The 72089-nt window shown below is 42.9% G+C and overlaps 1 long non-coding RNA gene across 1 annotated transcript; it reads left to right on the top strand.

Annotated features, from left to right (window-relative positions):
- Positions 1-14021: 14021 nt before the first annotated feature.
- LOC147916241 (uncharacterized) lies at positions 14022-25774 on the top strand. The gene is made up of 4 exons (XR_015553165.1): positions 14022-15041; positions 16567-16793; positions 21393-21515; positions 24471-25774. It is a non-coding gene; the product is annotated as an uncharacterized LOC147916241 (long non-coding RNA).
- The last annotated feature ends 46315 nt before the right edge of the window (positions 25775-72089 follow it).

Genomic DNA, 72089 nt, shown 5'->3' with positions numbered 1-72089 from the left:
GATGGAAGGAGTGGCAGAGGCGGCTTTTGAGTTTAGTCCTTCAATCCGTCCACTAGATGTCTCTCTCTTCTCCCCTCGTCCATAAATGAATATATTTTACTTAGATTTGCTGCTATCAAAAACAAATTGGATTTGGGTTATGGAATAAAACATTTCATTTTCCCATTTAAATAAAGGATGTCATTTTCAGCAATACACCCATGACTTCAGTAAAAACAAAGATGTTTCTTAGGCTGTGGCAGTAATTCATAGTGGGATTTGTTTCTTCAGCAGTAATGATTTGGAACATTCTGTATGCTAAACACTGTTCAAGGTGCTGGGTATAGAGTAGTGAGCAAAGCAGATGTGGTTTTTGCCTCCTGGAACTTGAAAAGGATGTCCAAGCCACAGCAAAATATATTAAAATTTCAATATCAGAATCGTTTATATTGTTGTATTAAGGAAAGCCAGAAAAGGTAATGGATTGGGTGACATTCTAAACTTTTTTCCATCCTTGAAGTTCAGTTTTTACGGAACTTGCTAGTGTTACCCATGTTTCTTTAAGGTTAGACTTTGTATGATTTCTCTTTAGTGACATAGGTTGTTAAAAAGATGCAAAGTTAATTGCAAAGTCAACAAGGAAATGTAAGACTGATTTCCTTCCCTTAATTTACAAAGATGATGATTGCCTTGAATTCATCATGCAGATTTGAGGCTCCCATAAACTCATGTCCCACATTTTCCTATTGTTAATATATATAGTGTAAATGAAGATTTCTTACCCAGAAAAAAGTTCAGAAACTATTTCCGTTTTGCAACATGTGATCTGGAACTCCATGAGTGGTGTGTTTTACGGGTATCACACTGAGCCTTAGGTGATTGGTTTAGCAAGTTGCTCTTACTATTTTAGAACTAACCATAGGCATCCTGATCCCGAAAATACTTGAGCTTTAGCATGTGAGTGGATTGTGACTTTGGCTTTATATTCCAGAATATATTTCCTCAGGATATACCCTCCTCTGTTCTATGCTCTAATAATATTTAATAATTTAAATTGGTTAGTTATTTCCTAAAGAAAATCTCAGTAACTTTTTTTTTTAACTGATCAAAGTCATACAATTATACCAAGAACTGAGAATTTATAGTGTTCTGAGCCCTGGGCATTGTGTGCTCTGGGTCACCTGCGTTCTTGGCTAGATCATTTCCCATTCCCAAGCAGCTTTCCTGCTTGGGCCCATTAGAGTCGCAGAAATGAGCAACAATAGCAAGAGGAAGTGATTAAAAAGTTCCTTATGTCAGTGGATGTGGACCATTTTAGCCTAAGTAGCAAAGAAATGAACTGAAGTTATACTTTATCAAACAAGCAAGCATATTTCTTTTCTCTGTGTGCTGTTATATTTTCCTAGAGCATCCTCATAAAACCTGCAAAATGGACCAGATAGCACAAGCCTAACTCTTAATATCTCCCCCCTGCCCCATTCTCCAAGGCTATTGTGAGTTTGGGAGATGGCACTTAAGATTGAGATCAAAGCTGCCTGAGATTAAGTACAAATATTTTGAAAAATAGAGTAAATGTCCACATATTGTTTTGACAGTGCATAAGTATTTTAGGTAGCCTTGAGATACTTGGGAGTGAGGGAGCTTTCAAATTACACCAGGCAGGAGACCCCTAGCTCCAAGACATGACTGTAGTAATACATGTATCATGTTGCTGCTGGTCTCAGGAGGGGGTTCCACATTGAATGAAAACAAAGTAATCTTTTATACAGAGAGTTATTGCTGACATTTGTCATCACTGCTGCGTCTGAACGTGTGTCTTATGTGTCTGCCCTGAGATGAGGGCAGTTCCCCTAGTTGTGGCTGATCAATAGGGCATGGTAGAATACCCGGTAAGGAATGTTCTTTAAGAATGGTTTTCATTTAGTAATTAAATTTAGTTTTTATTTAGTAATCTAAATGTTGACTGATGAACTCTTGCTTGCAATTTGGTGCAAAGCAAAACTACTCTGTCATCTGGGAAGTCTTGTGTTCACCAAATCGTAGTAAGTTTACCCTAGAATTAAATGCATAGAGAAATTCTAGAGTTGTGTCTTTAGGTCTTGTGAACAACAGTTTTTTGTACTGTCTGTTCTCTGGTTTACACCCACCAGGCCAGTTTACAAACAACTCCTTCCAATTGTTAAAATCTCATGATGAGATGCAGTGGAAAGTGTTCCTACGACACAAAAACCCTTTACTTAAGGGGTACTGTGAGGTTAAGAACAGTTTTCCACTCCAAATGGTTTTGTTATGTTCTCTATAATGGGTGTGATTGTTTAATGATGACATATTTGAGCTGAGATAATTGAACGTACATTATTTGAGCAATAAAGACTTGATAGGCTGTGCCTTTTTAAGCAATTACTGTATGTGTAGGGTGGGATAAGACAGCAAGACTGATTACTGTCACCATTCATGAAAAGAGCAAAATCTGAAAGATGCAGGTTTGAAAGTATCATATTGTTCACGTAAGCAGGATTTACATAGAAGGCTAACCCGTGTGCATAGCTGCCTATTTCCTTTGAAAGTTCCCTTCGTAGGGGCAACTTTGCTGTAATGGATTCCTATTGAAATCCTGTTAAAATAATGTTTCTTCCAGCTGAGGAAGAATGGCTAGCCTCCAGTTTTGCAGGTGGGGGATCTTTTTGTTGTAGAAGAGCTCCCTAACCTGCCACTTGGCCTAATCTTATTTTGCTTAGACCTGATGCACCCTCTTTAATGAACTTGAAATATTGCTATTTTTTTGTAATCAAATTCAGTCCAAAAAATATATTCAAGCGTCCACCACATAGGACACACTGTGCTAGACCCTCGGTGGGGCTACAGAGCACTGTATTTATAGCCTGGCTTGGAGACAGCCCTGAACCTGACTCACCAGAACACAGGGCAGTGTGTGTATTGGTTGTAATGGAGGTGAGAAAGTAAAAATTAGTTCAGACTGAGAAAATATAAATCTGTCTTGCCCTCCATCAGACATAGATAAAGCCAGCTGCAGGCTTAACAGGAAACAATATTTCTCCCAAGGACATGCTGCAGCTATAACGTGTCATAACAACTCCCTTCTAGTGACTACTGCTTTCTTACTCACTGAGAAACTTTGTCTCTAAAATCACAGACTCTCAGGAATTTTGCTGTTTAAAATTATATCAATAAGAATGAAATATCCTACTTTTACAGAATTTATTTTGACTCAGAGAAGTGGCCTCAATTTCCAGACGAGGTGCAGAGCCTGAGATAAGGGGGTTGGGGATGCAACATTCCATGTCTATCTGAACTTTGTAGTTTCCAAAGATACAGGACGCTAGGTCCACTTCCCACTCCAGACCTGATGCTCGGCCCTTTATACACAGCCCTGCTTTGCTCTGAGGCTATCAAAATACTGATTTATTTCAATTTCACTTTTCCCCCAAATCGTGTAATTTTCACATTTCCTCCGTGTGCCGTCTCCCTCATAGTAATGGGTCAATAAACTTAACTTTGTCAGATTATCGGGTTTACTCCTGAAAGTCTTAGGCTGGTTGGGCGAGGACAGAAGTACATTCCAAGTGTAAAGCACAAAAGGATAAACTGATTGTAACTGAGTATTCAAGAACACTTCAAGAAGGCAGCTGCAATAATAATTTATTAGATGTCACTTTTTAACATTTTATTTGATATTACAGGTATGAGACCAAGTAAACTGAATTGATTTTTTTCATTTTGACAATTCTCAATTTAGCATTAAATATGTGTGTGTGTAATGTGTTTACATAATATATACCTTACATATATCCCTGTATCCTGTTTTTTCACTTTTGATGGTTTTTTTGTGTGGATGCTTTTCTTCCACAAATATCTCTTCCTGAAGGGTGGAGTCTGTGCTTAAAATTCTGCCTGATTTTTTTCGATGTCTTGACTAGCATTGTGCATATGGTAGATGTTCAATAAATACTTTCTACGTTGACTCAAAGAATCTTTATTTCTTAGCTATTTCCTTGAGACTTTCCCCAAGTTTGAAACCTAACAAATTGTGGTATCCTCTTCATCACAATTTCATCTCTGCCTAATAAAGTACAAATTACCCTTAGCAATGAGGTGCTGTGCAATTGAAGCTTTTTATCGCTCCATTTGTCTGCAGTCACCTAAATGTCAGTGGAGAGATGTGTTTGTCATAATGTGCAGTAAGTGCAAATAAGCCCCTCGTTAGCAGTATCATTAGAGATAAAAGAGATACACGGGAACTCAGAGAGGTGATAAGCTGTCAGATTCCACTCTAAGGAAATACAGTGTCACTTGCAGTTGAAAATGTGCAGAAGTAAATGCACAGTTCCTCATCCCAACCTGATTTGTTTTTCAAACCTCTGCGTATTTACTTTTGTTTATCCACATCTTTGGCGGGGCACGGTGAGATAAACCATTAATTAAAAATAGCTTAGGAGAACCACTAAAGTCATTAGTAGATCTGGATATAGCAACATCAAAAAGGCAGTCTCAGTTTACTAAATTGCCTTCAAAGTGGGCCTTGCCCACTACGTAGAGGATTGGTGGAGACACGGAAATTGCTGGCTGTCAGTGGCTGGAAGGGGATCTGTGTCACTGTGTCACTACCTAGACCTACAGTAACACTTTTCCTCACTTGAAACTGAGGTCTGCAAGTATTCATAAAACCAGCAGAAGTAGGAAGAAATAGAGAGAGCGTTTTGAGTAACCAGAAAGGGTTTGATGCAAGTCCACATTCTGAATTAGCCCTGCTCTTTTCTCACAGGTGCCCCTCAGTTCACACTTGCTTGCATGCAGTTCTGAACACTCTGGTATCTGGTATTTGGTCCCTAATGACTGTCAGTATATTGGATGTTGAGCTGATGACAAGGGATTTATCCGTGTGCTTGTCCCCACGTTCTTCTGGGCTCACTAACTGGTTTGAGGAGCAAGATCATGTCAGTGATGTGCACACCTGGAACAGTTTTATTTTTCCCCACCTCACACACATGAAGGAACCAGGAGGGAGTGAATCCCAGTCGACTCTGTTAAATTCATTGTGATGCAGGATTCTTTGGTCTAATCGGGTTATTAAAATTGCAGTCTCCTGTCATTTCAAAGCTCCTGGCCTTTACCACAGCTCAACTTGGGCAGAGCTGCTTCAGCAACCTGGGGCTAAGAGGTCTCGGCCTGACCTCTCCCCTTGCCCTCTTTCCTTGTGCTTGCTCCACGAGGGGTGAGAGATTGGGGCGTGTGCCGTCCTTTCCTCCATGAGCTGTGGCTGCCAATCTGGTTTCTAATCCTGTGGATTCATTAGGCCCGATGGGTGGATGGTAGCCTCACTGACAATGCGGCCAGCCCGGGCTCCACTGACGGTGGTGAGTCTCCCGGGAGAGTCCGCCGTGTCTTCTGCCTGGAGGCGTGCCCACAGTTCTCTGAGGTGCACGTGGCACACAAGACTCACTCCTGCAGTGGCAGCCCAGATGAGCTGCAGACCCCCATCTCGTGTACCTTCCATGTCCCCAACAAGGCTGGCCAGACATCCAACTGGTGGATAAGATGCAGACATCTCCAAACATGAGGAAGAAATCTCTTGGAGTCCCCTAACCTGAGCGAGAGTTTGGGGACAAATTGAACATTTCCGTTTCTCCATAGGAAGGAGAGAGAGAAGCCACGTTCTCAAGAGGAAAATTGTGTGAGGTAGTAATCCTCTCTCCCTCTGCAGCTGTCTTTATGCAGTCATGCACCGAGTAACGACATTTCGGTCAATGACAGGCTGCAGATGCCACGGTGGTCCAATAAGGGTATAAGGGAGCTAAAAGATTCCGATTGCCTACTGACATTCTAGCTGTCCTAACGCCCTAGTGTAAGGCATTACTCGCGTGTTTGTGGTGTTACTGCACTTGAAGATCTTCCAGTGGGACAAGATGTGGAGGTGGAAGACAGTGATATTGATGATCCTGACCCTGTGTAGGCCTAGGCTAATGTGTGTGTTTGTGTCTTAGTTTTTAACAAAAAAGTTTAAAAAGTAAAAAAAAAAAAATAATAATAATTGTAAAAAGAGAAAAAAGTTTATAGAATGAGGATATAAAGAAAGAAAATATTTTTGTACAGCTATACAATGTGTTTGTGTTTTAAGCTGAGTGTTATTACAAAAGAATGAAAAATTTAAAAGTTTATAAAGTAAAAAGTTTACAATAAGCTAAGGTTAATTTATTATTGAAGAAAGAAAATATTTTTTAATTAATTTAGTGTAACCTAAGTGTGCAGTGTGTATAAAGCCTACAGTAGTGTACAGTAATGTCTTAGGCCTTCACATTCACTCACCGCTCACTCACTGACTCACCCAGAGCAACTTCCAGTCCTGCAAGCTCCATTCATGGTAAGTGTCCTATACAGGTGCACTATTTTTATCTTTTATACCCCATTTTTACTGTACCTTTTCCATGTTTAGATACACAAATACCACTGAGTTACAATTCCCTACAGTATTTAGTACCATAGCGTGCTGTACAGGTTTGCAGCCTAGGAACAGTAGTCTACACCATATAGCCTAGGTGTGTAGTTAGGCTATACTATCTAGGTTTGTGTAAGTACACTCTTATGATGTTCGCACAATGACGAAATCCCCTAATGATACATTTCTTAGAACGTATCTCTGTCGTTAAACGATGCGTGACTGTACTATCTTTATCTGGCTGAAGAGCACTGCTTTTTAGATCATCATCTTATATGGCTCCCGATGGAGTTCCCTGATGCCAGACTGACCATTTCCAGGGTGGTGTTCTTCCTGGTTGGATTGCTTTCACCAAGTGCTGCCTGCCCCCGTCCACCCCAGGAGTGGGTCTAATTTTCAGGACCAGATGTGTTGCCAGAGATGCCCTGACCTATGTTTTGAGCTCCTCTTCTGATAATTGACAGGAGGAATCTACACATATCAGCAAGGCCTGAATGCCCTGTCTTAAATAAAAAAGAAGATTCCCAATCATAATCCTAAGTCCTGGTTTTGATATTTTTCCACAGAAAGACTCAATTCTGTTCAATGAATAGGATTTTTAAAAAATGGTTAATAAAAGAAAGTGCTTAAAGAAGATATATCTTTTGCTACCTGGAAAACAAGGCTGCTGAGTAAAGACATAATTACTATCTACTGAGTATGTACTATACTAGAGCCAGGCAATGTTTTAGATACTTCACATTGAATACTAACAACCAACTCATGAATTGGGCATTACTAGCTCCATTTATAAAGGAGAAAATTGAAGGCATGGATGAAAGACTTGACAAAGGTAAGATTCTTTTGGATATAAGTAACAGAAAAATCCAATTCAAATGGAGTAATTAAATAAAGAAGAATGACATATTATATGAAGCAGTCTATAGGTAGGTAGCTCCAGGACTGATCAATTTGGCAGTCTACTGGCATCACCACAGACCCAGTTTTTCCCATCTCTCTGCTGTGCCATTCTCAGCATGGAGGCTCTGTCCTCAGGCTGTCTCCTCCCGTGCTTGACAGATGACGGTTGCTGTTTCAGGCCTCATATCCACATATAATCAAATCCAGCAGCAGAAGAGACATCTCTTCCTGGGTGGTCTTTTTTAAGAGAAAGGAAAATGTCCTACAAGCCTGCCAGAATAGTTCTCCTTATGTGTCAATGGTCAGAATTGCAACACATGTCTACCCTAATTTGAATGGATTCCAATGATTGGCTTAGTGAGAGACCAAGTGGAAGACTGGGGCCCCTGAAACAAAACTGGCTGTTTGGAAGGGGATGTGTGTGTGCATGTTGGATTATTGGGTCCACAACCAACAATGTCTGCTATACTCAGAGCAGGGCAGGGATTCAAACCCAGTCTGTCTCATCCCAAAGCCTGGGCTTGGCTCACATATTTCCCAAGCTCGTGGGGGTTTATGTGTGTGGCTATTTTATGAGAGTTTACTGTGTACGGCTATTAGAAAAATGTGACTAGAACAAATCCCAATTTTTGAGAGATTTACACTTGTAATTATGTTTGGATTAGATAAGTATTAGAAGTTGTTCACTTTCTCTGAACATTGGCCAAGTGGTGTGTGGAGAAACTATGGTCTCGAAGAGTGAGACGTCCTAGCAACAGGACAGCAAGCATTTAAAATTTAGTTCCTCTGCCTGGTGTTCAGAGTCTTTTCTTATATAGTATCCCTGTTACTCTCTCCTTACTGAGGAATGGTGGCTAATGAGTTTGGGAAGGTAGACAGATTGAGGAGGCCCTTGAATTTCAGGCTAAGAGATGTAGACTATTGTTTTCTTTAAGGAATATGGAGTCACTAAAGATTTTAGCTGGAGAAAGCTATGATGTCCACTGTGATTTAGAATGATTTGTCAGAGTGGATGAGAATAATTTATTGAGAGAAAAATTAGAAGTCTTTACATTTGTAGGAGATATGACTCTCAGTCCGCTGTGTCTGGTGTGCAAGAAATGCTCATTTCTTTATTTTCTTTAGCTTGAGTTTCCAGTTTTATTCTACTGGGCTGATAAGAAATTCAACATCAATCATTATTTGGCACTCCTGCCTTCCCAAGGCTACTTTTGAATCTGGGAAGATTACTAGATGCTTCGGAGGCTTGAGAAGGACCCTAACGTCCACTCTGTTATGGTTGCACTGACATCTCTAAAGCCTGGTGGCCTCCTGTGGCTTAGGATATGGGAAGCTTTACGAAGTCTAGGACTCATGGAACTCAAGGTTCAGGTTCCCTGAAGACATCACACAGTCATCTCCTCTGAGTGGTGTTCCCTCTTCAAGGTGCTGCCATCAGTAGTGCCCAGGTAATTGCTCCCTTCACCCTCTTCCAGTCTCTGACCTCTTTTAAACTTTGAATTCAGTGAAATTTATAGACCTTATGTGTAGAGTTTGATGTGTTTGGAAAAATGGAATACCCATATAACCACACCCCAATCAAGACATAGAACATTTCTCTCACTCCAGAAAGTTCTCTGTGCCGCCTTCCAGTCAATATTCCCTTTCCCCAGGGCAGCCATTCTTCTGAGTTATATCCCCATAGATTAGTGTGCCTGTTCTAGAATTTCGTATAAATAGAGTCCTCAGCTGCTTTCATTCAACATTGTGTCTGTGAGACTCACTCATATTGTTGGGTATAGCAGTTTTTCTTTTTTATTGCTTAGTATTAATTTTTGTTGTTGAATACTACTTCACTTCTTTTATCTTTTAAGTCTCTCCCCGTCTCTCCTCCTCTTTCCTTAAAAGCATCCCTTCTCTCCCCTTGTTTCCCTTAAAGGCAGTAAATGTGCTTTCTCCAATGAAAGCCAGAAAAGCTTTACTGGAGACGAGGATGCTCAAAGTGTTCAGCTGTCTTCATGGAACAGAGGAGGAAAAAGGAAACACGAAAACAGACAAATTAACTTCTCAATAAATTAGTCTGCCACATAGCCATCCAGAGAAGAGACAATGAGGGCCTGAATTAGAGTGGAGCGTGAGGCCAGGGTGGAGGAGTGGTTATGAGAAAGCTACTGCAGAGGTGGCATGGATGGAGTTTGGTGCACAACTAGACCTGGGCAGAGGCAGAGGAAGGACAATGCTGAGTAGTTTAGCCTGGGTGGTGACTGAGATGACTGAATTGGGGTGAGGATGGATGTTGGTGCCAACAGCAGAGAAAGGAGAAGGGCAGGTTTAGCATGGAAAATGATGAGTTCTGTGTGGTACCTGTTGATTTTGAGGGCTGGTTGGAAGGTAACTATGGAAATGTCCACTAAACAGGTGGAAATGGAGATTGCTAGCTCAACAGCATCATCAGCACTGAGGTGAAGATCAACAGTTATACACAAAGAGGTGGATGCTGAAATCTTGAAGAAGGAAAGACAGTTAAAGGAGAGAAATAAGCCAAGGACAGGGCTTTGGAGAACACCATGCAGAGGGCTCAAGGAAGAAGAGGAATCAAAGGAGGAAGCAGGGGTGGTAACAGTATTAGGATGAGAATCCCAGAGAGTGGAGTACTTGGGAAACAGGAGAGCAAAAGATGTTAAGGAAATAGCTGACAGAAATGCCAAAAGCTGCAGAGAGTTGAAAAAGATAAAGACTGAATAAAAGGACATTAAATTTCCCAACTGGAAGATCACTGGGAGCCTTTGAGGGATCAACTTCAGAAGAGAAATGGGAATTGAAGCAGCTTGCAAGGAACTGTGGAGTAAGAGAGGGTGCAAAGATAGATCCATTAATTATAAATAGCTCTTTTCAAGAAATATGTACTTAAAGCAATTAAAAAAAGGGGACTCAGTGGTAGCAGGAGGGAGAAGGAAAGGCTGGGGGACAGGTTGCGTGGGATTGTTTCCGGCAGCGTTGAGCACGCCTGTGGGCTGAGCGAAGGAGGCAGGGTGAGAGAGAGCGGTTTCTGACTCAAATTCCCAGAAGAGGTAAGAGACGGTGGGATGGAAAGTGAGAGAGGGCTGAGTTAGCTCTGGAGAAGAGTGATGAGTGGGTCCTCTTCTCCAAAAGCACTAGAGGAGGAGAGGACAGGTGAGACATTCCTGGGTGGGGATGGAGCAGTTCCAGCTCTAGTGGCTTGTCCTCAGCATGACATGGCTCCTTAAGAGATTTTTTTGTTCTATTTATTCTGAATATATGAAGTTTATAAAATGTCTCCTTTAGGGTTTAGGAGGTTGGATTCCAAAGCAGCATTATGGAGGAGACCTTTCCCAGCTGCTCAAGGCTGGATGGATCAAATCACACTCCTAAGAGTCAATCTGTGACCACTCTATCGGATTTGTGGCAGATGGCAGCAAGCCCTAGATTAGGAGCCAAGCTATGATCTGTTAACAAGAGACACTGGGCATGTGTCCTTTGATCAGATTAATCAGGGACAGAACTGCAGTTGAGATTAGCACTGGCTGGGAAGTTGGCAAGGCGAAACTGGGAAACGGCAGACTCTGAATTCAGAGGCACTTCTTGTTTGCATCCATTTTCAGGATTTTATCTGCAGCACAAAAGGCACTCCCAGAAGATTGAATGAGCTTCACAATTAATATGATGCTGTGGGCATACAGTTTGCTTAGGCTAGAATGATTCTGTTTTCCTCCAGTGCACACCAGCTGGTGGTACAGGGAAGCAGTGACATTGGGATGTTTTTTACCTGACCTCCAGGATCCTTGTTGTGTTCTGGAGAGTTGAACTTGCTAGAAATCTGGCTACCTCTTAACAGGATGTTATATTTCTTGAAAACTCTAGCAAGTGTTCTCTGTATTGCCAGTGTAACAGGCTCAAATACGCACGAATTTAAACATGTGTAAATGGATTTGTTGACCTTTGAGGCAGGGGACACCGGTCCAAGGCTGCTCCTCTCGTTCACGTTGTGGTGGCTTCTTTAGCCAATTACAGATTTTGTCATTGATACCGCTAGAAAAAACTGGCGCTTCCCATCTCCCTTTCCCACACCTGTGGATCTTAAGACTTTTAGTCAGTTCCTCATTTTACCGTGGCCTAACCTCAAACTACTTGTGGTGGGTGCTACCGGTGTTAACATACAAAAGAACAAGCAATATATCTAGGTGGCTATGTTTCTGGAAGATTACTGTACTAAAGGACACAAATTTTTCTAAATGTTTAGAAATCAGTTCCTAAAATTCTATCAATGCACTCTCAGTGGGGATAGTTCAGAAACTGGAGGCTGTAATGGCGTGTCTCCTTCCAGCTTCTATCTTCCGTCTCCCCTCGCATCATCATCCTGGTGGTTTTTTATGTGTAAATTCCCTCTGCCTGGAGTTGGACGGGGCACAGCGCTAAGCCGCTGGAAGATGTGCTCCAGGCCTCTTCGAACTCATACTCTCTGACAGATGGTGGCAAATTAAACTGGCAATTGAAAAAGCCAGAGTGTTTCCAGGCCCTCTGCTAGAGGAGTGAATCCAGAAAGGGAGAGGCAGGGAAGACAAATAGCTGGAGAGTGGCCAAAAACATTTGGTGCTCGAGTGCACACCAGTCGAGTCACTTTGGTCAATAAACACTTCCTGCACAGCTAGATAGAAGAGGCTACTCTATAGGCGCACACAAAGACCCTAAAGATCGACGTTTTACCCTACGTCTAGTAAGACTGACAACACACAGAGGGGTGTATGGACAGTTCTAGGCTGGGCCGAATGAGGAACAAAGGCTCCTGTAAGCGTGAGCCGAAAATTACAGCCGCCATGTGATAATATGGTAATATGTGTTGATGGGTGGGTCTTGAATGACATGAAGAGGATGAGAGATACAAAATTCTGGGGCCAGAAGGGACACTAGGCAATCCTCTCAATTTAAAGATGAGGAAACTGAAGCCCTTCAGTGAGATGAAGTGGTTTGTTCAAGGTCAAGGTCGCTCAGTTATTTGGTACTCAGTGATTACTAGTACTACTACTACTAGTACTAACAGTACAACTAATAATACTATGAATGATAGTAATAATAATAGTACTAATAATACTGCTGCTAATAGTACTAACAGTGCTACTGACAGCTAAGACTATAGAGCACTTACTACATGCAGGCTACTATTCTAAGGGCTTTAGGTATATTAACTAATCTAATCCTCACAGCAGGTTATGTTATTTTCACCTCCATTTCACACATGGGAAAACTGAGGCAGAAGAGTACAAGTCCCTTGCCCAGAGTCACAGAACCAGTAACTGGTGAGATTGACACTAGGCAGTCGGGATCCAGAGCTTGTGCTCTTAATTTCTGAGCTACAGGGCCCCTCGGATCTCTGACTCCCGGTCCAGTGCTCCTTGTCCTTGGTCTAGGCGTGTCAGGGATGGAGGAGGCACTGAACAAGGGAGTGACATGATAAAAGTGATATTTAAAGGTGATGGGTGTGGCTTCTGTGGTCTGGATGGACTAAAGAAGAAATGGAGAAGGGAGACCAGGTAGAAGGTTATCTAAATACAGTTGTGATGGATATCTGGACCACAGCAGGAATAGAGAAGATTGCATTGGACAGGAATGATTAGTTAGCAATCATTCACTCCATAGTGTGAGTCAGTCTTTCCTCTTGATTTCCTTCCGGAAAACAAAAACTCTGACTGTAGAAGGAGACAATGGAGAGAGGGTAGAAAAGAAAAAAAGGGGAGGAATAATACAGTAAAGGGAAGGGGCAAAGGAGGAAAAGTAGAAATGGAACAAATATTGATGACTTCCCAATATTCTTTACATAGGTCCTGGTCTTTTGCGGATGGCTTAATTTACTTTAGGTAAATGCCAATGTCAATTTCTCATTGAACGAGGGAAAGAAAGAAGACAACAAGAAGATGCTGTCTCCGAGTGGGGCTTTAACAAGGTGGTAAGGATGACATCAGGATCCCAGCTGGTTCTCACAGATCAAGAGCTCCCTCAGAGAAGGACTTGCCACCCCACTGCTTGAGGGCCTGTCAGCAGACAGCGTTCCCCTATAGAAAGCCTCCTTTACCAAAGTCTTGGCCTTTGCCAGGAAACCCACATCCAATGACTGACTGATGTAGGGGTATAAGGGCCAGGACTTCTTGGCCCAACGTGGGCAACCCTGGCAGGCCTTTTACACTTCAAAGCTCCCCAAAGGGGTGGCAGCGGCTCTTCTTGGGCTGGATCACAGCTCAGTTCTCCCTCTACCCATTCCTGCTGCTTTCCCCTCCCACATCTCGCCCAGTAAACTGCTCAGAGTCGGCTTCCTGGTGAACCCAGGAACAACCGTGGAAACTCTCTGGCTGTCTCATCTGTCATCCCACTATGACTCCCATTGTCCTGATGGGGAGTGAGTGTCTCCTCTCTCCATCACCAGGCACTTCCTCCCGTAAGCTGTTTACATCATAGAAGATGTTGGGAGAAAACCTGCTCTTCAGTCGGGGCAGAGATGTAGCTGCCTCCCTTCCTAGAACCTTCAAACAGGCCCAGAGCAGGCTGGTTTATCTCACTGCTAACCACAGATACTATATAGAGTAAGGAGTCCCTTGGAATGTTTTTGGTTGGAAGGGATTTTTCATTTCTGCAAAGTCCTCAGGTCACTGGAGGTGCAGAGTCTGCCAGCTCAGGCTTCAGGGTCTACTGACAGATCTTCATCATGTGCGTGAGGCGTGTGTGTGTCTAATTGTAGGTAACCACCAGAGCCTGCTCCAGTTGTAAGGGGAATTCGCTGTTAGAAACAGTGCAACTAATGAAGCCCAGGGTCAGCACACAGCCTGGGACATGGAATGGTCTTGAGCACGGTCAGAGGCTCTCTGCAGCTCACTCTGCTCCAGGCTGGTGTCTGCTCTCGGTGGCAGGCCAGTCTTGGTTCCCTTCCTATGTATGTGGCAGCACCCGCCCCTCAGTGCCGCAGTCCACCCCACCGCAGATCTAGCCGCACTAGTTCGTGGTTTCTGAATACTGGTTCCTAACCCCAAATCCCAGGAGAGTTAGAGTCTGACTGTCCAGCTTGAGTGAGATGGCCATCCCTGTTCAACCGTGGCCAGAGACTTGTCGCACAAACATGGCAGAACCCCCCATCCCCATTTGGGGTACAGAGTCTCAGAAGAAGGGGCCATGGGGAACCAGAGAGAGGACCCCCACAACTGATGAACGACAGTGCGTGAATGTGTCCTTGGGGGGTGACTCAACAAGAAGAAGGCTTTTGAATGAAGTATGACTAGATTTCACGTAAATGTCCGTGATAAAGGGAAGCAAGAATTATACATTGGGAGGAAGAGAATAGACAGTGAAATAGCTGTTTGAATTGATTGTAAACTGGACAAAGGAGGCCAGAAAACAGAGAAGACTCTTCTAGATGCTTCTAGTTATTTCTAAGAATAACTGTCTGTCTGTGGAGTCAAATATTTAAGGGAATCAGCCTGTGTTGAGTGCTGAGCTCTCATTCCATCGTGGAGTAGTATTTCCTTTGGCATGCTGCTAGACAAGCTGCCCTCAGGGGCTCATTTTCAAACACAGGGCGTGAGCAGTTTCCCAAATAGCCACCAGATGGTACCTTCCTACCAGAAATTGGGTTTCAGGTTGTGGAATTCCAAATTGTTTTTCCATCCCGCAGACAAGCTATAGAATCAGATGCCTGCCCTGGCCACAGCCAAAAGAAAGAAAGCTGGTAAGAACGAGTCTCGGGCGGTGGGAGGTGGGGGAGCCTACAATGTTTTTATTTTCAAGAATATGGAGCAGAACTCGAAGTCTCCTTTTTGTGGTGGGGGCAGCCACTTGCAGGTGTGTGGAACAGTCATAGAGAAGGCCACGTGTGAGGGAAGGACAGCGAGGTTAGCTCCCCAGAAGACCTGGTTAGAAGCCCTCAATGATGCCTCTGTGTTGTCCCGCTAGTCGCCAAATACCTTTTGAGTCTGCACAGCGCTGCTGGAGTGCTCTGAAATTATAACCAGTTGCCCTGTAAAAGAAAGCCTTTGTTGGAGACACTTCTTCATTTGTTCAACAGTTTGGATTCAAGGGCCCAAACCATAATCTCCCCAGGTTGTTTAGCATCCCTGGACAAGGAAGGTAACTACTGTTTATGTAGGGCGACCATCCTGTCCTGGTTTGCCTGGTACTTTCCTGCTTTTAGCATGAAAGTAAAGCAAACCCAGTTGGCCGGTCATCCTGGTTGACTGGAATGTACACACTGGGTACAATGCCAGACCTTCACACACACTCAGTGAGCTGGGTGATTAAAGGCAGTGGGATAGTATTTTCAAATTATTAATCATTTTATTGCTGGAATTTTCTTACCAGACTCCCTTGTCCCATCTAGTCAGCAAGATGTATGTCAGGAACGGCCAAGTCTGAGAGTAAAGCAGTCTTTTCTTGGCTTTTGAGTTTCAGAAATTTAGGCCCTAGCCAATAGATTTGGGAGAACATGTGGTGAATGACACAACTTTCCCAGTTTGGAGAGAGAGAAGAGAGTGGTTGGGGGTGATGAGAGATTGGGTGCTGGTAGATCTCTGAGCAGGGAGATTGCTTTGCTCTTGTCCACCTTCAGCCAAGCTCCCTGGGGAGGTCTGGGTTTGTGGGATCTCAGGGTGAGGGCTTCAAGCCCCTTTGCTGGGGAGAACACTGGAAGGGTGTGATCTCTGAGAGGAGAGGGCTGTATCCTCGCCCCAGAGCAGAGGACCGGAGAGATCCAGGTGACTTTGAGAGGCACAGAACCAGCAGGGGAAATCTGTGGGCTTGGAGGTAGCTCTCAGATAGTGTACTGGGTTGCATAGTGTCCCTTCCAAATTCATGTCCACCTGGAATCTCACAATGTGACCTGATTTGGAAATAGGGTCTTTGCAGATATAATCAAGTTAAGATGAGGTCCTACTGGATTAGGGTTGGCCCTAATCCAATGGTTTAGTATCCTTGTAAGAAAAGGGAAATTTGGACACAGAGCCACACACACAGAGGGAAGGTGGCCATGTGAGGATGGAGGCAGAGATTGGAGTGATGCTGCCACAAGCCAAGGAGCTCCAAGAATTGCCGGCAACACCAGAAGCTAGGAGGAGGCAAGGAAGGATTTTTCCCCAGAGCCTCTGGAAGGGGCGTGGCTCTGCTGACACCTTGATTTCAGACTTCCAGCCTCCAGAACTGTGAAAGGATAAGTTTCTGTTATTTTTAGCCATCCAGTTTGTGGTTCTTTGTTTCTGCAGCCCTCACAACTAATCCAGACAGGAATGACGATGCTGGAGAAGCAGTGAGTGTGGTCACACCTGAGGAGCAGGTGGGGAGAGCGAGGTCTTCATAGATGCCAGCACAGAGAGGACCACTGAGCACTGGATAGGCCCACCTTGGCACGGAATGTCTGCAGCGGGAGTCCTGAACTATATGAGGTGACATTTCCGACATCAGGAAGAATGAGGCTTGAAACAGAAATTAAGTAAGAAAAAAGTAAAAATTACTTTTAAACTTTTTTTACTGCTTGGGTTTGTGGACTAAAATTTATACCAATTACACACCCATTCTCTTATTTCCTTCTCTGAAGAGTGAGGACCATTATCCAAGTTTGATGGTCAAGGAGCTGAAGTGTAGAGAGTCAACTGAGCCCACCGAGTGGTCCATGGTGGCAGTGGGGTCAGGCCTGCCTCTGCCTGCTGGCCAAGCCCTCCTGCCTTTCATGATCATTTCCATTTTTCCGTGCTGTGTGCCTGATATTTTGGCCAAACTGAACCGGGTCCTGTACCCTGAACACAACCCCCTGCTTTCTGCTCGAGCCTTAGACCAGGCTGTATCTCTGCGGAACAGGCCCTTCCTTTCTCGTTTCCTTTCAAAATGCTACCCGTTATTCCCGGCCCAACTCAGGAAGCCTTTCCAAGTCTCCCAAACCAGTTGGCATCTCTTCTTCTAGACTGGCAATTGTTTTGGAGTATTTTTGCGGGCAGCCCCTGCGTCTTGTACTTCTTTGTGTCCCCCATAAGATTAGCATGGCGCCCCCCTCCCGTGGTGGGTCTCAGTGCAGGCCTGTTGATTTGTTGGTGTGATCATTGCTAAAAATACTACTGTATCTCACAATGCACTGTGGACAGTACCTCTTGGTTTGTGGCCGAAGCAGGCCCTTTATGATTTGGGGTGTTGTCTCTTGCCCTGGCTGAACTGGTCCGGTGGACAGAAGGCTCTCTGTCATCAGGACCAGAATATCATAGGCACTTATGGGTGTGACCTGTGACCTTCCAGAAAGGTGAAGGGAGAATAAGCACTTGGAGCCTCTCTGTCTGAGGACCTGGTCCGCCTGCGATAGGGGTGGCTCTTCCTGCCTCCCTAAAAAGGCAGAGTGGGATCTGCAAGCCCCTTGGGTGGACTGATCTCAGCACCTTGAGGACTGCCTTTCACTCTCCTGTCTTCCTCTGTCTGCTGATAGCTGAAATCCCTTGAACTGACCACACATACCTGCATTCTGGAATCAGAAATAAGATGTGGAAGGCAAGTTTTCCTGGGAGGAAAAGGAGAGATTTAAATGTTCACTGAGGTCTAAGCTGCAGATAGCAGATTCTTTCCTGAGAATAGGTCCAATTAGGGAGGAATTTCGGCAGGGAGAGAGCAGGAGGACCCTGGCCAGGACAGGGGCGAGCAGAAAGGAAGGACCCGTGGGTGGTGGAAAGAAGGCCTGGGGACCCAAAGGTGAAGTTCACCTGCTCCCCTCTTTGGTGGTGGACACTGTCTGATACTGACATTCCACACCAATGGATCTCTGACTTTCAATTTCACCAACCTAAAAAATGATTTTCTAAAAATATTATGGAACACTGGAATTTATTTGATTAAATAAGAACATTAACAATAAACAAACCAACCAAAACCCCTACCACATGTAATCACCATCTTTTCATAAAAGAAAGGATGTTTTAATGACAAAACAAGTCATTGGGAAAGACAATCTCAGAATAAAGTGTCTTCTTTTAAATTGGATGATAGAGCTTTATGGGGAAAAAAAAGACTACTTTGCCCCATCTGCCTTCCTCCGCCGCGGGCCCAGGAGAATGTTGGAGAGACTGGCATCCTGGTTCCAAGTGGTTTTTGAGAATCACAAATCCACCCTGATTCTGAAACCCTGAGCAGTTTATCGTTCAAGACACCATGCTGCCCCCTGGTGGCCAAAGGGAGTAGCTGTAGCGGCTATGGGGGCTCACAATAGAGTACTTAGGACCTTGTCCCATTGATTACATTTTTTATTTATTTCACCCACCATTCCCTAAGCGTGGGGTCCATGTGAGGTGTGGGCACATGAAGATGAAGAGAGCCAGGCCCTTGCAACTTTCCTATAACACTGACATTTCAAACAAAAGTTAGCAAAAATGTTCGGATTTGTGTATTGAAATGTCAACTCTCTGCTCATGTGATTTCACGTCACCTCTGGGTCTAGGGGTCCAGGATAGTCACAGACATCTGCGTCATGGAATGCGATCAATATCTCAGCATCAGAGCAGTCCTGTGAACTTGCGCCCAGCTAGCCACTTAGTGCTTTATCTCCAGCCTTGCCTGGAAGCCTGGGTCCCCAGTGCTGACCAAGCTGGGAAGCGACAGGCAGGGCAAAGTGGTCATGCTGTTTCCCCACAGGGCGTTCCTGCTCTCAGGTCTTCAGTAGTCTAAATCCTGCTTATCTGGCCATCCCTAGGGCAGGCTAGCCTGTTTTCCCTTGAAGTCCTTCCATGCCTGCTGCAAACCCACAGTGACCTCTATGCCCTCAGGAGACTTTCTACCGTCATTTTTTCTTACTTTATTTTCCAAGCAGATCAGAAGTTCCCTGATGGCTGAGGCTGTGTTTGAACAGTTTTCTATCCATCTCTCCTTCTCAAATTACATTCTAGAGCTCTCAATTTTCTCTTTTATTATGCTGAGAAGCTGCCTCCTTCTTTTCAAATATTAGGGCTACACGTAGGCCCCATCAAAATGTTTCCTCATCGAAGATGGGAAATAGATAAATCAGTACAGGCTAAGTTACTTGGCTGTAACAAACAATCCCCAAGTGTCTATGGTTTAAAATAACAAAGGTTTATTTCTTTCTAATACTACATGGCCCACGTGGGTCACTTGGGGATTGGACTGCCAGAATTAACGCAGAAAAATACAGGACGTCCAGCTAAATTTGAATTTCAAATAATTAGTGGTTTTTTTTTTCAGTATGTCTTCAAAAATACATACTAAAGAATTATTATTTTCTTAAATTTGAATTTAACTAGACATCTGTATTTTATTTGGCAACCCTACCTGGGGGCTCTGTGCCACATGCCCATTCTGGACTCAGACTAATGGTGTGTCCACTATCTGAATATCACAGAAAGAAGGGAAGGTGGCAATTTGCACACTGGCTCTTGAAGTTTTCTTTTGGAAGTAATATACATCATTTTTGATCACATTTCTTTGGTCAGAGTGAGTCATCTGGCCATTTCTGCCCTCAAGGAGGTGGGGAAATGCGATCCTGCCAGGTGCTCAGGATGAGAGAGCACTAGGCTATTTGTGAACAGCCCAAATCGCTGCCCTGGTTAGATATTCTGGGAACAGCTGCTAAGAAAATACTACTTTCTCCATTTCATTATAATAAATTATATCGAGTATAATCTTTATCTTTGGGATTTCAATCTAATGGCTTACTATTGATTTCTAGTAAGCAGAAAAAGCTTTCCATATTCATTTAGATACATGAAGACAACTAAATGCTCCCCTTCATCTCTTCTTCTCCTCACTTTACCCCCATACTTTCCTCCTGTGATGTAGTTTCCACCTCTTTTACCGTCTAGTCTGTTTATTTAGTTATCTCTGACTGTTAAGTGAATGTAGAGGGCAAAAAATAGAAAAAATAGTTTCTTGTAAGGAGAAACCAAAGATGACTTTTTGGATAACCTTTTGCTTTTTCTCTGGCATTGCCTACGATGACCAGTGGTTCCTCAGCGCTCGGCTACAGTAGAATCACCTGGAGAAATTAGCCAGTGAAGTAGAGGCTTCTCTGCCGGGAATTCTGATTCAATTGGCCTTGAGTGGGCCTGAGTGTCTGTATTTTTTTACAGTTTTGTTCTGGTTATCTACAGCTACATAACAAACCAACCCAAAACTAAGGGGCTTACAGTAAATGTAATCATTTTGTTGTTATCTTTCCCACTCCTGGAGGCTGACTAGAACGTATGAGAAATCAACTAACATTTTAAGAGAATTGTATGAACAAAGAAGCCACCAACCTGGAGTAAAAGAGATTGTACCCATTTGACACTTAAAACAACCTTTGGACCCGCAACCTGTTATAGGCAAGAAGTAGGCTGAGCGTCCTGTCAGCCCCGCAAGGAGACCATACAGAAAAACGTGTTTTTTTTGCACTTCACAGATATTGCATTTTTTACAAATTGAAGGTTTGTGGCAACCCTGCATTGAGCACGTCTATTGGCATCACCTTTCCAACAGCATTTGCTCACTTTGTGTTTCTGTGTCATATTTATTTTAGCAACAAAGTATTTTTTAATTTAGGCATATACATTGTTTTTTAGACATAATGCTATTGTGCACTTAAAGGACTACAATATAGTGTAAAGATAACTTTTATATGCACTAGAAAACCAAAAAATTTGTGTGACTTGCTTTATTGCCATAATTGCTTTATTGCCATAATTGCTTTATTGCGGTGGTCTGGAACCAAACTTGCAATATCTCCCGGGTATGCCTGTATTCCTTTTTAGATATAGGTAAGGAAGAGGAGAGTGAAAAAGGAAGGATCTTCCAGTGGGCAGAGCCGAGGACCCTGGAGAACAGTGGGCTGGGGAGTTTCTCCCGATGAAAAGAATCAGCGGGGGCTAATCAAGGAATGTGTCCCACCCTCAGGGAGAGGGGCTGCTCACAATGTCCGCTTGGAGGGACTTGAGAATTACTAGGGCCATTGACTGCTATGTACTTCCCATGTTTCCATTTCTAAATGGGAGTGTTTATTTTGTTACTGTCCCTAATTCCATATTGGGTTTGTGTGTGGGAGCAGATGACTTGTTTTCTAATTTCTTAGGTATCTCACCCAAAGGAGGCACATCCAAACCTGCTGCAGAGATGCTTGCTGTGTGCACGGATCCTGGACTATAGCTCAGAGCAGCACTTGGAGGGAATTTGGGGTCATCTCCCTGGGGGAGAGGTGAGTGTCCTCTTATGTGGGAAAGGGAGGGAACTGCATGTTTGGTGTCAGAGAACAGACTGTTGTGGATTATATTAATGTTCACCAACTATTGTGGCGCCCTTCTCTGCAGAGGTCTCCCTGGGGCGGGAGGATTCTATATCCCGGCCCTGTTGAATTCAGCGCGACCATTTAACTTACTTTGACCAATGACATGTGAGTGTAAGTGACAGGTGCCACCTCTGAGCAGAAGGATTAAGAATCAGTGTTCACTTTTCCTTCCGCTATGACAACCAGCAATGTTCCAGATAGAAGCTGCCTTCTTAGTCTTGGTCCTGGAGTAAAGATGGTGCAAAACAAAGCCACAGCCAACCCACAGTGAATACAGCATGTGAAAAATTAAACTTTTGTTGCTGTAAGACCCTGGATGCTAATTATTAATGGAGAAGGCTGGGAGCCCCAAGAAACCTGAGAAGGCTTGGGTCCCTCTTGCACAATAGCTGCCAACTACAAAGAGACACAGCCTTTCAGTTGCCCGATTTTCCTGTCCTGTCTGTGGAAGATTGATTCCCCCTCCACATTTCAGCAGGCTTCCATCAGGACAGCAGTAGTTGACGGAGAGCCTCCTGGGGAGTGCCAGCCTGCAGATCGCTTCCTGTCCACAGCTCTCATCTCCTTGGAGCAGAGACTGTAAGGGGGCTTTGGTTTCCTAGGTTCCAGGCTAATGAAAGCTGATGGACAAGGCCAGATATTTAGAGATGGTGGCAAGTCAGGGGATACTTTGGGCCTTACCTGTTGAGGTTTTCTTTTGCCCTGGTGACATCTCAGTCCTGGCTTCCTCTTTACATTGGCAGTGACACTGGGAGGGATGAGAGGATGGAAGAGGTGGTACCCACAGCTGGTTCCACAAAGCAGAAGTGAGGCTCAGGTATTGAAGTAGAGTAAAGATGGCTGCAAATCCTTTCCTACTCATCTCCTTGAATCTGGATCAGCCTTGGTGGTCCAATAGAACCACTAGACCAACAGAATGTGGCCGAAGTGACCCTGCATGACTTCCAGGGGTCAGTCAGAAAAAGCCTTGCAGCTCCTGTCTTGGTCTCTTGGAACGTTCCCTCAAAGCCCCAACTTACTGTGTCAGAAGTCTGACTACTGTGAGGCTGCCATGTTGGCACCATGTGTAGGTGCTCCAGATGACAGTCCAGCTGAGCCAAGGCTTCTAGCTATTCCCACCAAGGCCCCCAGCTTACACCCTCCAGTCCAGCCCTCTCACCATCTAAATACCACAGACTGACCTCAGGTGATGCCATGTGGACTGAAACGTCCCTCAGTTAAACTCAGCCTGAATTCTTGATCCACAAATTCATGAGATATAACAATATGATTGTTGTCTTAGGCAACTAAGATAGTGGGACAGATACATATACACTTAACAGTCTCCCCTAGGTGCCTGTTTTTCCTTTCCCCTTTACCCAAGTCCATCATGCTGCAGACCTGGTTGCTCCAACTAGCTTTCACAAATGGGGAGGTATGATTAGCCTGGGACCTCCATCTTCAACGGGGATGGTCCAGATAAACTCTTCATTCAAACAGAGTTTGGGTTACACTGCAGGTCCAATTTTGTTCTCAGCTTAAATCCAACAAGTAATCAACCCAGTATTTAGTGAGCACCTCACGGGGGAGGGAACTGTGCTGGATGGTAATGTAAAAGGTCTCTCTCTCTCTATAAGGTAAAACAGCTCACTGTGGTTTAACAATTGCACTCACATGCTTGATTAATTTGTTCCCTACAGTTACCTCGTGAGGCAGGTGTTACCTTACTACACAGACAAGTAAATTGAGGCTGGGCCACATAGGTAGTAAGTGCCAGAGATGGGATTTGAACCCAGGCTTATCCACCAAACAGGCTACCAGGATGTTAAAGCCTTAAGAGATAGATGCAAATCTTCATTTTACAAATGAGAAAATTGAGGACCAGGAAGATGAAGCACTGTCGCTGCTGTGCTCCGTTACTAACCACGAATTCTCTGGCCAGTAGACTCCAGCTTGGTCCTACAGGCTCTGCAGAGTGCAGACCAAAGCTGTGTTGAGAGAGTGTCTTCAGAACTGTTGCTTTAGGGAGGGAGATGGAGGAGATGATGTCTGCACTGCCCTTTCTTGTCTGTTCCCTGGGAACGAGAGCCCTTGGTCATCCTCCTGTTTAGCTCCTGGATAGGGGGTGGGCTGTAATTTAGCAGATGAACAGTTGGTGGGCCCAATGTACTGGATTGTAGCATGAGCTTTTCTCCGGGGAGAGCATCCTTCCATGAAACCATCCCTCCCTGTGGTCTGGGATAGGTTGCAGAGATAGTTTCATCTTTGTTCCAGAGCGTGGAAAAACAGGGAAACAATAAATTGGTGGGGCTGTTTGTGAATCATGAGTTACTTAAAAGGCCATTCTTGGCTTGTCCTGGATCTTTCAGTCTGCCCAGAGGGCAAGATCCAAGTCAGCATCCCTCAGCAGCAGGGGGAACTGCGAAACGGCTGGTGTGGAACATGAAATATTTACAAATAGAACAGGGACCCTGTGTGACTTGGGTAAAGAAAAGTCCAAATGGAGTCAGAAACTCTAAGTTGAAGTCTCTCTGGAGATTAAGTATTTATGAAGCACTTTGTACTCACAAAGTGAATTTAAATCATTTATCATCTAAACTCACAATATCATAGTAACACATAAGCATTTGCGCTATGGCTGATGATCCAAACTTGAACTGTAAAAAAGGGGACATTTTCATGCACTTGGGACCTTTCTAAAATGCTACTGTGAACCAAGATCTGGAATTTTTGAAATAAATACCTGAGTCGTGATCCAGACCCTGTAAGCCTGTAATTCTCTCCCATGGCGCTTCTGAAAGTTCTCCTTCTTCTGTTGGCAGGCAGAAGTGAGAGGTGGATTCTTCCTGATGAATCTCTAAGAATTCTTTCCTCTTTATTCCACAGCATAATGATTTGCCTTTGTGGAGCCCTTTGTGTTCTGAGATGGCCAGGTGACCACTGACGTGATTGAATACGTGTATGGCTGACAAGACCACATCGCTTAGTTTTCACCCAGAATTCAAGGTGAAAACTGCTTTGGATCGTAGCAGTTGAAGCTGTTTGCAGAACCAAGGGCTGATTGTGACTCTTTCTGAAATCACCAAGAAGAGTCCAAGAAGCCATAGCTACATCTTATTTCTCTTCTGACTATTCAAATGACCCCATTTACAAAAAGACTTCTCTATTTAACCTACCCTGTCTTTCCAATGGCCTAAAACCCTACTTCACTTTTTAGTTAGAATTATTGACCATAGGATCTAAAAGGAATTTTATAGATCATTTAGTCCAACCTCTTATTTTACTGATGAGAAAACCAAGATTCTAAAAGGTTAAAAGGAAGACTAGAATCCAAGTGTTCCAAGTCTTCCTTCCACTCTCTATTTCAAAATCGTGTGCTGTTTGATGTTATTAAATGTGTTCCCATAGCTACACTGAATGCTTTTTACCTTGGATTTTCCTACATCCCCCAACATGCCTTGCACAGGGCCCCTCCATAGCACAGCCAATCCGCAGTCAACTGTTGATGGCTGCCCCCAGTGCTGTGTTGAGGAGGAGTCAGTTAGATACGTCTTCCCAGGCTGGCCCTCTCTCACTGGTCAAGATTCTCCCCAAACTGTGACCTCTACTGAGAGGACTTGGACCACCCTAGCTAAAGTACCTTCCCTCTCTCATCTTCTCAGCACATTCTATCTCCTTTCTTTGCTTAATTGTCTTCCTAGCACCTCACTTTACCTGAAATGACCTATCTGTCTTGTGTATTGCCTTCTTCTCCCACTAGAATGTAAGCTCCAAGAGAGAAGGGACTTTATCTTGTCCACTGCAATGTCTGCTGTGCTTATTATTTCCTACATGTGCTGACACATAGAAAACACTCAGCAAATGATTAGTGATGTCTGCCATGGGCAATGGAGGGACAAGTCATGATGTCAGTGCCGAGCTTTTGTCATCACAGGATTGGTTGTTATTGGCCAACCAATCCTGGGTGCAAAACTGGGTTCTTCCTGACATTCAGCTTGATTCTGGGCCATCTCCTGATGACCATTTATTAGGTACTCTGAAAATAGGAATTTCCCTTAATTACCAATTAAGAATTTAAAAGGAGAAAGGCACATTTTCTGCTATCTCCTTTCCTCAAAAGTGTAACAGTGTCTTATTCATCACAGAACTTCTATGATATAACACAATTCTTTGCACAATAAATATTTATTCACTGACAATTTGTGTTTTTTCAATGTCATTTTAAAAGGATTTTCAACTTTCCTGTTAATCAGGAATAGTTGCACCGTAGTACAACTACACAGTACACAGTACACAGTACACATTGGTGTAACTAATTGAGACTCAAGTGTACAAAGCCATGAGCAAGTTCAGGTAAATATCCAAATTAAACTGTTCTAAAGTAGAATGAGCAGCATTTATTACCTTAGCCCTGGATATTGGCTGTTCTCATCCATCGTCTCCTGGAAGTCAATATTTGAAATAGGCTAGTGTGAGACAGGAGAGGCTTGATAAAAATAAAAGATCAAAGAGGGATTTAGTGTTTAGATATATTTATGAATTCATCTCTATTTCTTTTTATCTCTTTTTAAAGAATTGTGGTATATTTGGAAACATTTGTAGCAGGTAGAGGTTTTTAGAAATTGGCTCATATTTAACCCAATCGATACTGTTGTGTCATATCAAAAGCAAGATATGATTCAGTGCCCTGGTAAATCTGATTTAATATTCCCCGGGACTCTGGGGTTGTATACCATCTATACCCTCCTAAAGTTGGTAGTGTCAATATGACCTGACATTTAATTATTTGCATAGAGTATTTAAAATTAAAATAGCAACAGGCTCTGAGCTCTTTTCAAGCCTTAACACACTCTCCTTTTAAAAATATATTTTTCATAAATTAGTCTGCTGCCTGGCAGGCCATCACATTCTTTAGTTCCTGTAATAAAAGGGGAATGGTGCTTGTGGGTGTGAAATGCGGAACGTGGAGGAGAACACCGTGGTTAAACAAGAGCGGACACTGATCAAGTCCATTAATCAAAATGCCTTTTAAATCTGCAATCCAGGGGTTTTATTAAAGAGGAAATATAAAGTGGCAGAAGAGGCCCAATAGCTGCCTGGGCAGGTCACATCTGAGAGCCCCTGGTTAACAGAATGTTGCTTTCAATGGGGTTTGTTTTCCCTGGGTAGCCTTTTGGAGTTTATTTGCTAAGGAAAGGTGGGTTTGAGCTGCAGTGTCTTCTTCTCACGGCTATTGGAAAATCACCAGGTCAATCTTAGAGGAGCTTGCAAATCTCTTCAGGCCAGCATCTTATATTGTTCCATCTTTGGATTACTCCAACTCTCCTGATTTCCACGTAACACAAATAACTTCCCTAGTCCTTTTATTCCCCCAATCCCAATGTTCCATATCCAAGGCGACAAGGATTCCTAAGTACATTTGAAGTATATTTCAACCCTAGATGTTATGTCTATTGTCATGGGTGCCATTTAGTCATTCTTCAGTTTGTTCATTATTTTATTAATCAACTCATTCAAAAATATTTGTTGAATATTTACATCTAAGCCCAAAATTACATGTGAGAAGAAAGGTAAAAAGACTCCATGCCTATTGTCTAAGTGCTTATAATATGGTGGAGAGAGAGATCAACAAACATCTACTACAAAATATGGTGAGGTCTGGCCACCCTGGAGGCTCTGCAAGGTACAAGGGAAACACGCAGAAAGGAGCTCTGAAGTGTCTGGGGGTGGTGTCAGGGAGGGTCCCAGAGAAGTTCTCAAGTAGGAGAGGAGTTGGGGGGTTGGGAATGGGAGACGTATTGGGAGTGAATTCACATGCCAGGGAGTGGAGGTGACAGAGAGAACATCGCTTGCTCAGGAAGAGCAAGTGTGGCAAGAGTGAGGGACAATGAAGCATGGAGGTGTGGGCAGGCAGAGGTCAGGTCGTAAAGGATCCCTATGCCAGGGGATGATGGGAATCCATCCCGGGATTTTCAGTGGATGAAATGCATTAGATTTGTGGGTTGGAAAGACCATTCCTAGGGCAGCATGGATGATAGGTGGGAGTCAGGAGAGGTTTGGGTGAGGGAGAAAACTAGAAGCTGAGCCCTTATCTGGGAGAGAAATGGCTAGAGCATGAGCTGATGAGAGGTATGGAAAAAGGAAACTTGGGACATGTTCTAGAAATCTACAAGACTAACACGAGTTAGGCCAAGTCTGGTGAGAAGGAGAACTTCGACTTGGTCGAAGACTGCTTTTACTTTGGTTTGCTCACAAAACCTCGAGTGAGCAGATGATATACCGTTTGTGACTTTAGAATGAAGGCCTCCCATTGCCTCTCTTGTATCTAGGCGTGCCCCATATTTTGGAGGTTTTGGCTGTCCAGTTAAGTGAGATGTCCATCAAGTCAGAGAGGCCAAGGACTGTGGGGTTCACGGCCCTGGCCACGTCAGCACCTGGAACCACCGATAGTTGCACACAAGGCAAGTCACACTCCTCATGCTAAAGTCTGAATTCTGGATCTTGGGATTCTGGATTGAGCAATTTCCCCTTTTCTCTCCCTGTGATCAGGGCCTGAATACTTCTTAACGTATTTTGTGGTCTCTCTATGGGCAGAACCCACCAAGGCTTAGGATACAAAAAGAGTGATGAGCCACTAAGGGTGCAAGGGAAGAGTCTAGGCCATCTCCCCATCTTGTGGTTCGGGTGAACAGGTGGATGGTTGTTCCATGCATCCACCGCAGTGGTGAACATCATAGAAGAAGCAGATCGGAGAAGGGTAGAAACTTTAGGGCATGTGAGTTTGAGCTGTTTGTGGGACTCAGAGGAGATTGAGGGTGGAGTTGGAGTTTGGGTCTTTCTGAGACACATTTGATATTAAAAAAAGATGGGATAGAAACCATTTATGTATGTGAGTAATGGGGCATGTGTGGGGCTTGGGACAGAGCCCTGGAAAGTATTCATATTTAATCAGAAAAAGAGTGTTATGGACTAAGTATGTTCCCCCCCCAATTCATATGTTGAAGGCCTAACCCCCAATGTGATGGTATTTGAAGATGGGGCCTTTAGGAAGTAATTAGCATTAGATTAGATCATGAGGATGGGGCCCTCACGGTGGAATTAGTGGCCTTATAAGAAGAGAAAGAGAGAGATCTCTCTCCCTCCGCATACAGGCACACAGAAAAGGCCATGTGAGAACATAGAGGGAAAGTGCGGTCCGCAAGGCTGGAAGAGAGCTCTCACCAGGAACTGAATCAGCCAGCACTTTTCTTGGGCTTCTAGCCTCCAGAACTGTGAGAAGTAAATTCCTGCTCTTTATACCACCCAGCCTCTGTGGTATTTTGTTATGGTAGCCTGAGATAACTAAGACAAGGAGCCTATGAAAAAGAATGAAAAGACTGATGAGAGGGCTAAAGGGAGAAGCATGGGACAGTGGCTTCACGAAAGTTGAAGGATTAGATAGATGTAAGAAGAAATGTCATCCAACTGTGTCGAGAAAGACCTGAATCAGAGGTGTCTATTGGACTCGATTATTTTGGGCTTAAAGGCTTGTGTTGTGGCCCGTGTGTGTGATATGTGGCACCTTCAGGTGGGATAAACTGATTAAGAAACACTGTGAAGGATGTTTCTTACTTGATTGTGCCCATTCTGATCACCAACAAACTTTTGATTAAAACTTTATGGCTTCTTGTCATATTGCAATGGTAGCAGCTATTCATTGCAGGAAAAAAAGAAAATTTAGAGTAGGATAAAGAAAAACAAAACATATGAGGAAAAAAACCTTCCATGATATTACTATCTAGAGAAGCTGCTTTTAAAATCTCAGGTTAGTGTATGTCCTTCCTTGTCCTTTCTCTCTCTCTCTATGCATTATCTATGTAGATGCATTATATATACATATGTATGGTGTAAATACAATGGGATTATATTACTTTGTAACCTACTTTTTCAACCTAATGAACTCATTCTATGCCAGCAAATACTTAACCACAGAATATTTTTTTAAATGGCTATAACGCATAACAACCTCCTATTGTTGGGCATTTAGGTCGCTGTTATAAATTATATTGTAATGACTATCCTTATAGCCTCAAATTAATTCACATTCTTAGTTCCTTTGGTTCACTTTCTTAAAGTAGAATTGTAGGGTCAAAAAGTGTTCACACTTTAAAGAAAGCACAGTAGAGTCCACCTGTTTGTATATACATGAAATATCGAGATATTCTTGAAGTCAGAATTTGTTGAAAGTGAGTAATCCATTACCGTTTTTTGAAACCTATGTACAGTTCACCATACACATTTGTATAACATGTAAACTAAAAGGTTTACAGCAAATTCTGATGGCAACTTTTAGTTCTTTCCCACCAAGGAAGTGGCTAGAACGTGGACAGGGACAAGAGAATAGTCTCTTATAGATTATTTCAGATATTCTTCTGCTTATCACGTGCTGCGCTTATCTGTGCTGAATTTTTTGTATTTAGTTGTGTACTTGTCCAAGGTTCTGTCTTAAGGTATTGAATATTTTAAACTAGTTTCTATGGAAGATTTTACTGCTTGCTAGTTGCCTGCTTTTCTCCTGATGAGAAATGGCTCTGTGAGGTGCATCCTCTGCCTTTCCAGGTAGAAGTTCTGTGCTCCGTGAGGTGATGAGTAGGTCTGGGAACCATGGTGGTGGAGGGGCATTTTAAATCTGCTCTGTTGGGAAGAGTTCCCTCAAGGCGGCAGTCTGAGCTGAAATGGCTCCTTCACTGAGCTGTGGTGCAGTGATTTCCCATGGAGAGCTCGGCACATGAGTGTGTAACCGCTTCACGTATTCAGGCACTGAACACTTACCAAGGATCCACTACGTGCTGGGCATTGCTTGATGGAGATGGTGAACAAAACAGACAACACCTCTGGCCCTGTGGGGTTTCCATTCTTGTAGGCGCTTTAGACAGAAAGTGAATAAAAATTAATCAAAATAATATCACATAATTTTAAATGCCATGGTGGCAATAGAACAGATAGATACAGGAAGTGTAGCGGGGTAACGGTGGGGGGAATGCATCATTGGGTTGTGTGAGGAGGTGATGTTGGAGCTGAGAATTGAATAATGAGAAGGAACCAGCCTTGGGAGGATCTGAGGGAAGAGAGCTTAATAGAGAAGAACGTAAGTGCAAAACTCCCACAGGGGACCAAGTCAAGTATGTTTGAACCACAGAAAGAAGGCAAGGGTGTCTGGGGCAGAGTGAGCTCACAGAGGGCGGTCAGAGCTGAGCTGGAGGGGCAGGCCGGGAGAGATGATGAGGAGACTTGCGGGCCATGGTGAGGAAACCGGATGCTTTGAAAGTGTGATGAAGAGCTTGAGTGTGCTTTAAGCAGGAGAGTGACATGTCTGTTTTACATTTAATTTTGCAATGTAGCAGAGATTGCAAGGTAGCAGAGAGATCTCTTGTCATGGAAATAAACAAGAAATTTCTAGAAAGAGGAAATACTAAACTGTGTTGAATTCCTCTGAGAGGCTGAGTAAAATGAGGACAGAAAAACATCCTTTGGGTTTAGCAAGGTGGAGGCCATTGAGGACTTGGACAAGAGACCCTTCATTGCAGAGATCAGGATGGATAACTGATCACAGTGGATTGAAGAGAGAAAAGTGCCCCAGGAAGAGACTGAGGGAGAAGCTCTGGGCTTGGAAACGGCCACACAGCTAAAGATAGAAGTAAGATAAAAGGATAAAAATGCGATCAAGGGAAACTCTACGTCTTGAGTGGGGTGGCCTCCAGGCCCCTTGCAAAGGCAACCAGAATGCTGGCGGCCATACTGAAGTGTGCAGGACAGGAGGCTAGAGGACTTCTGCCTGGAGAAACTGTCTAGTGTAAGATGAAAGAACTCCAGATACTGACATGTGAGGAACCACAACAAGGAAGTCAGATCCCCGCTCCCTGACTGTATAGTGTGCCCCCGGTTAGCATGCTGCACTCTCACACGTATGGTTTCAGTCATGTTTTAGTGCCTCACTTTTAAACATGAACAGAAAGCCAATGAAGAACACATATTTAGAAGAATCCTCTATGATGAGAGACAGAGAGCAAAACAAACAAACGGGGGGAAAAAAAGAACCCCGAGAAAGCAGACAGTGTAGAGATCAGACAAAACCTAAACTTAATATCTTCAGAGACATAAAAGATTTTACATACGTAAAAAACAATAGGAGGGCCGGCACAGTGGCTTACCGGTTAAGTGCGCGCGCTCTGCTGCTGGCGGCCTGGGTTTGGATCCCGGGCGCGCACCGACGCACCGCTTCTCCGGCCATGCTGAGGCCGTGTCCCACATACAGCAACTAGAAGGATGTGCAGCTATGACATACAACTATCTACTGGGGCTTTGGGGGGAAATTAAATAAATAAATAAAATCTTTAAAAAAAAAAGCAATAGGATATTATAAAAAAGGAACATTCTGAGAAAAATATAGATTAGAAATGTAAAATATGCAAAAAGAATTGGTATGTAAACTTAAGGAAATATTTTTTTCTGACTTCTTTCACTTAGTATGTTTTCAAGGTTTGTCCGTGTGTGGCATGTATCAGTACTTCATTCCTTTTTATGGCTGAATAATATTCCATTGTATGGATATGCCACGTTTTATTTATCCACTCATCAGTTGATGGATATTTGGGTTGTTTCCACTTTTGTCTATTACAATGCTGCTATAAACATTCATGTACAAGCTTTTGTGTGGATTTCTCTTGGGTATATACCTAGAAGTGGAGTTGGTGGGTCATATTGTAACTCTATATTTGATTGTTTGAGGACTTGCCAGACTGTTTTCCAAAGTGGCTGCACCATTTTAAATTTCCACCAGCTGTGTATGAAGGTTCCAATTTCTTCAGGTCCTCACCAACACTTGTTGCTACATGACTTTTTGGTTACGGCCATCCTAGTGGGTGTGAAGAGGTATCTCACTGTGGTTTTGATTTGCATTTCCCTGGTGACTAATGATGTCGAGCAACTTTTCATATTCTTACCAGCTATTTGCATATCTTCCTTGGGGAAATACTTATTCAGATCCTTTGCCCACTTTTAAATTGGGTTACTGTCTTTTATTATTGAATTGTAAGAGGTCTTTATATATTTTAGATACAAATCCCTTATTAGATATATTATTTGAAAATATTTTCTCCCATTCTGTGGGTTATCTTTTTACTTTCTTGATGATGTCCTTTGAAGTACAAAAGTTTTTAATTTTGATGAAGTCCAATTTGTCTATTTTTTCTCTTGTTTCTTGTGTTTTTGGTGTCATAGCTAAGAATCCTTTGCCAAATTCCAGGTTACAAAGATTTACCTCCATGTTTTCTTCTAAGGTTTTTATAGTTTTCGTTCTTACATTTAGGTCTTTGCTTCATTTTGTGTTCATTTTTGTGTATGGTGTGAGATAAAGTTTCAGTTTCATTCTTTCGCGTGTGGCTGTCCAGTTGTCCCAGTGCCATTTGTTGAAAAGACTATTCTTTCCCCTGTGAATGGTCTTGGCACTCTTGTGGAAGATCAGTTGACCATTAATGTATGGGTTTATTTCTGGACTCTGTATTCTGTTCTGTTGACATATATGCCTAGCTTTGTGTCAATACCACTCTGTCTTGATTCCCACTGTTTTGTGGTAAGTTTCAAATTGGGAAGTGTGAGTCCTCCTATATGCCGTCCTTTTTCTGGATTGTATTGACTATTCTGGGTTCCTTTGCAGTTCCATATGAATTTAGAATTGGCTTGTCAATTTCTACAAATAAGTCAGCTGGGATTCTGCAGCATTGGTATGGCATTGAATCTATAGATCAGTTTGGGGATTATTGCCATCTTAATAATGTTAAGTCTTCTGATCTGTAAACATGGCATGTTTACCTATTTATTTAGATCTTTTTAATTTCTTTCAACATCTTTTATAGTTTTCAGCATATAAATTTTGCACTTATTTTGTTAAATTTATTCCTAATTATTTTATTCTTTTTAATGCTACTGTAAATGAAATTGCTTTCATAATTTTGTTTTTGAATAGTTTATTGCAAGCGTATAAAAATACAATTGAGTTTTGTGTATTGATCTGGTATCCTACAACTTTGCCAAACTCATTTATTAGTTCCAATAGTTTTTTAGTGGATTCATTAGGATTTTTTATATACACGATCACATCATCTGTGAATAGATAGTTTTACTTCTTCCTTTCATGTTGTTTTTCTTCACTAAGTGCTGTGATGGACTGAATATTTGTATCTTCCCCCAATTTATATGCTTAAATCCTAACCCCCAATGTGATGATATTGGGAGGTGGGGCCTTTGGTAGGTGATAAAGTCATGAGGTCAGAACCTTATAAAAGAGACTCTAGAGAGCTCCCTTGTCCCTTCTGCCATATGAAGACAGTAAAAGACTAGTCATTGAACCAGGAAGTATGTTCTCACCAGACAGAGAATCTGTTGATGCCTTGATCTTGGACTTCCCAGCCTCCAGAACTGTGAAAAATAAATATTTATTGTTTAAGCTACCCAGTATATGGTATTTTTGTTATAGCAGCCTGAATGGGCTAATTGCTCTGGATGGAACATTTAGTACAAAGCTGAACAGAAGTAACAACAATGGGCATCTTTGTCTTGTTTCTGATCTTAGTGGGAAAGCTTTCAGTTTTTCACCAGTAAGTATGTTAGCTCTGGGCTTTTCATAGATGCCCTTTATCATGTTGAGGATATTCCCTTCTATTCTTAGTTTGTTGAGTGTTTTTATCTTCAAAGAGTGTTGGATTTTTTCAAGTGTTTTTTTTCTGTGTCTATTGAGATGATCATGTAATTTTTGTTTTTGTTCTTTTGATATGATATATTATATTAATTGATTTTCCGATGTTAAACCAATCTTGCATCTGTGGGATAAACTCTATTTGGTCACGGTATATAATTTCTTTTATATGTTGCTGAGTTTGGTTTGCTAGCATTTTGTTGAGGATTTTTGCATTCATATTTATAAGAAATATTGGTATGTAGTTTTCTTTTCTTGTGGTGTCTTTTTCTTGTTTTGTTATCTGGATAATACTGGTCTGATAAAACGAGTTGTGAAGTATTCTTTCCTCTTCTATTTTTTGGAAGATTTTGTGAAGAATTGGTATTAACTCTAATTTAAATGATTGGTAGGATTCAGCAGTGAAGTGATCAAGGCCTGGGCTTTTCTTTGTGGGTGGTTTTTTTTGATTACTAACCCAATCTTTCCTGTTATAGGTCTATTCAGGTTGTCTGCTTCTTAAGTTGGTTTAGGTAGTTTGTGTCTCTCTAGGGATTTGTCCATTTCATCTAAGTTATGTAATTTGTTGGCATATGACTGTTCATAGTACTCCTTTATAACCCTTTTTATTTCTGTAAGGTTGATAGTAATGTCCCTTCTTTCATTTCTGATTCTAGTAATTTGAGTCTTCTCTCTTTTTTTTAGTTATTGTACTATTCTGCTCCAGAAATTCCATTAGATATTTTTTAAGAATAATTTTCATCTCTTTATTGATATTCTATATTTGGTGTGACATTGTTGTCATACCTTTCTCTACTTCTTTAATCATGCTTTCCTACAGTTCTGTGAACATATTTATAATGGCTATTTTGAAACATCTTTCCTTTAAATCTGATGTCTGGTCACTCTGACAGGTAGTTTCTGTTTCCTGGTTTCTTCCCCAGTGTATGGGTCATACTTTCCCATTTCTTTGCATTTCTTGTAATTTTTTGTAGGAAACTGGACATTTTAGGTAATATAGTTTAGCAACTCTGAGTATTGGTCCTCCTCCCCTCACCCTGCCATGGCTTGTTATCGTTATTTGTTTAGTGACTGGCTGGATTATTTTAGTGAAGTCTATTCCCTGCCTTTTCCCACAGTGTTAAGCCTCTGATGTTGCTCCTTAGGGAGGCTCAGCCTTGAGTATGCCCAAAGTCACTCTAGGATGACAGTGGTGCTGGTAGAGCTTCCTTCCACTCTTTCCACACACAGCTATTAAACTCCACCAATTGCCAGCTGATTGCTCTAGTGTTTCCAACAATGCTCTGAGGCGTACATTCCTCTACAAACTAATCCAATTAAATTGTAGCTCTTTTGCAGGAATAGTTTTTGAGCTTGGCGTTTGATGTTTGTTCTGATCCCAGGAAGGCTCCTCCCAGCTGTCTTATTCCTCACTTCTCTCCTGCAAACTAGCCAGCTTACGGTCTAGGCTGTCTCTTCATTGATCCATGAATCTCCTCCCAATTGCCTTTCACTATAATCACCATTGTTCTTGGGAATGCTCTTAGGCTTGAATTTCTACATACTCTGTTGCAAATGAAGTCAGGTCCTTTGCAAGAAATTGAAGCTATCAGTTTTATGACCTGCTTCCTCCCCTAGGCAAAAATACCTGAGCCAGGACTCTGGAGCTGAGGGTAGGGATAATGGCAAGCTTTTCTTTGAGGGACACCCTCACTGTAGGAGCTGAGCTCTTGTTAGGAGAGCAGCAGCCTAGGATCCTCTCAGGTTGCCTCTCCTGGTGTGGACCCACTTACTCATGAGTTGAAAAAAGGACTATCAGGACTCCAGTATTCTTGGGGTTCCACATCCAAGGTCGAGCCTCCTTCCCATGGGTGGGGACAGGGTGGAAGAAGGGAACCTCCACCTCTTGACTGCACTTGCCCAAGACTTAGCTTTGGCAGCAAGGTGCTGAGGGAAGGATAAGAAACAATGAAGTTTTGCTCCCAAGAAGGAGCCCTGGGCTCTTGGCTGCAGCAGTCTGGGCTGGAGTCCCCAACTACTGAACTGGGAGGAAAGGAGAGGAAAGGAGGAGTATTGGTTCAAATACCACAGCCTCTCACATTTCTTACTGAATTTTCATAGATTTTCTTGAATACATGCTTCTTTATTTGCTTTTTACCTGTAGGACCATTTCCGAAGTCTTCGAATGATTGTTTTTTAAAAAAATAATTCTCACCAGTTTTACCGGGAAGTTAGTCAGTGACACTCCTCATGCTGTCATGCTGGAAATTGATTTCTTAATGGCTCAAACTTAATAGAGGTTTATTTCTTACTCTTATAGTAGTCTGGGGCTGAAGTTCAAGGTTGGCAGGCGTTCTGTCTCCCAAAGTCATTCTTAGGCTGACTAATATTGGCTCTGCCATCTTCAAAACCTGGTTTCCAAGGTTGTTCTGGTCTTTGCCATTCAATCTTGCAGGAAGAGGAAAGAGCATAGAGGAGTATACGTGGGGGGTTTGTAGCCCATGCCAGTAAGTAGGACATATCACCACCACTCATATTTCATTGGTGAGTAGAAATGATGTGTCTCACTCACCAACGGAATGTAAGTTGTTCACTCTGCAAGGGAAGCTGGGAAATGTAGTTTACCATGTGCTTAGCAGTTTCCCCACATGGGTCCTTTGAATTTTCTCATAGCTTATCTGTACATGAATTTATATTTAGTGCAATATAAATATAAATTTAATTAAAAACAGAGAATAGGCAGTGAGAAAGTAGAGATAGGGCATATATAAATAATCCCTTCTGAGAAGTTTTGCTGGTGCCTTTTCTGGAGGGGGGAACTAGGTTAAGAGAATGTTATTAAATATAGAGATTCTGGAATATTCTTGTAAGCTGAGAATTGTCCGAGAGAGGAAACAATTGATGATGAGTCCTTGAGTTGGCTACCCTTAAAGACTATATAGACTCTTTCTCAAGAGAGGAGAGGGAAGAAAAGAGAAAAGTTTGAAAATGATCTCCTGTGCTAGTCCCACTCATTAGAAGGGAAGGTTGAGGATTTCAAAGCTTTCCCTGGAAGATTTGTAAGCAGATAAAAACAATGTTTATTGAGCCTGACAAAGTTAACAAATTGAAAATTTCCAAAGCTAATTATTGTTGTTTTTCTAAAAAATTCCTTTGAAATGCTAAGAATTTTAATTAGGGTCATTAAATACAGAAACTCTTAGGTTGCAAAGAACAACCCACTGATGTGCTGAATATGGGTAGATAGCTGTTTATCAACGGACCTTAACCATGACATACAAAATGAGACCATTATGCAATGGGGCTGCTTTCACAAACTTTTATGGAATGGACTCCAATATGAGACAATCTTTTGAATAATTTTATGAGCAATAAAAAGGAGGTATTATGGGAATATATAATGGGAGAGGTTAGTTCTCGCTGAGAGAATTGGGATCAGCTTCAGAGAGAAAGTGGCATTTGAGCAAATTCTGGAAGGCTAGTAGGATTTTGACAGGGGGATGTGGAGAGAAGGCATTGTGGGCTGGGAGTGACAATATGGCTGGAAAGCAGAGGACCGGTTATGGGAGGGGATAGGAACTGGCTAAACAGTGGCTGGTGAACATGAAGAGAGGTTCAGCAGAAGGTAAGTCCAAGGAGGGAGGTGACAGCCACAGCATGGAGGGTCATGAATGCCAGTTTAAGAGGTTGTGTTTTCTACTCTTAGTTCTGATCAATGTTTAGAAAAACTTATCTATTAACACTGTGGAGGGAGGGGTGAGGAGGGGAGAAACGTTGGGAGCAGACTAGAAGGAGGTGACCGCCATGGTTTGTTCAAGAGGTAGTGAAGATGTTTGACTAGAACCAACACAGAGAGATGTGGGGGAGATATTGAGACTCCCCTAAAGTGTGAGTAGGAGTTTTTGCAACTTTCAGAGGGGACAAAGTGGTGATCAGAGTTCTGCAGGGCTCTCTGACCCTTCCCCAGATGAGGAACAGAGAAAGTTTGAGATGCCATTTTAGAGCCAACGTATGCATTCTCTCACTCCGTACACCATCCTTGCAAACTCTCAAGGGAGACCAATCATTCACGTTGTTAAAGTTTTACACATTGTGGCATACATTTTTCTTCAAGTGCCAAATGTACCCACCAAGAAAGCACTGAGGGGATTCTCTGAGATTTGCAGTTGTGGCGTCGTTGCTTTTGTACATAGCCTTGGATGCACTGAGCGGGGTCTCCTCTAAGGCGGGATGCTGCAGCCCTGCCCCATGAAATCACCTCACCCTCACCTGGAAAAGTCCTGTTCTTGAGTGGGATTAAGTCAAGAAGTTCATCATAGGCAAACACTCTAGGTCAGCCCCAGAGAGCTGCCCTACCTGCTCTGGCTGGCTGATCCTTGGCATTTTGCTCCAAGCACTTCTCTCTGTGACTCTGTCATTGGCAACCTCACTCTCCCAATCACCCAGTCCTTTGTTCATTCGTTGCCTTGTATTCATGTAGCCAGTCTTCACTGAGCACTTATAGGTTGTCTGCTTCACCGTGGGGGTCCAGCAGTGAAGCCCACAGCCATGGCCTTGGTGAGGAAGACAGGCAAACAGAAACTCTGTTTCTGTAAAACTCTGTGAAAAGCGCTCTCATGAGGGGATACACAGGGTGCTAAAGGAACACATGAGAGAGGTGTCAGGAACACTTCTGAAAGATCATGGCCAGGTAAGAACTTCAGTCATCTTAGATGAGTGTCCCTCCCATACTCCAGGCCACCCCTACAATCATCAGTACATTCTGTTGATTTTTCCCTTAAGGTCAGTTCTTTCCTTTCCCTTATCTTCCCATAAAGGAACTTTTACAATAGCTTCCCTGGGAGGCAGACTCATGGAAGCCACACAGGCCTGGGCATGCCAGCTGTGTGGTCTTGAGCAAGTTATTAAACTCCTCTCAGCCTCAGTCTCTTCAACTAAAAAATGGGGACATCAATGCCTTCCCCATAGATATATGATGAAAAACAAAGAAAATAATATTTTTAAAACAGCCTCAGGCCTGGCATTTAAAAGATAATCATTCCAGTCTCTTTCCTGTGCCTGCAATCACTTCCTCTGTTTAATATACTCTGCTCACAGCTGCTGAATTCGTCTTCCCACAACTTTAATCTTATCTCTCCTTTGCTCGAAAATTTTCAGATTCTCGTAGTATGTAGAATAGAGTCTGTGCCAGTCAAGAAAGAGGCGCACACTCTAAAGGATGAGTGAAGAGGGTGTAAGGAAGGAGAAAGGTTCTGAGAGCACAGGACAGGGGCCCAGGTCACACAGGCCATTGGGCATCTGGAAGGTTCCATGAGGAAGTGACCCCTAAACTGAGACCTGAAGGACAAAAGGCAAAAAGAGGGATGGAGGAGGGGAGAGGTGGGAAGAACATTCCAGGTAAACACCCTCAAGGAGGAGGGAGCAGCTAGTATGGCTGGAGAAGAGAGCAGGAGGGAGGTGGGTGAGATGAGCCAATGGCCCGTCCAGGACACAGAGCCTGGTAGGCCAAGCATTTGTGGAATAATTTCCATGTGTGACGACACAGGAATGTTTTAAGCTGTTACTTGATTACATATCAGTTTCTCCTGTTAGAAAGGACTATCTCTGTATTCTTTATAGTAAACACCAGGAGTGCTCGAGAAGTTTGACTAACGAAGTGAACGTCGTCGTAATTGTAGAAATGGAGGAAAAGAATTCTGGTAGTTGAGTTTTCGGTTGTTTGGGTGAGAGCTGATTGAGGTTTCACTGCAATTCACCAGCCAGTGTCTCAGGACTGTTGTTGAGGCTGAGTTTGAGTTGATTTTGCTCTCCAGGAACACACAGATGTGACTAAAAAACCCCCATTACCCCAGAGTAAGAAAACTCGCTCTACCCCAGAGACCCAGACAAAGGGGAATTAAGATCGCTTGAACTTGACCCTGGGGACCAGAAAGCTGGTGGAGGCTTTGTAGATTCTTGGGTGTCCATGGAAACGGGCAGGTTCTGGGAAAGTTCCTTCATGGAGAGAAGGGCAGTGTTAGCTTCTTCCTTTCCTCTGGACACCCTCGGAATGCAGGATTCACAAAGCAGCTGTCTATAGATTCACTCCAGACATTGGGCCATTTTGTGCTGTTTCTGACCTCTTCACTACCATCCACCCCTCTTGCTCTCCGGCACTCTATCCACTGGACCAGCTGCTCCACAAAGAGCCAAGGTTCAGTAATGGAGACACAAGTCACAGAACCAAGAGCCACGTGTCTGGTTCATCCTTGTTTCTCAGGGCCTTGGATAGCATCTTACACAAAGTGAAGGCTCAACAAATTTTTAGCAAAAAATGTGTGAAGAATGGAAAGGAACGATAGCCATGTTCCCAGGTGGCCCTCTTCCTTCGGGTTGAGAAACAAAAGTGCAAGGCTCAGTCTTCTCGAACTTTAAGTGCATACAATTAACCGGAGATCTTGTTCTGCTTCGATAAGTTTGGGGTGGAACTGGAAGTTCTGCATTTCTAACAAGCTGCCAGGTGATGCTCATGTTGCTGGTCCTCGGATCATTCATAAGGCAGTAAGGAAATAATGGAACAGCTGACCAAAGAGCCAAATTCCGAGAAAGGGCAACAGTCACTTACAACATTTTATCAATTAGTAGCCTGCCCAACTCACCTACAAGATAATTGTGTGAGTTCCCATGTGTAAGGTTCAGCGCAGTTTTGGAATATTCATTTCATTTTCGCCTGTGGGAGTATATGGGGATACATACCAACCATATGTATTAAAAGTCATCTCCACACCAAAGAGATTAGGGGCAATTCAATAGCAATTCATAGCATCTAATTCTAAATAATTTTTTAATTATTTCAGAATCATCGAATAGGTGTAGTATTTTTTTTTTGGTCAAAGCTTCATCCATTCAACAAGCATTTGTGGAATACTTACCATGGACCAAGCCTCTCTCTGGGCACTGGAAGGCACCTTCCTGTCCTCCTTGAGCTTCCATTCTAGTGAGTGAGACAGAGAAATCAAACAACGACAGTATAACATGATGAATTATCTATACCAGTACTATACAACAGAAATATAACATAAGCCACAAATGTAATTTAAGATTTTCTAGTAGCCACGTTAGAAAAAGTAAAAACAAATAAATATAATTAATTTTAATAATATGTTTTAGTTAACCCAATATATCCAAAATGGTCTCATTTCAATATATAATCAATACAAAAAGGTATTAGTGAGACATTTTACTTTTTTCAAACTAAGTCATCAAAATCTGCTGCGTAGTTTGCCCTCACAGCACATCTCAGGTTGGACCAGCCATACTGCAGGTGCTCCATAGCCACATGCGGCTGACAGCTACTATATCGGACAGTGCAGGTCTCTACAGTGGGGTGGCGAGCGACTTCTCTGCCGGTGGAAGCTGGGGGTTCGGTTGTAGCGCAGGCTAAGGGTGGCAAGCAATATCTGGAGGGGCAGAGAGGAGGTGTGAGAAGCTGGCCCTGCCACCTGGCCCCAAGACACAGATGTGACAGGTGAGCAGCCGTCTCTGGGAGTGGCTGAGAGGGTAGGCTTGGTTAGAAATGGGGCTCAGCCAGAAATTCTGGAGCCCCGGCAGGGGGTGCCATCAGCTTCCCTTGGGCCGGCAGCTGGTTGTCAGGCTGTTGCACGAACAGGGGTGCGATGATTTTGGCTTCCCATTCTATCCGAGTGGACCTTGTTCTGAATGAGCCCGGAGCCTGGGATGGATCTAAGGCTTGGGATCCCCTTTCACAGAAGGGTCACTCTCTTCCATGCTGGAAGAAACTTCTTCCTTAGGGGCAGGTTCGGTGTGGCCATGTCCTGCTGCCTGCTTTTCTCTTGCTCTCCAGAACTCCGCGTCAGGGCTTCTCCTGGGGTAATGCCTCAGTGGAACCTCTAGCCCTTCAGGAAAGGAAGGAGTTGAGCTTAGCCAGTTCTTTCCAACAGGTACTCCTCACCATCAACTAGAAGGGTGGCCATAACCTAGGGTCACTAACTCTGGTTCTGACTCAGGGACCACATGGGCCAGGCACTGTGCTGGGCCTTCTACAGATATGCCTGATTTATTCCTTTTAGTAAACCAACGAGCAGATATTGTTGTCCCCATTTTACAGATGTGGAAACTGGCTCTCTGAGAGGTGAAGGCAACTGTCCAAGCTCTAACAGGTGACAAGTGGTAGAACCGTGACAGAAACTGAGGTGTATGTGACTCCCGGGCCCCATGCTTGCTCCACAGCACGTGACCCCAAGCACAAATATCCCAGGACAATACCTTCCCCTGGAGATTCTCATCTTTGACTTTATAATGAACCTACAAGTGCTTATTTAGTACTGACTGGTGTAAAAAATGCTATGCAAGTGTGTAGGACGTGGTTTCTGCTTTAGTTGCTTACATTCTAGGAAGGACAACATACAAAAGCCCGTGACAGGTGAACAAATATTGAAACAGCAAAAAGAGAAATCACAATAATGTCAGGAGAAATTTGTGAGGCTAGACACGTTAAGTTGGCATTTAAATTCGTGAAAGCTTTTTCTGTGGTTAAAGGAATGTTGAGCAGCAGCATGGAAGTGGGTGAGGCATATTTTGGGCTGGGGGCATGCCGGAGCCTTTCCAGACTTCCTGAAATCACACTTATCATTTGCCCAGGATTTAAAATCTTTTTTATTTCCTACCCTTTTCAGGACAAATATTTGGCAAAGGTGTCAAGCAAGGATGCCGGAGTCCCTGGGTTTCTAGAAGGCATGTTCTCAGCCACTGATACAAGCATCAGGGCATCAGTGGGCATCAGGAGACACCCCAGCCTTACATCCCGGCTGAGGGTCTGTGGCCACATTAATCGACGTCTCTAAACTTTGCTTTCCTCCAGGGCTGTCTCAAGGATTTAAAGAATTAAATAAGACGTTAAGTGTCTGTCAAGGTTTCTGAACTGTTTTATTTTTCTCTCTTTCCCCCTACACCTAATACTCTAACTAACCTTTGGGATCCTCACTTAACAAGAAAAACCAGAATTAATTTGAGCAGTTTTGCTACTACCATTCACAAGTAGTTGAAGATTGGAAATTTGTCTTAATGGAGAAGGGCGGGCAGATTCATATGGCACGCACTGTTTGTCTAATCTAATGTGTGCCAGGCACTGTTCCAGTCACCAGGGAAGACAGACAAAAAGATAAATAGGTATATATGTTAGATAATGATATCCAAAAACAGTAAAATAAAACATGAAAGGGATGGGTGAGGGGAAGTTGGAATAATGACTAGGGTGATCAGGGAAGGTTTCACTGAAAAGTTGAAACGTGAGCAAAGGCTGAAGAGGTGAGGGAGCCAACCACAAATTATAGATGGGAAAAGCACACTAGGCAGAGGGAACAGCAAATGCAAAAGCCCTAATGGGGAGAAGCCTGGCCTTATTAAAAGAGTGGGAGTCTCTGTGTCCGGAGTGGAGTGGGCAAGCATCGTGCAATGTGGGGAAGTCAGAGAGGAAATGAGTGGGCCTCCTAAGTGCCTCCGAGGAGTTTGGATTTTACTCCTGAGTGTGCTGGGAAGGCACTGGCATTCAGAGCAGAGGAGCGGTATGATCTGGTTTCTACTTTAATGTGCTCACTTGGTTGCTATATCGAGAAAAGCCATAATGGGGGCAAGGGGAAGAAGGTGGGAGACAATCTAGAAGGTGGTGGGTGATATGATGGTGGCTTGGACCAAGGCTGGTAGTGGAGGTAAGTGGATGTCAACTGGAGGCTTCTGGAAAAGTGTCTGATTTCCTAATAATAAGAGAGAGACTAGGCTGAAGGGGCCCTGCTCGTTTAACTCTTCTTCATGGATGTGACAACCTGACCTGCAGCAGCCGTCTTGGGCCAAAAAACATGCTGAGACGTCGGCCAGGGGCGTTGTTGATCCCTTGAACCAAGGCTGGTGACTGCCCATCTCCAGATTTCTTGTTTTGTGAATAAACAAACCTCTGTTGCTTGCAGCTGAATGCATCTTCAGTGACACGGTGCCCCCGGTGACGCCCTCCCTCTCCTGCACCTCTTCACTGGCACCCCAGTAGCCTGAAAGGCCAGAGTACAAGCAGCTCACAGTCTGCTCCAAAGAAATGAGAGGCCCCTGTGTGACTGCAGAAGGAAAAGGAATCTGAAACATGCTCTCTCTTAATCCCCGTCCATCTGAGCTAATCTCCAAATGGACAGAGTAATCAATTCAAGTTATAAATATGGCTTATTCAAAGGGCCGAATAAGTGGCTGGAAACAATTCCCCAAAGTGTGGTTTCCATTGAATAATTGAAATTATGCAAGGACATGGAAATTTTTCAACAAATAAAATATGTCTGAGAATCTAATAAAGATACGTCTGCAAAAATCATTTGAAAAAGCCCGACTCAGCAATAAAAAATAAATTACATTTCTGTTCTTGCTATGGCTCCTTTTGGGAAAGAGCACATTACTATCCACTTTGTGGACAAACGGAACCAGCATATTTCAGAATAAATCACCCTCCAGATTTTAACCTTGAGGTTTAGACCATTAGATGATGATTTTACACTGAAAAAGAAATAGGAAAAAATTCTCTGACTTAATGTTGTTCAGATAATATATCAGCTGTTTTGTCTCCTCCATGGGGTTTTTTGGAACCCGACTTTTCCATCTGTGACTTTGAGGGACAGACAACTTTACTCTGAGATTTTGGAGTTAGTTCGGGCCATTTGGACCAGCCCTGTGGGAATCAAAGAGTTCACTGGAATCCCTTATTTCTAATTTGCATCTTATCCTGAGCAAAAGGGCTCAGAGCAGCAAGTCCCTCCAAAGGATAGGCTAGAAAGTTGATTAAGGGAGAGTAATTTCTAAACTATGAATTTAAAGGCCTTCTGAGTCGTTTCTTTCTGTGTGCTGCAGCTTTGTGTGTTGGCTTCGAAAGTTGGTTGGGGTTGTGGTTCCATCACCCTCCTATACTCTGCATATTGGTTCAAAGCAGCTTGCCGGCCACTTCTTAAATAAAGACCGTGTAGCTTAAAGCCACAATCCTTTTGCCTCTATTTCTTCTTTTGCAACTCACTGTTTTTTGTTGTAGCCCAGGGTGCTGGCCTGGGGTTTGCTAACCGTCTTGGGCAGGGCAGGATCTGTGGTTTCCTCTTTCCAGGTGGGCATGGGCACTCAGGAGTTGCACATCCATGCTGGACCAGGCTAACGATATTTACCTCCAAGCAGATTCATTCCCTGGGAAACTTGGAATGGGAAAGTGATACAACCTCTCCTCACACTGGGTCCAGATTTCCTCTCAATTGAGAACTATCAGAGCTATGATTCCATTGCTTAAAGGAAACCATTGCCTCTGGCCCCAAATTAAGATAAAAAAATCAGTTGTCCGTATCAGCTGCCTGCTGTGTTGGAGGCAGATCATTGGGGGACTGAGGTGATGACCAGTGGCTGCAGTCGAAAGATAGGACTGATGCAAGGTCAAAAGCTGCTTCCTCCCAACACAGGTAACTGCAACTGTGGTCTCTGCCTCCATCCTGTGAGCAAGGGAAATGGGTACTTTAGGTTAAACAAGACCAAGGCTCTTGCTGGGATTGGGGGCAGGAGCGGGGAGGGACATGGAGAATGGTTGCTCTTTTCTTCCACGGTGAGGGCAAGTTTGACGAAGGTCAGAAATAGAGGGTCTTGGTGATAGAGTTTTGAGTACTTTCTGTCTGCCAGACACTGGATGAAACACTTTATATGTTTTAACTCATTTAATCTTCAAAACAACCCAATGAGGGGCTACTCTTATCCCTGTTTTACAGATGAGGAATCAACTACTTAGAGAAGTTAAGTAACTCGCCCAGGGTCACAGGCAGCAGAAGATGCTATGGGATTTGGAGGCAGCCTGTCAAAGCCATCACTCTTAGCCTCCACAGGACTGCTTTGAGGGTGGTCAGATTGGCTTCTGCAAATGCTCAAGGTGTGTAGAACTGAGTTTCTATCTCGTAGTGGCCTCAGATTTGCTCTCTGACCCAGGCGTGGGCACCAGCTCTCTCCATTTTCCTCCCCAATCACCTCTCTGTAAACAATGTTTACTGGGGGTAGCTTTTGGTCTACTTGTAGTGGGGCGCTGGCTGGCTGCACACAGCTGAACCTGGCAGCCATGGGCCCTGGGGCAGTCCATTGGCCTCACCGTTTTCTCCCACCTCAGAGGCAGAGGTATCACCTCTGGTCCTAATGGCATCTGATAATTCCATTGTGTATTGTTTGATTTCCTGACATGGCTGGAGGGGAGGGCAGTAGAAGCATCAGTCAAAAGTGATGCAAGAGGAGTGAGAGAACCCAATGGGGACCATCCGCTAATGCCCTGCTGCCAGGTCACCCAGGGGGTCGGGCTGCTGACTGGGAGGAAGACGGAGACTGAGATGGTTTCTGGACATCAGGGAAGGGTCCTTTTGCCCACCATCCATGTGCCCCCATTCCTAACCTGATTTCTGAAATTCCCTCGTTAGACATTTACTCTTCTATTTAAGTCCTCTTATCTTACCTCATCTTAAAAATCAGTGGTGGTTATCTAGTAAAAAGAGAGAAAGTAGAAAAGTTTTATTTTGATAGAAAGATCCATATTTTTGAAATCAGAAAATCTCCAAGGAATTTATTTTAATTATACCACACATGTAAACTACGTGTAATTTCGAAAACTAACATTTTATTTTGAATTACATATGGAAGTGAGAGGTCAAGGTCTTTTTATTGCTTTTAGTGCATTTTAGTGCTTTAGGTATAATCTGAGCCTAGTTAAAATATAAATGCTCTTGGGAGACTACAACTTTGTATTTGTTTTCTATTGCTGTGCGACAAATTTCTACACATTTAGTGACTTAAAACAACACCCATGTATTAGCTTTGTGATTTTGAGCAAGTCACTGCATTTCTGGGCCTCAAGTTTCTCACCTGTAATGTGCAGTGGCTGAAATGGTCTCATCAGCTTAGACATTCTGAAACTTAGTTTCAAAATCACAAAAGATTCGTTAGTTTTACAGATGGTTGGCATTGCTTACAAGGAAGAGTGATGACAGGAATGAGAATGGCTCATTGAAATGGGACTCTATTGAATGTGCACTGCTGATAGAGCCCCGAGGGTCGCCTTAGCGTCTGGAGGATAGCTTTCAAAAAGTAATTTATGTCGGAGGATAGGCAGGACAAGGGTGGCCAGACTTGTGTTCCACAATTTAATCCATTCAAGCACTCTTACCCCCAAGCATCTGGACAGAACTCCCTACCATGCACTGGGGTTTCAAAAATCAAAGTAAAAACCAAACAATTAACAAGGCTTCTTATATTTAGGAGCAGAGCAGGTGTGCAAGACATGAGTGCTGCCCGCCTGTATTTCCCACTCTCCTCCCTTCAGGCACACAGTAAGATTCCACTTCTCAGCCTCTGAAGATGGACGTTCCATGTGACATTTCTGGTCAATGAAATGTGAGTGGAAGAGGTATAGGTCACTTCTGGGTGGAGGTACTTAAGAACTGGTGTGTGGTTCTTAATGTTCTGCCCTCCCCTCCTACAGTGATAGTGCAAGTAGGCAGTGATACGGTGGAGCAACACCACAGACAGCTACTTGGAAGGTGCCGGAACTAGCAGCAAGCATACTTTGCATGACTGAGAAATAAGCCGTTGTTTTTTAAGCTTTTAAGATTTCGGGGTTATTAGTTACTGCAGCGTAACCTAGCATAACCCGACTGGTACAGAAAGAAACAGACCACAAAATTTGTAAATGGTAGAGATTGTGATCTAGAGAAATATCACTTTACTGGCAGAGGAAGGAAAGAAAAGTCCCAATAATCCAAATTCCTGGATGAACTATTTCGATTTTTCTTTTCTGCTCCCTCCCAGGCTTGAGGGTATTGGTGAAGTATTAAAAAGCAGATAGCAGGGATCTGAAAGAGATGAAAAATTAGTCTGGATTCACAGATTGAACTGCCAACCTTTGACCAATGGAGAATTGGTTGGATTTGTGAGCTTGATTTTCTAAGGATATGCCTTTTACAATATAATCTAACGTCTTCTCCTGGTTTCGCTTGTTTTAGCTCTGATGGGATGCGTGCAACAAAAAGCATTCGAATTCTGTCTTTCAACTAAACAACTTGGGATTTTTTTGAACTCTTGTTATGTTTGGGCTGATGTATTTTGGCTATCTTCTCAAAAAACTTTTCCTGCTGCTTCCGACTCAAATAGTTTTTTTGGAATATTCCCCTGAGCCAACCCTTGGCTCTCTGTCTTTCAATTCTTCCAGAAGAGAATCTATTACAAGCCAAATACCAACCCCGATATTTAAAATTTAGGACTTCCCTTAATGGAAATTGAGCCTGCATTGGTCTTCTTCATACCTCTCATTCCAGATAGTCATGCTCAGACCTCAGAAGAGATGACATGAAGTTCAAAAGCAGGTAGAAGTAAGTTTAGAAAAGATGAAGAAAACTCATTTGTTTGCTTGTTTATTTTTATATCAAGTACTAGATGAACTCATTTTCTTTCTTTTTTAAAAATTTAATTTTTGTATTGGCAACATACTCCTGGGGTTCAAAATCACAAAGGCGTTAAGTGGATATGCAGGAAAATGTCTCATTCCCACCCCCATGCCCCTGCCACCCAGTTCCCCTCTCCAATGTGATTAATTTATTATGTACATTTACAGATATATGTTATGCATAAATAAAGACATCTCTTATATATCCCTCTTTTCTCCCTTTTATACAGTCAGCAGCATTTTATCCTGTTGTTATGCTCTTTGCTTTTCTTGCTTAGTGGTATATCTATCATGTAGATCTTTCCACATCAGTACATAAAGAGCTTCATCGGGGCCGACCTGGTGGCGCAAGCGGTTAGGTGTGTGCACTCCACTGTGGTGGCCCAGGGTTCCCTGGTTCAGATTCCTTGTGTGCACCGACGCACTGCTTGGCAAGCCATGCTGTTGCGGCGTCCCATATAAAGTGGAGGAAGATGGGCAAGCATGTTAGCCTAGGGCCAGTCTTCATCAGCAAAAAAAAAAAAAAAAAAAGAGGAGGATTGGCAGATGTTAGCACAGGGCTGATCTCCTCACCAAAAAAAAAAAAAAAAAAAGAGCTTCCTCATTCTCTTAAATTCTATTAAGTTCGTTTAACCAAATTTCCTATTGATGTGCTGTGCATTTAGGCTATTTCCCATCTTTGCTTTTGCAAACCATGCTGCAATGAATAACCTTGTCTTTAAGTCAGTCTGCATCTGTGTGAGTATATCTGTGGAAATAATTTCTAGAAGTGAAATTGTTGGGCTACTGTATTAGTTTAATGGTGAGTTTAAGGTGTAGCTGAGTGAGACTGCAGTGGACTCAAAAATATATTCCCCCAAACCACAGTGGGCAGAGCCTAGCAGGTACAATTGTCCATGGTTTCAAACTGCTATCACACCATTCACTCACCAAGTATTTATCTCGTGCCTGTTGTGTGCCCGGCACAATGTAGGTACTACAGATAAAGCAATAAACAGAATATGTAAGAATGATGCCTTCTTAACAACTCATGAGGCAGGAAGGGAAGTGTGGCAGTTAATTTTATGAGTCAACTTGGCTGGACTGTGGTGAGTAGTTGATTGGTTAAAAGCTAGTCTAGATATTGCTGTAAAAGTATTTTTAAAAATATGATTAATGTTTACAATCAGTTGACTTTAAGTAAAACAGATTACCCTTCATAATGTGAGTGGCCCTCATCTGATCAGTTGAAGACCTTAAGAACAAAGACTGAGGTTTCCTTAAGAAGAAGGAATTCCTCAAGACTGCAACATGGAGACTGTTGCTCAGTTTCTAGTTTGCTGCCCTGCAGAATTCAGACTCAAGACTGCAGTGTCAATTCTTACCTGAATTTCCAGGCTGCCCTACAAGTTTTATGCTTGCTAGCCCCCCCTACGTGAGCCAACTCCTTAAAATAAACCTCTCTCCCTATATATATCCTATTGATTCTGTTTCTCTGGAGATCCTTGAATAATACAGGCAGGAATGATGATCCCCACCCAACTGATGACGAAGCAGAAACTGAGAGGGTGCGTATCCCCCTAGAGCCCAGACTTCAAAACCAAAGCTCTTTCTACTGCCTTGCAATTTTATTAAAACTCAAAATAGGGTGTACATAGTGGCAATCCCATCATAGAATACTAGGCACATCCATCAAGGTTCTATTCTATCTATGGACTCTGCTGCAGGGAAGCCATGGGTTGAAGTATGAGGTCTCCCTGGCTACCACTGATTGCATCAGAGATGGCAGTGTGACACAACAGCAGCCAGTCTCTCTCATGCAGAGACTGAGCAAACAGGGCAGTAAACAGTGGAGCAGAAGCTGACGGGCTGTACATAAGGAGAAGGGCAGGCCATGAGAGGACCAATGCAAGCGGAAGTTGTAAAACAGTGGAAGAGTGAAGTAGAGTAGAGAATAGTCAGTAGAGAGAACTAGCAAATCCACTGTGAGACAGTGGGCAATGGATGGGGTGACCGTTTGGGGCACATCAGATCCTCACGATGTTGCAGTTCCGCGCGTATCCTTAAAATGAACCCACATTGTCTCCATGAAACTCAGGTGAGCCTCTGCTTTTTGCAACTAATTTTTTCATTCCTGAAACAAGAGAACTTCATTCAGAACTCCAAAGACAAAACTTGAATAGGCCAGTTAGAATCTGCATCAATTCCTCTTGGAGTTCTAAGACTGGAGACAAGTTTGTCTTGGTCTAATTGAAGGTTGGGAAAGTGAACTGACCTCATTTTACTAAAATCCATATTTTATAGCTGGGAGGGTATTAGCGACCATTCAGGCCACACTTGATTCACTGGGATTGGAGAGTAGCAGTGGCTTTCCCAAGGTCACATGGAGGTTAGCTACAGGGTCAGGACAAGAAGTCATTCCCCTCACCTTTGTCGCCTCTTCAGCAATGCTTGCAAAACAGGCAGGTTTACTTTCCTGATTTCTTAAGTTCTTGAAGCCATCTCTTTCGCTCTCTCTCTTTGGTGTTTTTAGAATTGTATGCAATTATGTACTTACAGGATCTTAGAAAAATCTCAACCCCCAGGAAATACTTTTTAAGTTCCGTATCAGCCCCCTTGATACACAATAGAACAGGGAAGTTTCTTTAAAAAAAAAATTAAAAAGGAGAAAACCCCTCATATTCCCTGAGAACTGAATAGAATATGTTCAAGTGCTAATTTTGGGGTTCAACCCAAACCTTGTGACTTGTATTCATGAATGTCATTCAACAGGTGTGGAAAATCCAATTCTTAGGAAGGAATTGGGTAAGCTGCTTTCACATTTTAAGCAAGGAAAATCCCCCTGAAAACATAATTGGTTTGATCTCTATAATAGAGAGGATAAAAATTTCAGTGGCTTAAACAAAATAGATATTTATTTCTCTTTCACTTATAAGTCTAGTTTGGCAGTCTAGAACTCTGCTGTAAGACAGGCTTAGGTTCCTTCCGTCTTGTTGCTCTTTCTCAACATGCAGCTTCCACCTCATGGTCAAGATGGCTGCTCTAACTTCCTCCATCATGCACTTATTCCAGCCAATGGGGAGTGGTAAAGGGGAAAGAAAGGTAGGCTTTTTTTCTTTAAGGGCATCATCCTGAATTTGTACACATCACTGCTGCTCACATTCTATTGGCCACAACTTAGTCATGTGGCCATACTTATCTGCAAAGGAGACTGGGTAATGTAGTCTTTAGAGAGGCAGCCAGGTCCTTACCTAAAAATCTGTTACTATGTAATAAGGGGAGAATAGATCCTAGGGGATAAGTATCAGCTCTGCCACAGGGCCCCGGCATTGTTTTCCTTCTTTCTTTTTCACATCTGAGAATGATCAGAAAGTTCAGATAGTTATAGTTAACTTAATAAATATTGACATTTCTCACATCTATGTAACAGCAGTGTTAGGTCCTTTGGGGATACTAAGATGAGTAAGAACTTCTCTGCTCTCAAAATATTCACTCCTAGTTGTCAAGTCATATATTGCAATAATTGAGAGTAAAAAATGTATGTACTATGTTAAAAGAAGTTCTAAGAGCACTCTCTTCCTGAATTACTATAGGTAATTACTATAGGAATTACTATAGGTACTGTAGGTAATTCTTCCTGAATTACTATAGGTAATTCTTCCTGAATTACTATAGGTAATTCTTCCTGAATTACTATAGGTAATTCAGGAAGGTGTATGGTGGCTTTGATGAATTAATTTTAATATCATTATAACTGGGATAAACTGTGAGACACCTCAAGGCTCAGTTTGGACAGGGTGTTGCGTTCAATGGAGCAGTATGGTGGCCAAAAGGTTATAAAAAATGTTTCAATTCTTTACTCAATTTCTTAATGAAATGGAAAAGAGGCTAGTGTGTTCTTAATACAAAGCCACCCTCTTTAAAATAGTTTTTTTCCTCCCATTTCTGCTCCTTTTAATATCTTTTGCCCCTTGAAAGTCTTTCTCTTCCACTCTCACGTCTCTGTCCCTGAAAAGCATCCTAATGGTTGTAAACATAATTGTTTTCTCTATTTTCCCTTTTGCCTGACCCAGAATCTCCACACTGCAGGACAGCCCAGGAGCTGACCTGACTTGCAAGAATTCTTCCTCCTTAGATGCCAGAGGGAATAGTCACACATAAATTTCTGTCCCTGTTCTATAATAATATTTTTGTCTCTGTTAAGTATTGAGAATATTTACACTAAACATGAGTCTCTTAACCTTTGAACATTTCCACAGCATTTCTCCATTGCTATTTTGGGCCTGAGCACAGTATGGTGTAAAGTATACTGACCCGGGGAGTCAGGAGTGGAGCTGGAGACCCAGTCGGTGACTGGATTCATCGCTTTGGGGAAGGGACTGAACACTAGGATAATTTGGTTGCTTAACCTGTAAAATAAGAGGAGATGGATTAGTTGGATCTCTGAGGTCTCTGCTTCCATAATAAGTGGAATCCTGAGTAATCCTTGCCGAGGTGAGGACAGGAATGGAGGGGAGGAGAGGGCATGGCACCATCTGTATTGCCAGAACAAGGCAACACAGCTACAGAAGGCTCTCCTTTTTCACATGATTTTCCGTGGAAATGCAGAATGTCCAGCCCTCTATGGAATCATGAAACATGTCCAGGATGGTTAATCAGTCTATAACAAAGAGAAAACTTTTTTACAGTTTAAAAGGAAAGTCCATTCATCCCGCACTTATTGATTGTCATAGCTCTCTTTTTTCCTTCTTTCTTTCCTTTTCCTTCTATTAATCTTTACCACAGCAACTACAACTTGTGATTCCCAACGTGGCTGTGGCTTTACTGTGGCACCATTTCACACGGGATGATTGTAAGGGCATGATTTCCGTAAAGGCATGAAATACTCATGTGTACATCAAGGTACCACCTTGTGTTAGCCTGTCTGTTGCAGTGTCAACATTGGGCTTTTTACTTTGGCAATAACTATATTGAGATGAAATTTACATACCATACAATTCACCCATTTAAAGCATGTAATTCAATGGTTTTTAGTATATTCTCAGAGTTGTGCAACCATCATTGCAATCAATTTTAGAAAATTTTCTTCACCCCAAAAAGAAACTCTTTACCCATCGGCAATCACTCCCCATTCCCCATTTCTCTAGTTCCTGGCAATCACTAATCTACTTTCTGTCTCTATGGATTTGTCTATTTCGGGCATTTCACATAAATGGAATCATATAATATATGGTCCTTTGTGACTGGCTTCTTTTACTAAGCATAATGTTTTCAGTGTTCATCCACATTGTAGTATGCATCAGTACTTCATTCTCTTTTATGGCCAAATAATATTCCATGGTGTGGACACAGCACATTGTGTTTATCTATTCATCTGTTGATGGACCATAGCTTCCTTTTTTCCCCTCTATTTCCTCAAATTTAGTCTGAAAATTTTGCTAAGAAATGTTATAATTCTATAAGTCACTAGATAGGAAGCCCACAGCTGTTTCTTTCACTAGAATCCATTTATATGCTGATTAGAGGGGCACCCCCAAACTGTGTGTGTGAAAACCTACATAAAAGCAAGCTGACCCTTTGTTAAAAACGTGAGACTCTGAGACAGAGTGCCTAGTTTGTGATTTTGGTTTCACCACTTACTCTCAAGCAGCACTTAGCCCCTTTAAGCTTAACATTATCATCTTCAAAATGGGAATCATACTGCTACCCATCTATGGCAGACTGCCAGTTAGCCCTTAGTTACCATTCTCACTTCCAAAGTGATAAAGCCCCATTTTTGGGCTAGGTATATGGCTGCCTAGGATGGAGGCTGCATTTCTTAGCTCCTCTTTTGGCTAGGTATGGCCATGTCTCTCTCTTCTGACCTATGATATGCAAGCAAAAGCATCATTTAGCAGCTTCTAAAAGCCTTCTTTTAAAGACTACTGGCACATGCCCGTTTCTCTTTTTAACTTTGTTCCTCCTTCCATCCTGCTCCCTGGAAGCTGACGCTATGATCCTGGATCACAAGATCAAGGCCAAGACTGGCTACAAGGTGGAACTTGGTTCCTGAAGTGAGAGGCTGCAAGTAACAGAACCTAAGCCTGTGGCATAAGATTCATTGAAGTGGTCCGGTAGTAGGTGGGAATACACAGATATTGCAGGCTAGCAAGCTGTGAACCTTGCTATGTGGTGGCAAAACATTTGGTAAAAACTGTTCCCTGAGTTCGTTGGGAGACAGAGACTAAGGGGCAGAATAAGTCCCCAGTATTAGGAAATTGGTGGAAAATGTTTACAATGTGGTGTGTGTTGGCTATTTCCTGGCACTCTTGCCATAAGAGAGAAGAGCTCGGGCCAGGCTTAGCAGCCTGTAGGCGTTGGTGGAAGGGACAATGGCTTTGCTAAAATAGGACTCTATCCACACCCTGCAATCTAAGTCGACTGAGAGTTCAGTAATTGGAGTCCTAACAGGGCTGAAAACACCAAGTATATCTGCATTGCAAACTGAAGTGGTCAGTAGTGGCTCTGAAGGGGCAGCTTTACCAGGACCCAAGCTCACGGCTGCAGGCCTTTCTCAAGCATCCTCTTTTAAGAGTTCTCTGCATCACCATGAGCAAAGAAAAACAAGAATGGCGACAAAGATCAGGTAGAGTGTTGCCTTCCCTCGAAAGCCTACTGTCTCAGATGGCTTCAAGACGGCCACTATGAAGGTGAAAGAGAAGGATATGGAGCACAGAGGCTAGTGAGTAACAGACGAGAGCAGGGGCTGGCACACTGCAGTCTGCCGGGCATATCCGACCTGCCGCTTGTCTTTGTATGGCTCTGACCTGAAAAGAGGGGAAAAAATGTGGACATTTGTTTTCTCTCTTATTATATGAGTACCTACATAATACTCTTGATTTTGCCTTTTAGCTCACTAAGCCCCAAATATTTACTATCTAGCCGTTTTACAGGCAAAGTTTGCCAACCTCTAGCTAGTCTTAGGCATAAAGATTAGGTTTAGATAAGATCTTGCACACAGAGTGACTGCAGGCAAATAAATAGACAAGAAGCTTAGCGAATTTTTGAGGGTATTTTTTTGCTATAGGTAACTATTATCCTCACCTGCAAAAGTCTGTAATTGTTCAGCCCCTGAAGTAATGCCATTGATCCCAAACTTGGACCAACCCGAAGTGGGCTGTCAGCCTCCAAGAAGAGCACACTCTCCAAAGTCCACCTCACTCTTCAACGACAGCACGCAAGGTACCAGATGGGCCACCAACCACCTTACTCTGTGGCCTGAGAAGGAGCCTTTGCGACCCTTACCCTGTGGGATTTGATAAAACTACAGTGGGCCAGTGACTGCTACGTGTTTCTTCAGTCTCCCTTCCTAACAGGTTTTTTATTTGCCACTATTGAGTCTTATTCCATCATCCCATATTTTGTGTGTGTGTGTGGGTGTGTGTCCTTTAGTTAACAGATGACTGAGCTACGAGGAGCCACCGTGTTTCTGATGGACTTAAGGTGACATGACATGAGTGGATGGAACTTCAAGGTAGTCTCTAATCTAGTCCCAAGAAAGATGACACTAAAACCACATTTTCATGTATACATTTCAAACATTTCTATGTTGTTTGCATTTTATACAAAATACCTGTATAATTTTGTCTTAAAAATAGAAGCAGTAAAATAAAAAGGACTCTGCAGTACATATTTAGCTGTGGATAATATTTATGAGCTCTCTGCCAACTTTGGAAATAACAGAAGATAAAATTTTCACATTTTAATGCACAAACCTCAGGGATTCCATCCCAATTCATAATCCCTCTTGGGAAAGGGGTGAATTTTGCCATAGTGGTTTTGTGCTTCTAACATCTTGGATTTTTTTTATTTTGCTAAACCAGTATCTTAAACTGGAACTCTTAGTTTTTTCTTTTGAAAGACAAGTAATTCTCACTAATTGATTACACAATCATTATAACTACATTTTACTAAGTTTAAACATTAGCACAATAACAACATCCTAGTGTTACCAAACTAACCCTACTTTTAACATTGTGGTTATTCCATTCTAGTCCTTTTTAGTATGGATTTTTTGACGGTTAAAATCATAATGAACAAAAATTTTGTGTCTTATTTTTTTACTAAATATATGTAAAAGAATCTTTCTGTATTTCTACATAATCTTTTTAATTAAACATTTCAATGGCTGGCTCATGTTCTATCTAGTAGAGATTTCCGTTCTAGGCATCTATTGCTGTGCAACAGACCGCTCAGAACTCAGTGAGCTAAAATAATAGCAATCATGGTGTTATCTCTCATGGTTTCTGTGTGTCAGGGATTTGGGAAGGGCTAGTCTGGGTGGTTTAGGCTTAAGCAGTTGCCATCACATGGTGGCTGGATGTGGGACAGAAGGGGCGCCAGTAGCCGAGGGTTGGCCGGGCATCCACCTCTCTTTATGTAGTCTCAGGACATCTCAACATGGACTCTCCACTTAGTCTGGTTTGGGCTTCCTCACAACATGGCAGCCTTAGGATGCTAGCGCTTCTTATGTGGTGGCTCAGAACTCCAGCAGGAGTATTCTAGCAAGCCAGGCAGAGGCTTCATTGACCTTTACATAGTATCACTTCAGCCACATCCTCTTGACTAAATAGCAATCAAGGTCAGCCCAGATTCAAGGGGAAGGAATATGTCTCACTGGCAGGGTGATGAAAGAATTTGCAGAGATGTTTTAAAATTGCCACAATTCCATCAGTTTAGTTATTCTTTTGTTACTGGATATTTGTTTACTTCTGTTTTTTGCTACTATAATGAGATTGTGATAAACATCTTCATGGACATAGTTTATATTTTGTATGAAAGTAGGATTATCAGTCAAACAATATAATCTTTCATATGGTCCCTGAAATATATTGTCAAGTAAATTTCCAAAAGGATTGCATCAATTTAAAATGCTATATGCAATGTAGGTGGCAATATTTTTGATACATTACTAGCAATGTAAATTATCATTAGACTTTTATTTTATTAACTTTATATGTAAAATGTGTACCTTAATTCTGTTTAATTTGCATTGTTTTTATACTTGGCAAAGTCATCTTTCATGTTTGTGAATTTTATCATCTTATTGTTTTCCTAGTTTATCTACTGGGGTCTTGATGTGTTTATTGCAAGTTGCATGAACTTTTATATGCTAAAAATATCAATCACTTCTATATTATATTTGCCAAGTCTATTCTTTTTCTTTCGGTTAATAATTTCCCTTGGAATGTAGGTGTTTTTAATTTTTTCTCTCCAATCTGTTAATCATTCCCTCTGATTTCTTCTACCACATTTATACTTAGAAAGTCATCCCACCTCCAAACTTTCCAGATATACTAAATTATCAATTATCTGAGTGTCTATATTTATATTTTCATGTCTGGGGTTTTACATTTAGCTTCTTAAATCATTTTAAATTTCTTATATTACTTTGGTCTAAAGTTATTCTTCCCCTAATGCTAATCAGCAAAACCAACACTATTGAATATTTCTACCTTTGCCTTCATCGATTTATTGTGTCTTTTTATTACACATAAAATTTTTATTTTATAATGTGGTTTAATTCTGTACTATTTATTCCATTTAAATAGTCTATTTTATTGCTTTCCTTTGTTACACTTATCTGTTTTCTTCTCTTAGATGAACTTTAGAATGACTATGTACTAAGTTTGATGAAAAGCGTTTTTTGAGAATATGAGATAGCATTAAAATTTGAAATTCATCTTGGGATATTTGATCTTTTTGCAAGACTGAGTTTGCAAATACAGATGCACTGTATATCTCTTGATTTATTGAAACTTTCAAAAAATATCCTGTAATTTATGGTAGCTCTCTCTATGTGTCCACATGCTTGATTTAAAAGCCAGGATTTCTTCTCTCTTTAAGGACCAGTGCAGATATTGGGTCAGACTCGCGGACAAAAGTCTTCTGACTGATACTCAAGCAGTCAGGTTCCTCTTGAGCAATACCTTTAGCTCCTTCTAATTTTTTCTTTGCATTTTATATAGTGTCTGCATAATTTTTGTCTTAAAAAAAATTTGTAGACCTGATGTTTGCAAGCCAACCAATAGGCAGGGGTTGATGAAGTGGGGAGGGAAGGCTTGCAGATTTCAGTTCTAAGAAAGAGGAGGGGAGGGTGTAGACTGGTAGAAGCTAAGACAACTGCAATAGTGCCTAAGAAGGTACACGTGGGGCTCAGGGGACACGTACAACCCACGTCTCTGTTAGGGGCAAACATGTCACAGAAAGCATGTCACAGGGACAGCATGTCACAGAAAGTGGCTATGATAGATATACCCCCTCTGGAAATTCTGTCAAGCTTGGAAGCCTGGGCACATTCCCAATGCTCAGCCAAAAGGGAGAAGGCATCGATACTTTCCGTGTGGACAGAGGGGACCGCAGCTGCCAGCATGATGGGACATCAAGGGCTCCAGGAAAGGCCTACTTCCTACCTGCTGAGGTTATTTCTCCTCTATCTCCTGGATTATGCCTGAAACTTCTTTGAGAGGAACCTAAATATTGTACTCCATGGTCAGAAAATAGGCTTAAAATGCCTAGGAGCGAGGACTATTAGATTGAAGTATAAATGACTGAGAGCACATTCTCCTCTGATCTCTGCAGGGAGAAGGGCACTGGAGCACAAGGAGGAGTTGGGTGATGAAGGGGTTTGATGAGGGGAAAGGCAAACAGAAAGGAACCAGTGGGGCAACAAACACCCATTGCTCTGGATTCACATCGTCCCCCCATGGCTGTGTCTGTGGGGCTGAGGATGTCAGGAAAGGGGATACAGGATGGTAATGCAGGAGGGCACTGTGTGGTGGCCCCCTTACCTCCCAGATAGAGGCACACTCGAGCCCCCTACTCTATAAACTCTGCCTTAGGTTCATTTTAAACAGCCTGGTCTCCAAAGCACTGACACAAACGGTCACACCCCTCTTCCAGCAGGATGACCCCACGGTAGAGCCGTTTGAATTGACAATCAGTTCCAGTAAGCGCTGAGGGCTAGAGCCTCATCCAGGAAAAGAGAAAAAAAGGAGAACAAGGAAGGAGGAACCCAGTGGTGGGGGTGAGGTCATCTGCAGAAAGAAAGTGGTGCATAAAAGGTTCGGAAGTTACCAACTGCCAAAATCTGCCAGTGTGGTCATCTTTAAAGTGCACCGAGGAAACGGGATGCATATGCCATGTCACCACCAAAGTCACCTCTGCTGAGTGTCACGCTGAAGCCTGTGCCCCAGAGGAAGGCCAGCCGAAGCTTCCCCTTGTCTCAGACAAACCCTTACATTTAATGGTTAGGGAGCACATACATCACACACCATTAAAGCTGCCAGTTTCCATCTCTTTCACACCATTAGTAGAATAGATATATCATTAAAGGAAGTGAGTTACAATATAAAAATATGGTAATTCAGACTGTCAGGTCACAATTGACAGCACATTCGGGGAGCTGCTGTCCTGAGTTGTCTCCAGAGACCCTATATTTAGTGAAAAGACATTTCCCAGAAAAGTTTTCATAAATATTCTCCATGGGGAAAAATGTATATTTATCACTTCACATAAAAAGAAATCTAAAGTAAATGTTTTAGGAACTGACTTCTCAGAAAGTGAGTGGCTATTTTTAATCCATAGCTGGAAGAAATTTTCTTATCAACTTTATAAGAGCCAGGGAATGCTCTAGTCTGGGTTACCCGCAATGTTCGCAGCAGCATTATCCTTATGTCTTCCCCCTTCTTTGTCCTCCCTGCAGCCATACGCCATACCCCATGTTCTGATTCTGGTGTTGGGGAGTATATTAATCATGTTTTTTATTTTCTGTATTTTATGACACTTTGACATCTTGGGGGACTTGCTGACTGGGGAGAGACTGCCCCTCCCCGGGTAAGACAATTCCTAGAGACAGTAAATGACTCCCCTGCACCTTTCACATGCAAACCAACCACTCCAAAGCCCATCCCCCCAGCTACCTTTCTTGGGCTCTCACACTCAGGGCCACTATCCCTCAGCCGTAATCACCCCAGGGCCATGTACCAGACAGCTAGAGACAGCCCCTATGCTCGGGAGCCCACTGCAAGTGTTCAAACTAGCCAGTCCTAAACATGCTTAGCCTGTTTGCCCTGCCTCACCCATTCATTCCTGCAAAAACCATAATGAAGGTTCTCGCCCACTCTTTCCTCTTGCTCCGTGTGTCTCCTAGCAACACTGGTGCGTCCTTGTGTGGCCCTGTGTGGTGTAGTGTGCCCTTTCCTGTTGGGAATTGTGAGTCACAAACTATCTTTTCAATGGCAGTCCTCTCCTGATCTGTCGGCCTCATCATACCTGAATAATGATAAAACCTACATTTTAAAACAGAGAGGTGGAGAAATGTTCATGAATGGAGAATGTACATGAGAGGGAGAGAATGTTCTGCTCTCCTATGGCTCAGAGTAGTGGATTTAAGGATTATCCCTCAAACTGCATATAAATAATCCCAACAGGCCACTGCTTTATCATATTTAGTCTCGGTTAAAATGAGACTTTATTACAGTGCAATGAGCCATCCTGCACACTGTCTGAGGGAAACTGTACATTGATGAAAAGCTTTAGAATCCAGCAGCCATGGGAAAGAAGTATAAGAAAAATGAAATTGGAAAGCCTGAGGTTAGTGAAGGCAGGATCAGGCCAGTGTGGTAAGTTTATTGAGGAGAGAAGACTATAAAAAGGGAGCCAGAAAAGTCAGATGGAGAAAAAGTAGAAACATTCATTTCAGGTGGAATAAAATAGAGCAAATATAATCCAACAGAAAAGTAGAAACATTCATTTCAGGTGGAATAAAATAGAGCGAATATAATCCAACAGAAATTCTCTTAGGCAGAGCTCCGGGTTCTGATGAATGAGCTGGGCAACATGATTGTCCCCAGAGACACAGGGATGAAGGATGCAGAAGTGCCTGTGTGTGAGGACCTCACAGTTTCTTAGGGTGAGCAGACATGGAAAATGGACAAGGCTACTCGGTGTGAGTGCTCCAGTCCAGGAATTGAGCACAAAGGTGGGAGGTCAGAGAAGTCATCCAATAGAACCAGGAGGCGTTTGCCTGGGGCAGAGTGAGTCGTGGAGGGCAGGTGTTTTGAAGAAGGTTCCAAGCAGAGCAGACAGATCGTGCAAAGGCCAGAAGAGTAAGTGAGCCAGGGAAGGGTTTACACAAGGCAATTTTACGGAAAGATTATCATTTAAAAAATTTTTAATTGTGGTAAAAATCACATAATATAAAATTTACCATCCTTACTATTTTTAAGTATACAGTTCAGTAGTGTTAAGTATATACACATTGTTGTGCAACAGATTTCTGTAACTTTTTTATCTTGCAAAACTGAAACTCTAAACCCATTGAATAACAATTCCTCATTCCCCGCTCCCCCCAGGCCCTGGTAACCACCGTTTTGCTTTCTGTTTCTATGAATTTGGTTACTTTAGATATCTCATACAATTGGAATCATGAATTTATCTTTTTGTGACTGGCTTATTTCACTCACATTTCATAATGTCCTCAAGGTTTATCCATGTCGTAGCATGTGACAGGATCTCCTTTTTCAAGGTCGGATAATATTCCATGATGTGTATATACCAAATTTTCTTTATCCCTTCATCCACTGATGGACATTGGGTTGCTTCCATGACTTGGCTACAGTGAATAAGGCTGTAATGAACGTGAGTGTGCAAATATCTCTTTGAGATCCTGCTTTCAATTCTTTTGGGTTAATACCCAGAAGTGGGATTGCTGGATCATATGGCAGATTTTCATTTTTAATGGTCATTCTAGTGACTGTGTAAAATTAATTGAATGGGGCAAATATTGGAGGCAGGAAGACCTATTGAATAGTCCAGGCAAGATATAATGGTTGCTAAAGCCAAGGTAGCAGAAGTAGAAAGAGAGGAGTGGATGGATTCCAGGTAGAATGATTATGACTGTGTTGGCTGGTTAAATTGGAAGTATGAAGGAGGAGTCCATGGTGAGGCTCAGGTTTCTGGTTTGGGTACCTGTGTGGATCATGGAGCCCGTCACTGTGGTGGAAACACAGGAGGAAGAGGGGGATTGGATCCTAACTGTGTTTTGGAATGGTGCCTTAGCAACAATGGGGGAGCATGAAGATGAAGAGCCCAGATTTACAGTCCCCAAAGAGAGCCTGGACCAGGGCAGCACAGCAAGAGTGGAAAGGAGAGTTCAGGCCTGAGGGAGCCACAAGTAGAATCTATAAAAGTGCCTGGTGACTAGTTGATTGTAGGAGCCTTAGCTACAGAAGAGATGCCTCTCAGAATTTTCATCAGATGGGTAGTGTGAGGCTAAGCTTCCTGGAATTTTAGTAAATATTTTGTATCGTTTTAGATAATTTGATTTTGAGATATCTATGGAACATATATAGATATCTAGTTGGGAATACCGGAATACTAGTTTAGTACTTTTTCATTAAAGTTTAGGACAAGGGTCAGGCTAAAGATATAGATTGAGAAGTCAGTCATCAACACGTAGGTGAGAAATGAGGTCATGGGATAAATGAAACTTAACCATGGAAAGCAGAACAGTGGGATAAAGACAAAAACTGGTGGAACATCAATGTTTTAGGGGGAAGGGAAGGAAAAAGAGCCAGGAAAGGAGAATGGGAAGGGTTTGGAATGGAACAAAGGAGAGAGTAGTCTTGGAGAAGCTAAGGAGGGATGAGAGAAACAGGGCAAAGAAGACTCTTGAGAATGTGGCCAAATCTGGGCTAAGGGTGTGTGAACAGAGCTGATGTGAAACGGGAGTGTTATCCTATCTCTATCTTTAGCTGCTTAACAAACCCTGTAAACATGAAGTTTTCTCAACTTGATGCTGGCATGTTTCTGTTACTCTATATATACTTATGGTTCCCAGTGGGGTGGGGGGTGATTTTGTCCCTCTGGGTACATTTTTGGTTGTCACAACTGGGGCAGGGATGCTTCTGGCCATCTAGTGGGTAAGAGGCCAGGGATGGTGCTAATTAACCTACAATGCACAGGATAGCACCCCTCTGCCCCAAACAAAGAATTATCGAGCCCAAAATATCAAGTTAGAAGGCTGAGAAACCCTGGTATAGACATTGTGTGTTGGATACACTCATTCAATACATCTTCCTAAAGCCTCAGGCATTGTGTTTACACTGAGAACTGTTTGCCACCACATGGCATTCCAGCTCTTTCTAGTTTGTAGTTCCACAGTGGGGCCCCCTTTGAAAGTGGGTATTTGAAAGATTCTAGAGAGCCAGCCCACCTTTTCAACCAACCCAAGCTGTACATTAGCATAGTAATTTAGAAATGGTTCTTAAATGCCATAATGGACTTAAGGGAAACGTATTCAAAGAATTAAACATCTGAACTCAGCAGGATCACTCTTCCCTGGGTACTTTCCTCTCAACCGCTGCTGCGAGTCCACTGGCTTTTGAGGCTCGGAGTGAAACAGGGCTTCTCCTAGCTGTCCTCTCAGTAGTCTTTGAAGATTTGGTCCTGCTGATACTCTCAGGCACTCTGGCTACAGAGCCCTTGAGTTCTTTTTAGCTTAGGTTAGCACACTGGAGCTTTTCTTAATTGAGGGCACTCGCTAATAACTCCATTTCCTAGAAACCAAACAGCATTAACTTCTACCGCTGGGCGGCTAAGCTTCCCAATCTTCCACAGGATTCCTGTGGGTGCTCATTTCTGCTTGTCGATGGGAGGAGCTGAGCAGGAACACAGGATGCTTTGTGTTCATAACAACTCGTGCCCATATGTTCATCTCACTTTCGCCTCCCAACTCTCAGAGCTCATGGTTGGAGGGTCCCAGTAAGGGCTCTAGAGTTGGACTGCCTGGGTTAGAACCTGCTTGATCATCCATCATCTGGATAACAAACGTGGACAAGTGACTTAATATTTCCTACATAAAATGAGAATTACTGGACCTCCCTCAGAAGGTTGCTTTGAGGATTAAATGGATAAATACATGAAAAGTGCTCAGAGCAGTGCTAATGTAGTGACGTTAGTTATTAGACACTGTATTAGTTTCCTAGGGCTATTGTAACAAAGTGCCACAAACAGCATGGCTTCAAACAATAGAAATTTATTTTCTCACAGTTCTGGAAGCCAGAAGTCCAATGTTAAGGTGTCGGCAGGGCTGGGCTCCCTCTGAAGGTTCTAGGGAAGAGAACGTCCTTGCCTTTTACTAGCTTCTGGTGGTTGCTGGCAATCCCCGCGTTCCTCCCCTTGTACCTGTGTTACTCCAATTTTTGCCTCCAACGTCACGTGGCCTTCTCACCTGTGTGTGTCTGTGTATCTCCAAATACCCCTCTCCTCATAAGGACACCTGCCATTGGATTTAGGGCCTGCCCTTAATCCAGTAAAACCTCATCTTAACTGATTACACCTGCAAAGACCCTATTTCCAAGTAAGGTCACATTCCAAGGTTCCAGATGGACATGAATTCTGGGGGGGACACAATTCAACCTCTATGGCACCATTAAGATTAATCAACAAATTCATATTGGTTTAGCAAGTGCTTCTCTTGGTAAGGAAGACCTATCAACATGTTTAGTTTTTTCAGACAAATTTTAAAAGTTGGTTCTTCAAAACACTCTGCATGTTGTAGCCTGAACACCATCCTGTAGAGACAATTTATAAAAAATCAAAAATAGCGTTTGACTCAGACTTCTTCTGGCAAGAGAGCTGGCGAGGAGAGTTGAGTGGGAGGAAGAGGCTGAATCCAATTCAGCCTACCACCTGTCCACTGACCAGGCGACAGACCTCCACCAAATCAACTCAGGCAGCATAATTTGTAATGCAGAGAGTCACTTTTTTGGTTTATGCCAAACAGAATTGGATCTATGTGTTCAGAACATTGAGCCCCACAGCGCCCCAGTGCAGCATCAGAAAACTCGTAGTAAGGCAATGGTGTTGGTCAATACCCTATTTCCAGGCAGAAAATTCATGCATATATCTGTTTAGGTGGACTTTCCCTCCCCTAGGTTTCCTGTGTGGGAGAGATTGCCAGGTGCACAGCATTTATCTTTGCATTCCCCAGTGTATGCTGCTTGAAGTCTGTAACAGGTCCAAGTCCAAGGCATATGCCAATATCCTTCACATTCCTGTCGTGCGTGAGTCCCAGGCGATGCTTACCAAATCAGTATCTGAAGCAGTCAAATGCATACGATACCCATTTAACGCTCAGACAGAAGCAATCTGAGAACTTTCAACTTCTTTATATCTGTTGTTGCGCTCTTATGGGCACATCTTCTATAGCGGTGGTTCTCAAACCTTTCTGTGCATACAGACCACCCGGAAATCTTATTAAAATACAGATTCAGATTCACCATGTCTCAGATGGGCCCAAGGTTCTGCCTTTCCAACAAGCTCCCAGATGATGCTGATGCTGCTGGTCCATGGCAAGGGCAATGGGTAGCTTAACTTGCAAGGCTCTCTGTGAACTGCCCTCCCCAAATCCTTTCCGACAGGTGTGCAGCCTGAGAAAAGGTACTTGTGGAATAAAGCTTATGGAATGTGAGAATGAGAAATACCTTCACTGTCCAAGGGATGCATCCAAATATAGAGGAAAAAATGCCAGACCAGAAATTGGGAAATGGACATTGGCATTTAAGTCCTAGCTTTGCTACCGAGTAGCTGTATGATCTCGGATACATCATTTAACCCGTTAATGCCTGTTTTGTAACCTGCACCGTTGGAGGAATAGTGCTCCCTTTAACTACCTATCACTCAGAGTTGGTGAGAATTAACTGAAGTGATGTAATTTAAAAAACCCTGTGAAAAGGGTAAAGCACTGTTAAAGGAAAGTTATTCTCTCCCTCCACGCTGTCTAGAGAGTGAAAGGCTGGTATTGGCCCACGCAGGAGAGCACAGTGAGAGAAAAGCTCCAGCCGTGGTGTCTGTATGTGCCTCTTTGAGAAACACATCCTTCAGGGTGCTCTAGGACAAAAACATGTCCAAACATAAAGCTTTTATTAACAACTTCTAGCAATTCAATGTATTCAGCCTTCTCTCAGTTCTTTGTATGTGCAAGGCGTCATCCTTGGGCTGTGGATGTACCAGGATGAACAAGGCAGGCTCTGGATCTGGGGGAGGTGCCGTCCACGGTGAGATGGATCGTGGACCTAGAGGGTCCAATATAGAGTAGAGAGGATTACGTGTAAGAGGGTGGGGTCTTCACTGCCCAGGGCACTGAAGTACCGCGCCCTCCTGCTCCTTCCACTTCCCTACCCCTACCTCTTTGGCCCCACACCCTCTTGTATCCTGGATAATGAGAGGTAGTGTTGGTTAGTGGTTGAAGCCAGGGATCTAGATTTGAAACACAGCTCTGTGTGACTTTGGGCAGTTTATTTAACTTCTCTGTGCCACAGAGAGGCTCATACATACATTGGAGATAATATAATAGTATCTGCCATAGAGAGTTGTTGGGAGGATTTAAAAAAATTTAAGTATAAATTATATATATGTGTACAAGATACATATATGTGTGTGTGTGTATATATATATATGTGCGTATATATATATTTATATATATAGACACAGTAAGCACTATGGGTTAGCTATTATCCTAATGTTGAATGAAAGGAGAGTCCACAGAAATTAGGAGGGGTGGGGCTCAGCCAGCCTTGGCCCAGGTGGGTGCACTTCTGTTCTTCTGGTGGGTAATCCACAGGCAGAGTACAGGGGACTGAGAGTGGAAGACCCTGCCCCAGGCCACGAGATAGACAGCTGATGGGGCTTCCTCTTGGATACCGTGGCACCTTGAGTGGCTCTTTCAATTGATAGAGCTTGGCTTTCACCTTCGGGTTAGGCTCCCCTGTGGCTCCCTGGAGCAGGTACACAGTGACTCCTGAGCTACCCCTCCTCTCACCCTGGTCCCCCGGGTCAGAACGTCTTGTCTCTCCTCCCTAATCTCTTCCAAGCTCACGCCTCACTGCACTCCCTCCTGGTGACCCTCTCCTAGTCTCCCTGAGGGTAGAATGGCATGGGGATGGGGTGGGCTCCTCCTTTCTCTATTCTCCTGTCCAATCCTATTGTTGAGTATACAGCATATTCCTTGCTTATCTCAGGTCTTCTGTTGTTTTAGTTGTAAAATATGCAAATATTCATTCCCTCTACATAACAACTCTAAGTCTCAAGGCAGCATGGAGGCCTTATGCGCAGATATAGGGAAAAGAAAATCAAAAGTTCCTCTTCAGTTTATGAAGCCTCTATATATACTGCAGGAAAGGTGCAAACAGGAAAAGGAGGGCAGAAGAGGGGGTCAGCAATCAACCAGTGCGTATTTATTTGTTGTCATTTCCAGACAAGAGACTGTGGAGACAAGCAGGCGGGATGAGGTCTGCAAAGCCCAAGTCTCCCCGCGGTGTGTGGCCGGGGAGAGACTGACCCCTCGTGAAAGCTGAGGATATTGAGGAGAGATGCCAGCTTCCTAGTTGTCACCTCTTCCGTGGAGCCTTGCTAGCTCTAACCCGGAGGAATTCATTCAACAAGGGTTTCTGGTAGACCTTCCTCTTTCGCGATTCCAGGCCACCTGAGAGCATTACAATGACTTATACATGTCTCATTATTGTCTGACTAATTACCTACCTCCCTTTCCTGTAATAGTGTGGATCAAAGTGAATGTGGCTTTCCATCAGAATCTCAGCTTGGCAAAATGAAAACAATGTGAAGTGGAATTTTGGCTCTGTCACTTACTGGCTATATAAACTTGAGCAAGTTACTTAACCTTTCTGAGTTCAGTTTTCTAATCCACCAAGTAAGAATGACAATACTTGTCTTGTCAGCTTGGGCTGTGAAACAGAATATCATAGAGTGCGTGGCTTCAACAACAGAAATTTATTTTCTCACATTTCTCAGGCTGGAAGTCCCAGATCAAAGTCCGGCGGGGTTAGTTCCTGATGGGAGCTCTCTTCCTGGATTACAGACTACCTTCTCCCTGTGTCTTCACGTGGTGGAGAAGGAGAGAGAGCTAGAGAGAGGGAGGGAAAGAGAAATCTCTTCTTCTTCAGTCTTCTTTTTCTTCTTATAGTCCCATCAAATTAGGGACCTACTGTTATGATCTCATTTAATTGTAACTACCTCCTAAAGACTCCATCTCCAGATAAATCACTGTGGGGGTCAGGGCTTCAACACATGAATTTGGGGTGGGGGCGCAATTCAGTCCATAACAAACTGCATGCAGCCGTTTGCCACAAGTTTTTTCCTCAGGGGAGGAGGCAGGACCAGAGGGAGGCCACCAGTGCCAGCGCCAGCCCTCCTCATTGAGGAGCACGGTCTGAGCTGAGTAATGCCCCCGCTAGTGGTACGCCTCTTCTAGGGAGCCCTGCTGCCCTTTCCAGCTGGCTGCTACCCCAGTCCGTGGATGTGCCCAAGAACCTTAAACCACAACAGACAGGGCTCTGGTTCCTGTGCCCCCTCTTATCAGAAGGCTCTCAGGCCCCGGGGTAAGTTAGCAGAGGCAAATATCCACCAGGGAAGGGCATGGACTGACTTCTCCTACCTCTCATTACACAGCCCCTCGCCAAGACAAAGGCAGCTGGTTAGCCAATTCTTCCAGAATGAATTGGCACTTGCCTTAACCTAAATAAGTTAGGGAAGCCACTCAAATGCCTCTTTCCAGAGCAACAATCTGCTCCAAGGTGGTGTTTCTGACTCTAAAAATAGGAAGGGCTAGGACTTGAGAAAGTCTGTTTTCTTACCAGTAATTAAAAGCATATGTTCATACGTGACAAAGTTCTGCTTTACTGGGCACATAACTATATTTAAAAATGAAATAAAATCAACCCTTTTTTTTTTCTAATTGGGTTTATTGTACTTTTAGTTGTTATATGCAGGGCTCTTTGCTAGAAGCCAATCTGGAGAATGTGAGCAGTGAAAGATGAGGTTCCTGCTCTTGAAAATCTTCCAGTCTAGCTTGAAAGGCAAAGCAGACATAAGTGAAAAGATTGATATACTATGAGACTTACTAACATTTCAGGGCAACAGTGAACTCCCTATCTGCACCTATTTCATAGGGTCATGGTGAAATTTAATTAATCAGTGAAGGCAGAGGTGGAGAAAGTCCAAGGAATATTGGTTGAATAGATGAATAAATGCGTATGCATGCATGATAGCCAATGGGGTTGGGGCACAGGAGACATAACAGCCAATGGAGTGGGGCTTGGTGGGCGTGGTCCTGGCTCTGGAGAAGGCCTTGGAGAACACAGACCCTCTGTGTGGCTGAGTTGCAGCTGCAGCTGTCAGTCACTGAGCATTCCAGCTCTTTCCAGCTCCCAGAACACTTGAATTACCCACCCATTCACAGCGCACACAGGCAAGGGAAGATTGATTCAATTTTTTTTTGTCTTTCTACTTTTTGCCTTTCAATTGATAGAGCAGATGGAAATCTTTTTTCTCAATTACCCGTTGTCCCCATTTGATCTGAGTACATCTGGAAGGAGATTATTTGGATACATTTGCTTTTTAAAAAGGAGAATGAAAACAGGCATGGAGTGAGGGGAGGCTTTTTATCTTTTTTTTTCCCCTGCCTGCCCCATCCATATAGTTTCCCAAGAAAAACAAAGAAATAAACTCTTACAACATTAAGTCACAGCAGGGACTATTTCTGCTTCATTTCTTTCATCTCAAAATAAACTTAATTTATAAGGACTGGGAGGGCTACAGTGATATTCTACAATGCAAATAAAACGCAGCATGAACACATACACAGGAAGAAAGTTTTGCGCTGTAAATATATCCAGGAAGTTCAGAGAGGCATAAAAAATTGGGGCAGGCGCTAGAAATGATTACTTTGGAAATGAATAGCAATTTTCCATTTTTAAGAGAACATATGTTGCTACAGTTTTCTGTTCCAGGATTGACTGGAGGGTGGCCTTCAGCCAGTTTTTCCCCTGATTGATTTGGCTGGCTGTGTTGTATTGGAAATGCCCATGACAATGCTGTTTTTTGGGTATTTTCATTCCCACTAACTTCTCTTCTTGTAGCCTGAGCAGTTCAGAGCAGTGTCACCACCTAGTCTAATTCAGCCATTTACCGTTTATTTCCTCTGGCAATTAAAAAGTGTGCTAACCCATCCACCACTGACATACCAGTCGAAGCAGATCTCCCCCCATCACACTTTTCTGAAATTCCAGTTATAAGGCTAGAAGTAAGGATTGAATGATAAATCTTTTCCTGACCTTGCTATTAAGTCAGAGGATGATATTAGGACAAGACAGGGATCTAGGACCAGCTCTCAACAAAATTGTAAGGGTAGAAAATTTGTCTTGGGTGCTGGCTGCCTCTTTTCTCTGCTGCTGGCTATTTCATAGCTCTCTGCAGGCTCTCCGTCTCTCATTTCCCTTGTTCCTCTAGTCAGGAGGAAGGCAGTCTGATCACTGTGTTCAGGCCAAGGCGTTAAAGACACAAGGAGCTGCCAGTCTTGAGAATGCTTGAATTTATTAAATAATGCCTGCAAAGGGCATGGCTTAACCGAAAGGCATGTTAATGGTGGGATTTCAGATATAGTAAATTTTGGAGTGGAGAAAATATTTGGGGACATGAAAATTTCTTGACACTTAAAAAAAGGCATTATTTATTTACTTAGTTATCTATCAATTATCTATTTGTCTATGTATCTATTATCTGTGTATCTACCTAGCTGTTATCTAGCTATCATCTGTCTACCTATCTACCTATATATCTGTCTAGCTATCTGTCTCCCTATCTATCTATCATCTTTGATCTCGAGAGTTTATTATTTATAACAACTAGACAGCTGTGCTCAGATATTTATGAGCTTGAGGCCCTCCTCAGGCCAAGTCAGGGTGCTCCCAAGATGCTCTCCATGCAATGCCTGTGGACTTCTGACCTCTCCTCCCTGTGTGTAAGGAAAAGTCCACTTTCTCTTTCCAACTCTTCTCTCCCCTAGGTGCTATTTGGGGACAACTGGGATGTCTTTTTTTCTTACATTTGAGGCAATATTAAGATTACTGAGGGAGAATAACCATTAGATTATCAAACATCTTAAACAGAAGCTGAATCCTGAAAGCAAATGGGGAGAAGCTTGCTATTACAAAGAATCAGTGAAAGAGAGACCCGATGATTCAATTTAATTCTTTAAAATCCTTTGAGTTGTTTAAATGGCATTAAAAACACTTTAATGGGGGCCGGGCCAGTGGCGCAAGTGGTTAAGTGCGCGCGCTCTGCTGCAGCGGCCTGGGGGTTTGCCGGTTTGCATCCCGGGCGTGCACCGACGCACCACTTGGCAAGCCATGCTGTGGCGGCGTCACATATAAAGTGGAGGAAGATGGGCATGGATGTTAGCCCAGGGCCAGTCTTTCTCAGCAAAAAAAGAGGAGGA

Source organism: Ceratotherium simum, chromosome 9 (assembly GCF_057802395.1).
Source record: "Ceratotherium simum simum isolate JZ-2026a chromosome 9, ASM5780239v1, whole genome shotgun sequence".
Taxonomy (NCBI): domain Eukaryota; kingdom Metazoa; phylum Chordata; class Mammalia; order Perissodactyla; family Rhinocerotidae; genus Ceratotherium; species Ceratotherium simum.
Note: the sequence above shows the minus strand (reverse complement) of the source record. Positions and strands in the feature narration are given on the sequence as shown.